The 51,844-nt window shown below is 42.3% G+C and overlaps 1 protein-coding gene across 1 annotated transcript; it reads left to right on the top strand.

The window, feature by feature from the left end:
* Positions 1–31,839: 31,839 nt before the first annotated feature.
* On the top strand, positions 31,840–51,514 carry LOC126259819 (uncharacterized). The gene is made up of 5 exons (XM_049956860.1): positions 31,840–31,880; positions 36,364–36,480; positions 37,851–38,140; positions 49,765–49,950; positions 51,195–51,514. Exons 1-5 carry the CDS (start codon positions 31,845–31,847, stop codon positions 51,235–51,237), a joined length of 672 nt encoding a protein of 223 aa, XP_049812817.1. The 5' UTR covers positions 31,840–31,844; the 3' UTR covers positions 51,238–51,514.
* The last annotated feature ends 330 nt before the right edge of the window (positions 51,515–51,844 follow it).

Below are 51,844 nucleotides of genomic sequence, written 5' to 3'. Positions count from 1 at the left end.
AGAGCCATTTTGAACTTCGCTCGTAGATCAGAATTTTCGTGATGATGAGTGATGGTGAGTGAATGAGCAAGTAATTATATATAATTTCGTGGAGACATATGTATAAAAAAATGTATGCAGTGCCGGTATGTAGGTACATAATGAATGACTTTCTATTATTTTGCTATATGTCGAATCTGAAATCACGCATTATATTTTTTATTTATGTTTAAAACAATGCCTCATTTCATTAAATTCACCAAGAACTAGAGTTTTTAGAGGTTCCTATGTCTCACTTAATATTGAATGTGAGATTTTGGCACAAGAGCAACACATACATACCGTTTCTCTCTTCCATTTTAATCCATTTTTGATCATCCCCTTATGATGATTAATTTATGATTAACGTAGTCGGTTAATAGATCATAACCGAATCCAGCCTCTCCAAAACCTTCCACATTTCACATTTAAAGGTACGACTCTCTGTTCGTCGTACAGCCTTTAAATGACACCGTCACAAGCCCGTCGCACTTTAGACGCCGAGCGTTACGCGTCCTCTTTATCGACATACAGTGTTTGGAATAGTACTAAATCCTGGTAAAATTAAATTGTAGACCTCTGGATGTCCAAAGAATCTGAATAAGTGTTGATATAGGATCTCCCCACTTTACAATCTATGTAGTATAAGCTTTTTATTGGTTTGAAAAATATTACGCAAATTAGGAAAAATGTCTGTGTAGCTCTTAAGATCGCCTGGCTTTAGGTATCCAGTTTCCCGCGGACATAAGATTGCTCCGAGGCATTTTGGATTCCAGTAACTTTCGCAGCTTGAGCTCTCTTAGAAGTATGCGCTAAATCAGACACGTTTGCAAGGGTGCAGTAATAGTTCTAAATAAGGTTCTCGGGTTTACTGTCCGATTTTATTGTTCCGTCTCCACCAAAACTCTCCAGTTAGGTCAGGTGGTATAAAAACTCAATATCATAAACCACAATAACATTGGATTTGCACTGTTATGGTATAATTTATAGGCACTAAGAGTCGCCGCCCACTGCACCAGGAACGTCCACGTGCCACTCACGTGTACCATATTTTAAAATCTTAATAATACTAAAAAAAATACAGCTTTCTAAAGTAGCTTGTGGTCTTCCTGAGGGTTCAATCTATCTCCACACCAGATATCATCGGAGTCATTAAGCGATAGAGTCGTGAAAACATAACAGAGCGAGTTACTTTCGCATTTGATAATACTGGTATTGGTGTGGAAGTATGGATTAAATACGTTGAGAATTGAATAAGCATTGTACTGATTACGTTGAATCTTATTACGAAGAACTTATCTAGCAATAAAGGCATTTACACAAATATGATTAAGTTCAAAATTGAAAGGGTAAACAGCTTTTTCAAAGATCAAATATTTTTCCTAATTTGCTTAATATTTTTCAAACCAATAAAGAGCTTGTACTACATGGATTGTAAAGTGGGGAGATCCTATCCTGTATCAACACTTATTCAGATTCTTTGGACATCCAGAGGTCTACAATTTAATTTTATCAGGATTTAGTATTATTCCAAACACTGTATGTCAAGAAAGAGGAAAAAATGAATCATTCATAACACTAGGTAAATTTATACTACACATCAGTTGGACTAATAGGATTTATTGCATGAGCACATCATGTATTTACACTAGGAATGGATGTTTATACACGAACATATATTACATAAGCAACAATAATTATTGCAGTACCAACAGGAATTAAGGTATTCAAATGACTAGCAACATTATATGGAACGAGGTTCAAGTTTAATCCTCTGTTACTAAGAGCGCTAGGATTTAATTTCTTATTCACGACTGGAGGATTAACAGGACTGGTATTAGCAAACTCATTCCTTGACATTGTATTTCATAACACTTATTATGTAATAGCACACTTCCACTATGTGTTACCTATAGGAGCAGTATTTGCAGTTATAGGAGGTGTCGTTCAATGTTATACGCTATTTACATGCCTAACTATAAACAAAAAAATCCAATTCACAGTTATACTTATTGGAGTAAATCTAACCATCTTCCTTCAACACTTCCTAGGTCTTCATCAGGGTTCAAGCTATCTCACGCCAAATTTCATAGATATCGGTTCAGCCGTTTAGTCATGAAAAACGTAACAGACAGGTTAATTTCGCATTTATAATATTGGTATGGAAGTATGGATTGGCGTGGATTAAACACGTTGAGGATTGTATAATCATCGTTTCTCAGCATAGGAATCACACAGCCAACCGGTAGCAAATAACTGTTTGGTACGTTGACCTAGGTTTCAATAGCTCTAAGGATGTCTTCATAAGAAAGAAACCCTATAAAATAATACATAGAAAATTAAGTTTGATAAAATTATTAACCAAGATGATAATTGTCATGACATAAAAAGGTTACTTACTTAAAATTACGTTGCGAGAAACCAATGGTCAAAGTTTCGAGCGGATATCCTCAAGGCAAAAATTAAACTGCTGCCACGAAAACTACGCAAGTTGCGTCGCCTATCCGGCGCGGACAGTGGCAAATGGTATCTGAGACATTATAACAGAAATAACTGAATTAAACAACAGTTAATCATAAAAACAAAATACAAAGGAAAAGAGCTTAATTTGCTTTTGAAAGTACAAAAAAGTCGGGCAAATGAAGTAGAACTGTGACATTTATTAACCTATAAAGAACTTATTATTACGTAAAAGACTGAATATTAAAGAATATTTATACAAACAGCTGCATAATCCAAAAAAATATCTGCATGAAGGTAACTTTACTATCTATGAGATTCGAAGAAAAAGGTGTTTCGAAACTAGATGCAGGAAAACATAATAAAAAATAAAGGAATCAAAATTCGGTGAGTAGCGGATTAAACCCATTGAAAATATTTTTGTTTCGTAACTATTCATTGAGATGATGTCATCCTTCTCAGAATAATACTTAAAAATCTCATTGTATTCTTTCTATTTGTTACCCACGACCCCGCTCGCGTATCAGTAAAATGAAATACAATCTGTTTCTGGCTTTATTGGCCAGGAGACATCGGTTCGTATGTTCGAGAGCTTGGTGAAAAACTTTTTGACGCCACTTCGGTAACCTGCACGTGCAAATTGTGCTGACACAAAACTCTTGTTTAGTAATTCTATTTTTTTTTTTTTTTTTTTTTTGTAAAGGCAAACAATTTAGTAAACAGCTAAAGCTCGTGATACCAGCCAGCAGGTAACTATAGAGATGCCTCAAAAATAAGGTAGCTAGATTCAACAACCTTCACTGACTATAAAGTACAATTTGCACTTTACAAGAATTAGTTCTGCATTCTATCCCATTAGATGCTAAAATCAATATGGAATAGTGACAGCCACAAGCCTACACACACACTGACAGAACTGAAGTCAAGCATTACCAGGCAAAACTTCCATAAGTCACACATGCATATACACTGCTGGCCACCGTAAATGCAACACCCTGAAGGAAGCATCCGAATCAAGTGAAATTTACACCATGGGTTTGCAGCGATGAGATATGCAACTGATTAGAAATTCAGCGCAGACGCACATCACGCGCGCCTGTGGCGCCACCTCATAGCGCCATTTAAGGCTTGGCGATTTCGACGAGTGTACGTTCGGCACGTGTGTTTACCTTGTGGTTGTTTCACAAGACGATCAGTTATGCCTCGTAGACCACAGCGAACATCGTTTGATCAAGTATCCGAGTTCGACAGAGGAAGGATAGTGGCTTACCGAGATTGTGGATTATCATACAGAGAAATCGCTAATCGTGTTGGACGAAACGAAACAACTGTAGTGCGGATATGTGACAGTTGGATGCAAGAGGGTACGACGGACCGACGTGGTCGATCGCATTCACCTCGGTGCACCACTGCACGTGCTGATAGGTAAATTGTGCGCATGGCAGTGACGGATAGCTCAGTGACATCCCGAACCATAGCACAGCACATTGCGTCTGTAACGCATCATCCAGTGTCTGCGCGTACCATTCGACGCCGTTTACAGCAGAGTGGTCTGTCCGCAAGACGTCCATTGCTTCGTCTACCATTGACGCAGAACCACAGACGTCTCCGTCGCCAATGGTGTGATGACAGACGGATGTGGACGGCAGAATGGAATGACGTTGTCTTTACTGACGAGGCACGCTTCTGTCTGCAGCACCACGATGGTCGGATTCGAGTGTGGAGACACCGTGGAGAGAGGATGTTGGACAACTGCATTATGCAAAGCCACACTGGTCTTGCACCGGGTATTATGGTATGGGGTGGTATTGGATATTACTCTCGCACGCCTCAAGTACGCATTGCCGGTACTTTAAATAGCCGGCGCTACATATCCGAGGTGCTGGAGCCAGTTTCCCTTCCTTACATTCAGGGCTCGGCCACAGACATATTTCAACAGGATAATGCGCGACCACACGTGGCACGCATTGTCCAAAGGTTCTTCGTCAATAACCAGATTGAACTGCTTCCCTGGCCGGCTCGCTCTCCGGATCTTTCGCCGATAGAAAACATGTGGTCCATGGTTGCTCAACGAGTGACCCAGATTACATCCCCAGCTGCCACACCAGATGATCTTTGGCAACGTGTGGAAGCTGCTTGGGCTGCTGTACCCCAGGAACACATCCAAAGTCTCTTTGACTCAATGCCGAGACGTGTGGCAGCGGTGATCTCCAACAATGGCGGCTACTCTGGCTACTGATTCTGGCAGGAACCACATGTCACAGACGTCTGTAAACGTAATCATTTGATACTTGGTCAACATGTTATCTACCAAATAAATCTTGTTGTGCTACCTCTTGTCTTTCTTGGTGTTGCATTTACGGTGGCCAGCAGTGTACATAACAAAGGGCAACCAGGATACTGAGTCAAAATAGCCACCACACGATACCAAGTGACGTGCACACTAATCGGATGCTCACCGTGATTTCTCTTATTAAATCCAGATTCCATTGAAGACGCTTCTTTAGAGAGGCCGAGAGAAGGATGTAACAAAGATTACTCGTAGTCGGAAGCCCACGAGTATCAGCCAGCGGATGCCACCGCGTCCACTACTTGCAAAGGTCAGACTAGACTCCAACCCGACACCACAATGTACACAAACTGCGCCGCCTAACCCGCAGTGAGCAAAGGCACCACTCTCGCCAACGGACCACGGCAGACGCTTGGTCGCCTCACTTGCGCTCCTCGCTGCCCGCGTCACACTGTCCACTCATCCAGGTCGCCGCAGCCCCTAACTATCTCTTCCTCTGACCTGCTCTCTATCGGCGACAGTAACGCTCCAAGCGCTCATGCGGCCAGAGGGATTTCAAATCCGCGGTAATTACACGAAATTAAACGCAGGTGCACGGCACACGGTTCAGTGTGAGTCCGAGTGGCTTACTGCAGCAGCATTGACAGCAGAAGAGTGCGGGCTGCTGCCAGTGAAATAATCCAACACGCCCAACGCAGTGCTGACACAACGAATTTAGCGGCACTGCGCAGAGCAGTGCAGCAAGGGCCAAAGGAGGTTTACACACTGACAGTGGAAGTGCTGTTTTAGGATATGGGACTTGTAGTGGCGCGCATACACAACAAGAGCGCCGCTGCCGACTATGAGAACTGCAGTGTTTTGTAATGGAATTGCTCTTCATTTCACAGCCCCACTACGGCGACAGGGCTGTGCCAGACGAGGACGCCACGTGGAGCTGCCAGTAGATTCACCTGTATGAGGCCGCGGAAGAGCAACAGTTCTACGCACTGCCCCTCTCCGGACTTTGTGCCTCAGTATAGGTGGCAGTCCCAGATCATCTCCATTAGCGTGGCCGACTACTACCCAAGGGGCAACGGGTCTCATCCTGTGCACACCAGCCGTCGTCCGCCATCAAATGACACTGTCTCAACATAGCGGGCATACCTCGCGGTGACACAACCAGGCGTCGCCCGGGACTGTAGCAGATAGGTCATCGTCGAGTAAACGCATCTGGCGAGGGGACAACGTAGCCAGCTTCTGGCGCTCGATGCAGCAACCGCGTCAGCTTCACGGGGCATCCAGGCAGCCAGCCCAGCAGAATCCAGCAGCCAACTGGCCAAGCAGCGCAGATGCGTCAGTAACCTTTTACGTTTGCAGCTGCCTCTCTCTGGTTAGTCCTGGACTCCCACATCGCCACCACCACCAGCCGCTCGCAATATCCTGCCTCATAGCTACCCCACCCTGCACTGCCGGCATTACAGTATGATCGTATCGTGGTTAGTGGCTGATGATGTAACATTGTGTCGAAAGTCTTACGGAAATCTAACATGAGTCACTCTACATATTCACCAGTATCTACTGTTTGTATGACCTTTATGGATAGAGCTAACTATTTTTCACATGCGTAGTTTTTCCCGAATCCATGTCGAGTCACCGAAAGCAGGCTATTGTATTCCAGGATCGTCATAATGTTTGGGCCTACAATACGCTCTCATGTCAGTGACACTGCTATACAATTCTGTGATCTGATGCAATACCACTTTTGTGAACAATAGCAAACTGAGCTCTTTTTCCAGCCACATGCGACTATTCGCTGTACAGTCGAGTCTCGATAAATCTAGGAAAGGAGCTGATTCTGCGACGTATTCAATGTAAAATCTAACTGCAGTACCATAAGGACCTGGTGCCACGTTTGTTTCAGTAGTTTTGAATGTTTTTCGATACCAAGGATACTAACATCGTATCCCTCATTGGTCAGTTGGCGCAGTGGAAAACTGTTTGTCCTAACCACCAATAACATCTGGGTAACTTCCCCAGTCTTTACTCGAGATATTTCCATGTTATCTGATTCACACTACGAGAGGCGTTGAGTAAGTATTGAAACACTTTTTTTCTGAAAGTACACAACTGGCCATTAAAATGCTACACCAAAAAGAAATGCAGATGATAAACGGGTATTCATTCGACAAATATATTATACTAGAACTGCATAGATCCTGAGAAATCAGTAACCAGAACAACCACCTCTGGACGTAATAACAGCCTTAATACGCCTGGGCATTGAGTCAAACAGAGTTTGGATGGCGTGTACAGGTACAGCTGCCCATGCAGCTTCAACACGATACCACAGTTCATCAAGAGTAGTGACTGGCGTATTGTGACGAGCCAGTTGCTCGGCCACCATTGACCAGACGTTTTCAATTGGTGAGACATCTGGAGAATGTGCTGGCCAGGGCAGCAGTCGAACATTTTCTGTATCCAGAAAGGCCAGTACAGGACCTGCAACATGCGGTCGTGCATTATCCTGCTGAAATGTAGGGTTTCGCAGGGATCGAATGAAGGGTAGAGCCACGGGTCGTAATACATCTGAAATGTAACGTCCACTGTTCAAAGAGCCGTCAATGGTAACAAGAGGTGATCGAGACGTGTAACCAATGGCACCCCACACCATCACGCCGGGTGATACGCCAGTATGACGATGACGAATACACGCTTCCAGCGTGTGTTCACCGCGATTTCACCAAACACACATGCGACCATCATGATGCTGTAAACAGAACCTGTATCCATCCGAAAAAAAGACATTTTGCCATTCGTGCACCCAGGCTCGTCGTTGAGGACACCATCGCAGGCGCTCTTGTCTCTGATGCAGCGTCAAGGGTAACCGCAGCCATGGTCTCCGAGCTGATAGTCCATGCTGCTGTAAACGTCGTCGAACTGTTCGTGCAGATGGTTGTTGTCTTTCAAACGTCCCCATCTGCTGACTCATGGATCACGACGTGGCTGCAAGATCGGTTACAGCCATGAGGATAAGATGCCTGTCATCCCGACTACTAGTGATACGGGGCCGTTGGTATCCAGCACGGCGTTCCGTATTACCCTCCTGAACCCACCGATTCCATATTCTGCTAACAGTCACTGGAGCTCGACCAACGCGAGCAGCAATGTCGCGATACGATAAACCGCAATCGCGATAGGGTACAACCCGACCTTTATCAAAGTCGGAAACGTGATGGTACGCATTTCTCCTCCTTACACGAGGCATCACAACAACGTTTCACCAGGCAACGCCGGTCAACTGCTGTTTGTGTATGAGAAATCGTTTGGAAACTTTCCTCATGTCAGCACGTTGTAGATGTCGCCACCGGCGCCAACCTTGTGTGAATGCTCTGAAAAGCTAATCATTTGCATATCACAGGATCTTCTTCCTGTTGGTTAAATTTCGCGTCTGTAGCACGTCATCTCCGTGGTGTAGCAATTTTAATGGCCAGTAGTGTAGGTTGGTTTCATTCGGCATCCCCCTCTCTTCGGCTACAAAACCCTACTTTCCAAAAGAATCTTAGCGAATGTGACCGTCTTACGCCACCATACTGGGAGGACTCACATGCCGTCATGGTTGCACTCTACTGGTCGATGTCGGAGTCAACGTCTTGCTGCATCAATAACCTCCCCATTATCCGCGTACTGTTGCCTGTGGAGTGCATCAGTCACTGGACCAATTAGATGGAAGTCGGAAGGTCCGGGATCCGGGCTGTAGGGTATGCTCTGGGTTTAGCGGCTTACTTGGCCAACTTTTCTACAGATTCGTTACACAAAATGAGCTTTTATTCGATTTTTATTCCTTCGAGAGCATTCCGTTATTTAGTGGATGCGACGATGACAAGTTTACTGGCGCGTTTTTCCCGATTCGTGCTCTCTACAGCATTGAAAATGCTCTTTTGAGTCAAATGGTTCAAATGGCTCTGAGCGCTATGGGACTCAACTGCTGAGGTCATAAGTCCCCTAGAACTTAGAACTACTTAAACCTAACTAACCTAAGGACAACACACACATCCATGCCCGAGGCAGGATTCGAACCTGCGACCGTAGCGGTCGCGCGGTTCCAGACTGTAGCGCCAGAACCGCTCGGCCACCAGCGGCCGGCTCTTTTGAGTCAGATACAAGCAAAATCATATCTTAGTTCTGAGTTCAAGAATACTTCATGACCTCTGTATAGGGAACACCCAAACTGGTAAGACACTAGATTTAGCAAATGTCGCATCTGAAGACGAGGAACAACATCTTCGTTGCAGTATTGTGAGTTTCTACAGCACAATCCGACTCAACGCCCGAGAACCTTTCAAGAGGTTACTACGCCTGGAAAACCTTAAACATCGATATAAAAATGGTTTGATCGCTACACAGCAGACGGAAGCAGTTAGCCAATTAACACAAACCACTGTATGAGCTACATTTTGAGAATGTGTGTGTGTGTGTGTGTGTGTGTGTGTGTGTGTGTGTAAGAGAGAGAGAGAGAGAGAGAGAGAAAGAATCAGAGAGAGTTAGAGAGAGAGAGAGAGATAGGTCTTTACTGCTTTAGGTGGACCGACCGTGGTCTGGATCTTCTTGTTGAGGTTGGATGTGAGAGTGTGTAAAACAATATATGACTTTCAGGACAGAGCTTCAGTGGTCATCTGCAGTCTATAGCCATTCCCTTAAGCTATATTTGTTTCTTTTACGTCGTAATACTGGTCTCGAAATTCTTTCTATAAAAATTTGAGCCTTAAGTTTAACATAACGCAGGTTTGTTATTATATATTTGACATTTGTAATATTTTGTCATATAGCGTCTTTCTCGTCATGCAGTATCCTTGACTTCGTTTTATCAACTTATTACAAGCTGCTGATTATCTATCCGTATTCCAGGTAAACGTGGGGCATATCTAATCTACTGGTTTTTACTACTTACGTGTTTGTTTACCAGTAATTACTTGCCATTTCTCAAGAAAGCCATCGTATATTATTTCTGGAAATGTGGTGGAATTCTACCGCCTGAGTGTTTCTTTTTTTTATATTGATTTTCCTTCTCAAGAAATAATAGAAGGTATAACATTGCCACTCAAACGTAGCTTGTACAGGATGTGGTTTATGAATGTCAACGTTAAGTCAAAAAGCTACTCCAAAAGCTTAACTGACTTTTCGAGATTTCTCTCGTAATTTCTGTTTTGAAGCAAACCGTTATCGTTGTTTGTCCCCACCAGTTCTCTGTTTGCTACGCTACGTACAAACCCTGTATCAGGCAGCTGGCGGTAGAATTTCATAACTGTGAGACCTCGTTCACTGTATATTCCTTGCGGGAGTGTCAACAAGCGCGACACGAAACGACAGCATTTCATCGCCTTATCGGGTCAGGCGGAAAGCAGGACATCAGCGCTTTGCGCGGACAGGGGAGGTAGCATCAGCAGGAGCTTAGTAAAGCAATACGACTGAGAAGTGTCACGTCACCTTGTTACGTGAAGTAAGGGGCCGCGTCTCTAACCCAAGAAGACGCACTGAATATTGTTACGGATCAGGTACAACAAATGTGTTAAGCAAATAGGGCGCGATGTGACTCGCTGACGCATTCGTATTAGGAAAGCCTATGCGGTCATTACAAATGACGTTGGGTCAACACAAGCCGATATTTCACACTATAAATACTCCAGCATTTGAGTTCAGGAGAGAGTTGGTCAGAAGGATCGATGGCGTGCAGGACGCGCGTACTAAATGCCACGTGAACGTCATCTGCCAGTTCAAATGGTTCAAATGGCTCAAAACACTTAACTCCTTAGGTCATCCGTCGCCTAGAACTTAGAACTAATTAAACCTAACTAACCTAAGGATATCACACACATTCATGCCCGAGGCAGGATTCGAACCTGCGACCGTAGCGGTCGCTCGGCTCCAGACTGTAGCGCCTAGAACCGCACGGCCACGCCGGCCGGCCATCTGCCAGTTTGTGTAGTGCCAAGAGTAAAATTCGGAGGCAGTGCTGTTATGGTGTGGTCGTGTTTTTCATGGAGGGGGCTTGCACCCCTTGTTGTTTTGCGTGTCACTATCATAGCACAGGCCTACACTGATGTTCTAAGTACCTTCTTGCTTCCCACTGTTGAAGAGCAATTCGGGGATGATTGCATCTTCCAACACAGTCGAGCACCTGGTCATAATGCACGGCCTGTGGCGGAGTGGTTAGACGACAATACCATCCCTGTAATGGACTGGCCTGCACAGTGTCCTGAACTGAATCCCACAGAACGCCTTTGGGGTGTTTTGAAAAGCCGACTTCGTGCCAGGTCTCACCGACCGACATCGATACTTGTCCTCAGTGCAGGACTCTGTGAAAAATTGGCTGCCATTCCCCAAGAAATCTTCCAGCACCTGATTGAACGTATTCCTGCGAGAGTGGAAGCTGTCATCAAGGCTAAGGGTGAGCCAACACCATTTTGAATTCCAGTATTACCGAAGGAGGGCGCCACGAACTTTTACGTCATTTTCAGCCAGCTGTCCGGATACTTTTGATCAAGAGTGTATATATTAGAACACGTTTAGGGTACTATCCCATACATTTTGCTAAAAAATTATAAGGCTCTTCTTAGATATCCGATAATATTTATTTTATTTAGCAATTTAAAAATCTTATCCCAAACGCATGGAGAAGGTGTAATCACCGTTTGTAGTGGTTAATTAAAATATTTTATTGTATCACGAAGAGTAGTCCAAGTACCAAAGTATTTGTTAAGATTTTTTGTAAAGGAAAATTCTGTTACCGGTACTACGTCTACGTTGAGAAATTAAGAAGCTTTTCATTATTTTGGTAAAGAGCGAAGAAATATTGTTTAATTATTTTAAAGTAATATGTTCATTTCAATGGTTTTAAAATGAGTGGTAGTGTAACTCTTGAAGGGTAAGTAGTGCAACTGTTGACGGCTAAATATTTTACGCTTAGTGAACGTCAAACAAATAAATTTAAAAACGGCGACGTATCATCTCCTGCCGCGCTACCGGTTGACGTGCAACTAGCTCTTAATCGATTTTGTGGAAACTGGTTGACAAAATTTGATGATTCCATGTGTTACTGACGCAATTCGCTACAAGACACTGTTAATTATAGTTATTATGGCGTTTAGAATTTAACTAACCCATTCTCAGTGTTTGCAGTGAAAAATGTAGCCGCCAGCTACTTTAGGACTGATACATTTTACGTCATATATTGCTCCGTAACAGATGCGGTTAACATACCAAAATTACTTCTGGAGCTGAAAGGAATCATATCTGTCTCCAGTCTAGTCCAAACAGATTTTCTGGCAACGAGAAAACAGCCATTCTCTGTCTGGATGTGCATGTATTTAGAGAACAAATTAAAAACGTAATAGAGACTGCCACCAATGAGGCACTGGGTAAAATCAAAGGAAAGGAGGAAGGACACATGTTTTAGGTTGAAAGAAATGGAGGAGGCAGTTGAAATAAAAAGAAAACTATACATGAAATCCTTACAACGATCTCAGGAGAATAAAGGAACATACAAGAGACAAATAGCAAAGGTGAAAAAGCTACGAACGACGCTGTTTCAAGAAGAGTAGAATAATTTCGTAGCCAAGATTGAAAATGATGCCCATCGGAGACCAGTGCTTGCGTAGAAAATAGTACGACATCTTAAAAACAGGGAGACGTATGTGTCAGATATTAATGTAATAAAGAATAAGGACTAACTGCATTACTACAAAGAGGTGTGACTGCTTGCAATTTAATCCAGGTCGCACTGAATACAGAACTCAGTCCGCTATCTCAGATATACAAACAACAGAAGGGCAGTTGGAAGTGTCAATATAAATAGCGAACTAATAAACTACTCTTCAGTAGGATTTAAAACACAGTTCTATAGATTTCTGAATGTTTTCTGGAGAGGGTAGGATATACTAAAAGAATCGAAGATATCATTTGTAAAACCAGTATTTAAAAAAATTATAAAGGAATACCGTTACTGAACTCGGCATATCGGATATAGGCTAGAATAATAACGGAAAGACCGAAGCCAATAATAGAGTGCATTCTACCTATATGTTCAGGAAAGGAAGAGGATGTACAGATTACATATTTATACTACAACAAATTATACAGAAGTACAAAGAATACAACAAAGTAACACACTTCCTACTCAAATTATATGAAGGTCTCTGATAAAGTAAACAAAAAACTATTATGGAAGATGTTAACAAGATGAGGCATACTGACCTATGTTATACAGGTAATTCAGAAAATCTGATAATACAAGAATCCAAACAATTGGGTATAATGAGAATATTAACTTAGACGTTCGACAGGGTTTCAGTCTTTCGCTCTTTAATATACACATCATTGAGAAAACTGTAAGAGAATGGAGAAGTAAACCACAGAATTTTATATACAGTTTTAACCAACAAGATTATACAACGATGATACTGTTGGCAGATAATCAAGTTTTAATCCCTAGCGGTGAAGATGGACAACAGAGATCCGCCCTCGAACTACTAAAAATATGTCAGATATACATGTCAATATTAATACAAAAAGGAAAAGCCATTGCTTTATGTGGGAAAAACTAAGTAAGGACAAAAACAAAAATGGTTCAAATGGCTCTGAGCACTATGGGACTTAACATCTATGGTCATCAGTCCCCTAGAACTTAGAACTACTTAAACCTAACTAACCTAAGGACAGCACACAACACCCAGTCATCACGAGGCAGAGAAGACAAAAACAGTAACAGAAAACAATATCATAGAAAAAGTAGATGACCGAAATCTTTGGGGAGCGTGCTGGCGTACAGAGGAGACCTAGATCAAAAACACAAAACTGAGAAGTTCAATTATCTATACGGTACCACTACAGAAGCTATTAAAACAAAGTAATAACAGCAACATGAATTTCATAAAGTTATATGGATACTAACATTGCTGTATTGGAGAATATCTTGTTGTTGTTGTTGTGGTCTTCAGTCCTGAGACTGGTTTGATGCAGCTCTCCATGCTACTCTATCCTGTGCAAGCTTCTTCATCTCCCAGTACCTACTGCAACCTACATCCTTCTGAATCTGCTTAGTGTATTCATCTCTTGGTCTCCCTCTACGATTTTTATCCTCCACGCTGCCCTCCAATACTAAATTGGTGATCCCTTGATGCCTCAGAACATGTCCTACCAACCGATCCCTTCTTCTGGTCAAGTTGTGCCACAAACTCCTCTTCTCCCCAATCCTATTCAGTACCTCCTCATTAGTTACGTGATCTACCCATCTAATCTTCAGCATTCTTCTGTAGCACCACATTTCGAAAGCTTCTATTCTCTTCTTGTCCAAATTATTTACCGTCCATGTTTCCATGAATATCTTAAGTAATGAAAAATAAAGACAAAATGAGGTTACAAACTAAATGAAATTCCTTAGAAACATTATAGCTCACACGAAGTTGTAAAATAAAAAAATATGGATATTAGAAAGGAATTCTGAATAGAGGAGTCAAAATTACAACGTTTTTGACAGTATATTCAGCAAGGTGAAAGATGCACTGGGAGACCAGCAAAAATATGGAACGAAGAAATGTAGCTGCAACACGCCGAGGAAGGCCTTGCGCATAGCGGAAGAAGAGCAAGAAAAAGACGAAGCCGAAGAACAAGGACTAAATATAAATTAAATAATGAAGCTATGCTGCATCACACACCACATGCAGCTGAAAAACAATATATCGTGTTTATTTATGTATGCGACGCAAACATAAGTCATGGAATACCTATATGTACATAAACAGATGAGGGTAGTATCGCGTACACGAGTTATAAAATGGCAGTGCATTGGCAGAGCTATAATTTGAACAAAGGTGATTCAGGTGAGAAGGTCTCGGACGTGATTATGGTGGATGACGGAAATTAACAGCTTTAAACACGGAATGATAGCTGGAGCAAGATCCAAGGGACATTCACTTCGGAAATCATTAGGGAATTCAGTATTACAAGATCCGTCACTGACAGCGCAATGGCCGACGGCCTTCACTTAAAAACCTAAAGCAGCAGCATTTGCGTAGAATTTTCAGACCTAACACACAAGTAACACTGCGTGAAATAACCGCCGAAATCAATGTGGGACGTAAGACGTACATATCCTTTAGTACAGTGCAGTGAGATTTGGCATTAATGGGCTATGGCAGCAGACGACCGACGCGAGTGCCTTTGCTAACAGCACGAAGCTGCCTGCAGCGCATCCCTGGCCTCATACCATATCGGTTGGTTCCTAGACGACTAGAAACCAATAACCAGGTCAGTAAGTCCGTAAGAAGTGGGGTAATAGGGCTCCTACCCCAATTTTGATATCAAATTGATATGCAAATTAACTAAATTTATCAATTAATTACCACCATCCCGCCCCCTCAGCGACCTCAATCGCCGGATGACATTATGTGTATCCCTCAGCCTGCACGTGGGTTCCCGCACACTTCCCCCTCTTCACCTCTCCCCCTTCCCTTTGAGGAGAATTTTCGAATTTTGGCGGGAATTTCTTTGTCCCAGGGCTGTGCTGACGTCATATACCATCCCCCACCGGGAAACTGGTGCGAAATTAAAAACGGCGAAGCTCTTTCCAGAACTCGAACCCTGGTCCTTCTGGTCCAAGTGCACACCACAACACTTGGAAACCGTCTAGATGCAGGAAAGGAAGGTTAGGTTAATATACTTTGTCTATATTAGTTGGGAAACTGAAGTAAATATCTGTCCTAATTATGTAATTAATCATAAATATCGCTCCTAATTACACAACTACATGCATAGTGCAACACAAGCAGTAACTAAAAACGCAATGCAGTTCAAAAACTGTCGATTTCATACAACTGGTGTCATCCCACTGAGAAAAATAATACTTGAAAATAGTGCCAGACACACTCAGACTCTGCCCTTCACCTGGACAGCATTTGGAATGGAAGACATTATCTTTATTTTTGGTGGGAATTGTGTTCAACTGATGAGATGCTGGTGTTGTACAGACAGGAGTTTGATCAGTGTATTATCTGGAAGCATATGGCTGAAGACACTATCTATCACTGTTTGACATTGGAGTTCGCTACAGATACCTGCTCCACAATCACTTTTCAGCCTAGGTAATCAAGGTCAATGCATACTACAAAAAATGATAGAACACGGTTCATTGTTCTAGTTACACATCGAAATTGTCATGAAAAAAACCAGCACTCGTAATCAAGGGGTCATAATGCAACACACGTACTGGGGAAATTCGTCATCCCAAAAGACTGCAGAGGAAGTGGCAGTTGTAGCTGTGTCCTCCTCAATAGGCGCTAACCAACTTGGAGTCAGTCTTACCCCCTATCCCCCCACCGCCATACCACTTCTAATCCCTCCCTCTACTCACCGTGTGTAGGGATAGAGACCTGTTCTATCTTGTTGCTGATGGTCCACAAAGAGATTCTTCTGGTGGCATTGGTATACTCCCTCCAGTCTGTGGAAATCAGTCACAGATAGACAAAGACAACAACAATACGCTTCATGTAATCTGTTAAAAGTATTTCTCAGAAATCCTGGACCTCGTCCCCTGAAACAACAACATAATTCAGGAGAATTCTCTAGATAACTTTTTAAAACACCCACTGCTTCGAAAACAGACAGCTCACTGCCTCTACTGGCCACAGCCCCTGCCACATCTTGGAGCAGAGTCTTAACCCACCTGCAGTCAGAGAAGCCTGCAGGGCAGGGCACGGCACATGGCCGAATGCTCCATTTTGTGGTTGTTTGCTAACACAAAAGGCCTTGACAGCGGGTTCCTGCAGATCAGACCGAGATGAATTAGGCTAAAATGTAGTCACGCTCCAGTCAGCACACAGCTGCCTAGGATGACTACACACACACACACACACACACACAGGATGTCTCCACACCTCCACCACAAGCGCCTAACATTCTCAATGTGAAAACACTACACCGTAATAATTCTATTGAATGTCAGAGTATCTCTTTTGCTCCGAAAACTACCGATCACTGCAGAATATCTTCATTATTTCGAAACCGTCATCAGATTAAAGAAAAGCGAGCATTTAAACTCTGAAGAAAATTCATCCATGTTGCGCAATTTCTTTCGGCGTGATGGACAAATTACATGATGTGAGAGCGTCTCTCGTGTTCATATAAGTAAGAAACGTGGGTTGCCTTGCCTTCGACTATCTAGTTTCAACTATTATTCAAGGCAGTGGCCCTCCCTTACATGGACATCTTGCACAAAAATCGCGTGACCAAAAGCGCACCCGTCTTGTATCTTCAGAGTATAAAAGGAGGCCTGACAGCCGCAACCAATCAGTCTTCAGTGTTAGTTGAAAGTATCAACATGCATTTCTCCAGAATGCTTAACATGCCTCAGCTATTAGGGAGGAGGACGAGACCAGCTGACAAATGCTTTGGTTTATGTTTGCTACTGGAAAACCTGGAAACTATTGTTTCTGACATTGGTAACATTAATTACACCGAAAATGGTACGCTCCTCGGCAAGAAGAATTTACTATTGCAGAACCGTTTTGCGAAAACATTACGGGAGGTAAAATCTGTGATCAAGTGGACTGTCAGGACCAATTAGAGAAGGGGCGATCTGTAATGTTAATGGAGATTTGTGGCTCACTTAATTATTAAATACGTAGTTAATTTTCGAAGTTCAGCACTGCATGGTGTCAAGGCGTAGCTACTATTTCTCATACATGGTAGCAACAGTGTGGCAGCAAGAGGAATATTGGATAAAATCGGCAAGGAAGCGCTGCAAACCATTTTGAATAAATATAACAATCCTGAAGCTATATCTTATTAGTGGAATTATCCGACATTAAATTGGCTGTTCTAATGGAATAGTTGCCTGGAATATTGCAGCAGCTACTTCTAGACGATTATTATCTTTCCGATTTAGACATAATGTAAGACTAGGCCAAAATTTTTAATAAAATGGAGATGTAAATGTGTGACTACGTAATATTAACCCAAGACTTCTGCGTGGAAGGAAATGAAAATGAGCGTTTGGTGTCATTGGCCGGGATGCCCCTTACGGGGCAGGTCCGGCCGCCTTGGTGCAGGTCTTATTACATTCGACGCCACATTGGGTGACCTGCGCGCCGGATGGGGATGAAATGGTGATGAAGACAACACAACACCCGGTCCCTGAGTGGAGAAAATCCCCAACCCAGCCGGGAATCGAACCCGAACCCGTAGGTCGGCAATCCGTCACGCTGACCACTGAGCTATCGGGGCGGACTGCGTGGAAGGAGACCATCAGGGAAGCAGAAGTGTGATTCTGGACAATGATAAGTCCGCTGTAATAGACTGTTTAACGTGGATGAGCTCCAATTGCAGAGTAAAGATATATAACAAATTTATATTATCACAAGTCCAGGAATAAAGAAAGTTATTGGTAACCATCTTATAGATTTTACAAAGTGTCCAGACACGCGACTAAGAGAAACTCTTACGTCTTCTTTGGCTAAAGAACATGACATTACCAGGCTGGAGGCTACAATATACAGCTACAGAATGTATCGTGTATTCGAACCAGTGCAAGGCTGTGTAAGTGTTTTAGACACCAAAAGGCAGTAGTTACAATGTGCTCCACTTTTCTCTGTGCCAAGTGCGTCCATGTCGTGTCAGCTAACTAATAATTTACTGAGTAGTTGCTGCGTAGTGTGTAACAACGTTCTGCAGTTTGTCTCCTGGGGTAACAGAAACACCCGAAAATTGACTGGTGTACAAGTAAGTCTTCCAGACTCTCAGAACCGAGAAAAGCTTATAAGCTATGCTTTGTCTGCATACAGTTTTAATTATCTACCGTAAACTACGTGGATATTCTTAACTCTGACTCCAACAAAGACAATATAAATATTACGCAGAAGTGTTACGTTAAAGCACGAGAAATTTATGTTTCTCAGTATAGAACATTGTTCTCCACAATACCGTCAGATATAGGTATCGCCGAAATTAGGACTGGTACCCACAAACAGTGTTACTCCGCAAATCTTAAGAAAAATAAGCCAATCCCCATCAAAGAAATTATGCCTTTTTAAGTGCCGTTAATTTGATGTATCTACGAAAAAGAAAACTGGAAATGGAGGAGATGGAAGCTAATAAAACGAAAACTGGAGTATATGGCGAACACAACTGCCATAAAGGAAGGATATACACTGGAATTAGAAAAGGAAGAAGCTATTGCATATGTACAGACAAGGCTTACATACTGCTTTAAACACAGTGTGTGGCGAAATCTGGCCACCACTGAGGAATATAAAATATGTACATTTACTGTTAACAGCGATGGAAAGCGGCCTGATGTTGCAGTTCTGGCCAAAAAGGATGGATTGGAGCACGTGTACTTCATTAAAGCACCCACGGAAAATCTGTTCATAAAGCTCAATTACTATCTATATCTGCTTAAAAAGGATCATCACGTTGTACCTAAGTGTGCTGGGCTGGATGTTGTGCATTTAGCAACAGAATGACGGCTTGCAGAGCTTAAAACTGACGGCATAACGACATTTAATAATGACCACTCATTTGCGAAAGTTGTAAACATAAAGTTCTATATGGAAATTCCACATAAATGCGCGGCAGAAGAGCTGATAGCCTACACGCAGGAAGATTTGGAGTACAAACCGCCTTCAGTCACAAGTTGCGTTTATTTACTGCACTATGTATTTGCACAGGATAGAGTAGCATGGAGAGCTGCATCAAACCAGTCTCAGGACTGAAGACGACAACAACAACATGTATTTCGAGCCCTGGAGGCTCATCTTCAGGTGCTTTTTAGTGATTTACATCAGGTTTTTTAGTTGTTTGACTGTTGATATTACATTTTTGTATTACAACATGGTCTATTGTAGATATAAGTTTAACAGCGTTAATAATATGAAACTAACTTACAGTTTAACATTGAATGATGTCTGCTTCTGTTGTGCAGTTGGTATACACAATACACATCTTTAATTTTGCAGTACATACTGGGATATATACATAGTCACACACTTTTTCGCACATTGTAGTAGCAGAACGTAAACATGCCAAAGATTCTCGTTCATACAGATGTTCTACTTCTAAATATAATCGATTTTCTTGTTTCACAGAAGATAATATGTTATAGTATTACTAGTACACATGTATTATTAAAATAATTGTTTGGCACCATGTTGTAGGTTGTCAGCTGTTTGTACTATTATAGATTTGATTCCTCAGAAAAAATAAACTTTTAAAGGTGTAGAAAAAATTGTGGCCGTTAAACTCTCTTTGTTCATTCAACAAGCATTCCATACTTAGGCACAGTATCACAAAAAATAGATAACTTATTCAAAAAAAAAAAATTAAAATATCTTTCTCCACAAACAGCAAACTTGGATACCACTTACCTCACACAGTGAACACAAACAAGCCAATAACACAACACAGTGGAATATATAAATGGCAATGTAACAGTTGCCCTGCAGTTTACATAGGAAAAACTGGAATAACCTTCCACACACGGTATAAAAAACACACCAACGCCTTTCGACTAAACCATTTTGAAAAATCTACAATAGCTAACCACATTTATATTAATAAATACAGACTTGACGACATCCACAACAGCCTAGCTGTACTTCACACAGAACCCAACAGTAAAAAACTTAATCTACTAGAACAGTTAGAAATAATGCTACACAAAGAAAAATGTTCCGAAAACTTGTTGAATGAACAGAGTTTAACAGCCACAATTTTTTCTACACCTTAAAAAGTTTATTTTTTCTGAGGAATCAAATCTATAATAGTACAAACAGCTGACAACCTACAACATGGTGCCAAATAAGTATTTTAATAATACCTGTGTACTAGTAATATTATAACATATTATCTTCTGTGAAACAAGAAAATCGATTATACTTAGAAGTAGAATATCTGTAGTAACGAGAATCTTTGGCTTCGTTCCTTTTCATGTGTGTCAGGGCGCTGATGACCTCGATGTTGAGCGCCCATAAACCCCAACACACACACACACACGAGAATCTTTGGCATGTTTACGTTCTGCTACTACAATGTGCGAAAAAGTGTGTGACTATGTATATATCCCAGTATGTACTGCAAAATTAAAGATGTGTGTTGTGTATACCAACTGCACAACAGAAGCAGACATCATACAATGTTAAACTGTAAGTTAGTTTCATATTATTAACGCTGTTAAACTTATATCTACAATAGACCATGTTGTAATACAAAAATGTAATATCAACAGTCAAACAACTAAAAAACCTGATGTAAATCACTAAAAAGCACCTGAAGATGAGCCTCCATGGCTCGAAATGCATAGTGCAGTAAATAAACGCAACTTGTGACTGAAGGCGGTTTGTTCTTCATTTTACGAAAGTAAAACAATCGCGGACGAAACACTGAAAAACAATGGATAAAAAGATTTGGAGTGTTATAACAACAATACTATGCTATAACTAAGAGGCAAGACTAAAATTGCCGAATGCTGTCGTCTAGAAGAACTGTTGGAGGGAACAGAGCTAATTGTTAAAGCCATAAAAGACATAGTTTACAGGAAAAAATTAAATATGTTTTGGAATTCGAGAACATTCCTTCTTTGTGCCTGTCAAATTATTGGTTGGAGAAAGAATTAGAAGAGTCCACTGTACATTTACATTATAAGATAAAAATTAAGGTTGATCTTATTAATACCACACCAATCAAAAATGAAGATAGAGTTGTTTTCTGCGTATAAATGTAAATGTAGAAGCTAATAAAGATTTTTTACAAGAATATTTTTTTTCCAATTTCTCTCTACACTACAAAAAAATGCAACGGAAAAGACTTATTTACGATAATCTGCTTGTGTAAGATGTATGTGGTTGGATGACCTTGAAAAAGTGGTTGAAACTAGGTAGCTGAAGGCATGTGAACCTTCGTTCCTTACCTTTGTGACACGAGACTTCGCGATTGTTACTATGCATGCCTAGTCTGTGTGCGTGTGTGTGTGTGTGTGTGTGTGTGTGTGTGTGTGTGTGTGTGTGTGTGTGTGTGTAGAGCTGTCGGCTGTGGACGGTTGCAGTTCGAATGTATAATATTGTAAGTGTTAGTCTGCAACTTACTTTACTGGGGATGTGCACTCTGTAGGTACAGGGACGGGAAAGTCTTACGTTCAAGGATGTTAACTGCAGATGACGCAATGTCAACTAATGAATAACTTATTACTAGGATTAATCTACTGTTTGTAGCTGTCCTGACGTGGTTGTGGGGATGTATGAGAGTTGGAAGATGTAAACAAAAGTAGCGAAGCTCATCTGCTAAGCAAGAAGGGCATATACTTTTCAGAAAAAAATATTTGACAGCACAAGAAATCAACTCTGCAAACATTTAACTCTCTGTTGGAGATCCCTACACAGTGGAGTGGAAGTTAGACGAACGTGTAGAACTGTGCCAGACTAGTGAAGTGCCATCAAATGCATCGCTACATGAGTCTGCAGACAAGCTCTCTGATGTGTCATAGCAGTACACAGATTTTTTTCCAGACATTGAGTTTCCAATCTGCACCACGTGTTGACTTTCATATATGTATGAGGCGATTTTACTATACTTTTTGTGGTGTCACCGCTAGACACCACACTTGCTAGGTGGTAGCTTTAAATCGGCCGCGGTCCATTAGTACATGTCGGACCCGCGTGTTGCCACTGTGTGATCGCAGACCGAGCGCCACCACACGGCAGGTCTAGAGAGACGTACGAGCACTCGCCCCAGTTGTACGGACGACATTGCTAGCGACTACACGTACGAAGCCTTTCTCTCATTTGCCGAGAGACAGATAGAATAGCCTTCAGCTAAGTCTATGGCTACGACCTAGCAAGGCGCCATTAACCATATCTGGAGAGAGTCTCACTTGTATTATCAAGAGAAATGTACCACAATGAATTAAAGTTAAGTATACGAGAAGCTCCGTTCTTTTCTTTATAGCTTTCATCACGTATCCTGTTTCAGACTTAACGCCAGTCGGCGTGTGTGTACGCGTGCCTTTCGGTTACCCATCACTGTGGACTGGCTGCCTTGTCAGCCCACTACATTGGCGACGAGTGTAAACGTGTTCTTTCTAATTTGCACTGATTTGCTTGTGTCATGGCTTCGCCATAATCTCCAGATGTACTGTCCGAATTTTATCGCTTGCAGAATCGGCAGACGCAGGCGTTATTGGATGCCCTTGGACAGCTCGTCCAGGGTCAACGTGCGCTGCACAACGATGCGGCCGTCGCCGCTTCATCGCTACCGCAGCCACAACCCGCAGTTGCAGCGCCGTTCCGTGCTTTTCGTCCAGACGACGAAAGCTGGACAGAGTGGTCGCGACAATTTGGATTTCATCTCGCCACCTACAGAATTCAAGGTAATGAGCGGCAGCCGTTTTTGCTTTTGTGTGTAGGTGTGTCCACCTACCGTGTGATAGTGAAATTGTTTCCCTGGCGCGACGTAGCAACTCTGTCATACGAAGAAATTTTGTCTGCATTAGATGCCTATTTCAAGGAAACAGTCAATGTCGTTGCAAAACGGTATACGTTCTTTCGTACAAGACGTACGGCCGGTCAAACTAATCGGGAGTGGGTTGCAACAGTGCAAGGACTTACTAGGGATTGTGCGTTTGAATGTGAATGTGGACTCCCTTATTCAGATAATATGGTGCGTGATGCAATTGCACAGAACGTTTCTGATGTTCGCATACGGGAAGAGATTTTGAAATTCGTCAATCCCTCCCTTCAACAAGTGATAGACATATTGGATAGGCAAGACACACTTGACTTTGCTCAGGAATCATTTGAAACTTCGCCAGCAGTGTGTCGCATTAACCGGCCTGCCGAGCGCGCTGCGCGGACCTGTAAACAGCCTTCGCACACGTCCGCACCGCCACGTGTCCCGCGAAAGCAAGCAAATGCAGTGAAATCATGCCCACGGTGTGCAACTAGACATTCGCGTGAGAATTGCCCGTCACGCCAAGCTATTTGCTTTTTCTGTAATAAGAAAGGGCATATTCAAAGTGTTTGCTAGAAAAAGCTCAGATCACACCATCACAACCATTCCAGGCCCTTTGCTTCGCGCCGGAATCGGATCAAGGACACACAGGCTCGGGAACCTTCGCCCATGGGCATTCATGTAGTTAGTGCCACTCCGCCCAGTGTTCCTCTCGCTAACAGTGACTGTGTTCGTCCCACAACAAGTGTGCGTCGACGTCGACGCAAATCCCGTCACGTCGCACGTGATTCTGTACCAGTGTCTGTTCACGTTGCACAAAACAGTCGCTCTTGTCGTCAGCAGGACAATAAACTTTTTGTAGATTTGGACTTTGCCAGACAAGTGATACCGTTCCAGCTCGATACCGGAGCTGCAGTTTCATTGCTCAATCACGCCACGTACAAACAACTGGGCGCACCTCCGTTGCGTGCCGCAAATGTTCAGCTCACGAGTTATTCAGGACAGAATATCCCTGTGTTAGGACAGTGCAGCCTTCTTGCAACATACAAGGAACAAACAAAACTTGTGTCTTTTTACGTTCTTCGTTCTTCTTCGGCAGTGAACTTGTTTGGTTTAGATTTATTTCAGTTGTTTAACTTGTCTATAGTAAATCAGACCCTATCAGTAACCAGACTGTGCCTTCAGCCAGTGTTTCTCGTCTATGTGAAGACTTTGCAGACATTTTTGCACCAGGCCTTGGTTGCGCTAAGAACTATGAAGCACATTTGGAACTAAAAGTGAACGCGCAACCGAAATTTTTCAGAGCGCGCAATGTTCCCCACGCATTGCGTGCTGAGGTCGCCAGAACATTAAACGATTTAGAATCACAAGGTGTCATTGAACGTGTGCAGGCTTCTCTCTGGGCCTCACCCTTAGTAATTTTGCAAAAACCTTCCGGAAAATTGAGACTTTGCGTGGACTTCAAGGCAACTGTGAATCCACAACTTGTGACTGCTACTTTTCCTTTGCCCCGCCCGGAAGATCTTTTTGACAAACTGTGCCTGGGTACATAATTTTCGAAGTTGGACCTAGCAGATGCGTACTTGCAAATACCAGTGGACGAAGAATCCCAGCGCGTCTTGGTGGTTAACACGCATCTTGGGTTATATCGCTTCAAAAGACTGCCATTCGGGTGTGCATCCGCCCCTGCATTGTTTCAGCAATATTTACAAACTGTTTGTGCGTCGGTCCCTACTGCTGCGAACTATCTGGACGATATTGTGATCTCCAGAAAGACTGAACCCGAACATTTAGCCAACCTACGCACATTATTTCAGGTATTGCGACAAAATGGTCTTCGCTTGCGGAAGGACAAATGTGTGTTTTTGCTCGTGGCTTACCATATCTGGGACATGTAATCAATGCCCAAGGCATACATCCGAGTCCAGAGCACCTCCGTGCCATACAGGACTTGCCTTCGCCACAGAAAATGAAGCAGCTACAGAGTGTGTTGGGAAAATTTAACTATTATCATCGCTTTCTGCGCAATGCCTCTTCCATTTCAGCTCCGCTTCATCGCTTACGCCGTAAAGGTGTTCCGTTTGTTTGGACGACGGAATGCGAACGCGCCTTTCGCCAGTTGAAATCGGCGTTGCTTTCACATACTTGCCTTAGGCCATTCGATCCCCAGAAACCCCTTTTGTTGATGGTAGATGCATCGGATTTCGGGATCGGTGCTGTGCTTGCGCACAAAGATGGACCGCATGATCGCCCTATTGCCTTTGCGTCAAAATTGCTCTCGTCTGCGCAACGCAATTATTCACAAATAGAGAAAGAAGCTTTGGCTCTCGTGTTTGGTGTTACAAAGTTTCACGGTTTCTTGTATGGTCGTCATTTTACCATCGTCACCGACCACAAACCTTTGACATCGCTTTTTCATCCGAATAAGCCTGTACCTCCACGTACAGCGCAGAAATTCATTCGCTGGTCTATTTTCCTCTCGCAGTACCGCTACGATATCTTGTATCAGTCCACTGCTAAGCACGGCAACGCTGGTGCGTTGTCCCGTTTGCCTGTTGCTGAGGATAATGCATTCGATTCTTCCGAACTCGCTTGCATGTTCATTGATGCGGAAACCGATGACGTGGTCGAATCGTTTCCGATTGATTTTCGTCGTGTAGCTACAGCCACAGCTGCTGACCCTGTCCTTGCTACTGTTTTGCGTTTTGTTGCTATGCAATGGCCCTTGTCAAAGTCGCGGATCACGGATCCGTTGGTTCGCCGATTTTTTGCTCACAAGGAGAGACTTTTTGTACGACTTGGTGTTTTGTTGTTGCGTTCTGATAATGATCAGTCTAGGGTCGTGGTCCCACGATCGTTACGATCCTCTGTCTTAAAGCTTCTCCACCAAGGACATTGGGGTATAGTGCGCTCGTCAGCACTGTACTTGGTTCGGAATCGATGCTGCAATTACGAATATGTGCTCTTCTTGCATGGCGTGTGCCGAACAACAATCCGCACCGCCGCGGAAATTCTTTGCATGGCCGAAGGCCACTTCCCCTTGGCAACGCTCGCACATCGATTTTGGTGGTCCGTTCTGGAATGCTCGATGGTTGGTTGTGGTCGATTCTTTCAGTAATTTTCCTTTTGTTGTCCGGATGTCTTCCACGACGTCTTCTGCCACAATCCAGGCGTTATCTGCTATTTTTTGCATTGAAGGTCTTCCACAGACTATTGTTTCCGACAATGGCCCACAATTCATGTCTGCCGAATTTCAGTCATTCTGCACGGCCAATGGTATTCAACATCTGACATCCGCGCCGTTTTCGCCTCAGTCAAACGGTGCCGCTGAACGATTGGTCCGGACTTTCAAGTCACAGACGTTGAAGTTGAAAGAGTCGCATTCTCAGGAGGACGCATTGTTGCTCTTTTTGTCCTCATATCGCTCTCAGCCCCGCGATGGTCGCTCGCCGGCTGAGTTGCTCCACGGTCGTCCTCATCGAACCTTGATGTCTTTGCTGCATCCGCCGCGTCAGGTTCCTGTGCAGCGGCAGACTCCTGCTTTTGCTCCAGGCGACGTTGTATTCTATCGCAACTATCGCGGTTCACGGCGTTGGCTCGCAGGGCGCATTCTTCGCTGCCTCGGCCGCGCGATGTATTTGGTTTTGGGGGCCTCTGGTGAGGTGCGTCGGCATCTCAATCAGCTGCGCCTCTGGCGTCGCACGGGTTCTGCCGCTCCCCGTCTGCTTTCAGCGACGGTGCCGTCCGGTCAGCGCCCTGGGGACCCATCTACTGGCTCGCCTCATCCCCAGGTGTTACCGACGATGCCTTCCATTTTGCCCCATGGAGTCGCGCCGCCGCCGCAGCCGCCGCAGCCACCGCCGGCGCCGCCCGCAGTGGACGCTTCGCTGCAGCCGCCAAGCGCCTCCCTGGGTCACGCGCCGCCGTCCGCTTCCCGTGACCAGATGTCCTCCGCCATGGAACTCTTGCCCGCTCCGGACCACATGGCGTCATCGCGCGTCGGATACCCCGACGCAATGGAGGTCGACCCTTCGGCCCCTTCTGTCTCATTACGGGCGCATACACCGCATGTTGACGTGCACCCTGGACTAGGTTTTCAGGCGTTTCCTAGCTCCCCTCGGACCGAATGGCCGGGTGCGGGTGGCACAGCCTCGCCTGTTGTTAGGCTCCCCATCTCATCGCATACGTCAACATGGGGTCCTCCCCACGGCGGGCGGAAGCCTTATCACACGACCGTTCACCGATTTGTGGGGGAGGAATGTGGTGTCACCGCTAGACACCACACTTGCTAGGTGGTAGCTTTAAATCGGCCGCGGTCCATTAGTACATGTCGGACCCGCTTGTCGCCACTGTGTGATCGCAGACCGAGCGCCACCACACGGCAGGTCTAGAGAGACGTACGAGCACTCGCCCCAGTTGTACGGACGACATTGCTAGCGACTACACGTATGAAGCCTTTCTCTCATTTGCCGAGAGACAGATAGAATAGCCTTCAGCTAAGTCTATGGCTACGACCTAGCAAGGCGCCATTAACCATATCTGGAGAGAGTCTCACTTGTATTATCAAGAGAAATGTACCACAATGAATTAAAGTTAAGTATACGAGAAGCTCCGTTCTTTTCTTTATAGCTTTCATCACGTATCCTGTTTCAGACTTAACGCCAGTCGGCGTGTGTGTACGCGTGCCTTTCGGTTACCCGTCACAGTGGACTGGCTGCCTTGTCAGCCCACTACACTTTTCAAGACCTTCCTACCCAAAATGCTTTCACGTAGATCATCAGGAAGAGGAGGATTCTTAGGACTTTTTAGTAGGCTGGTGTAGAGGACACTCAGATACCCTCATATAAAATCAAACAACGCATGGGTATGCCGGCAATATGACCATATAGATATGGAAAAATATAAAATAAATACGGAAAAATGGCATAATATCGGTAAAAATTGAGGAAAACCTGGTACGATTGACAAATTTATGGGAAATACGTAAAATTGAGGGAAATACGACGAAATATGTAAAATTGAGGGAAAAACTTGCAAATTTACGTAAACTGACTGAGACCACATAAAATTAAAGAAAAAGTATCATGAAATGCGGGGAACTGAGGTGGGCTGAGGGTATCCAGACACTCAAGACCGAGAGGATCTTAAAAATTATGCTCTGGCTGTATTCATTTTTAACCCTCTGAAAACTAAGTGGGTTTTCATGACACATACATCAACAAAGGCGACATAAGTATTACACAGAGGTGCCACATTAAAGCAGACAAAACATATGTATCCCAGTCTATAACTTTGTTCTCACACATGCAGTCGAACATAGATATTACTGAATTACAGTTGGTTTCTACAAACAACGTTATTCCCTAAGTATTAAGGAGAAGAAGCAATGTGGTTATCAGAATGGTTCTGTAGGAGAGTGAATCAAGACTGTCACCTCTCCTTTGGCTACTGATCGTGGTGCTTACTCCCTTGTAAGAAGCTGCTGCTTCTTTGTTTGCATTTTCATGCAGCAGGGCATGTGTGGTACCTTAATGTTTCAGATATCGAAAATATTCACGTCACTTCTTCCTCGCTCTATTTCCTAGTGAGACATAGTAGCATCCATCAAACCTGAAAATACTACTACTACTAATGATAAGCACGACTGACATGGAAAATATGATTGAGGGTACATACATTTCCAACCTAAAAAGACGTATAAAAATCCATTAATTTCCTAAGAGTCAGAACAGCAATATCCTGACTTCATTCTCGTTGGTTTATAAGCAGCTCAAGCAACAGAGATACACTGGTAATCCCTTCCTAGGCCACCAGATTAGTGTAGAAGGAATTAGTTTTAACATTTTACAGTTTGTCTCTTTACTGATTGGGGTAGGAAACTTACGGAGTGGTTATGCCATAAGTAAGATTGGTGTTGCAGCGAGGATTGGTCAAGGTCAATGTCAGAGGGATCTGTCAATTTTTGATTTTGCTGAGCAACAGTCACAAAATATTTCTAAATGAACACACTGCCTTTTTTTGATTATGACCAAAGTTTTGGCCTTTTATACTATTTTCAACTCAATAATTTGAAAATGACATAAAACGCCGAAATCTTGTTTGTATTTAAATAAACAACAATACAGTCAAATGGCGGTGTGTTGATTTAAAAAAAATTGATATGTCAGTCTCCGACTTTATCCTATGAATGCGAGAATACTGTGTGATGCCCGTCCATACAAGGAAAAATGGTCACCCATTATCGTAAATTCTGCCCTATGATGGACGCACTGGAAATTTGTAGATAACTTAATTGCATCGGCATGAGACATGGTCCGGTATACTTCGGTGTATGTGGCCAAAATCTAGTATATGGTACTTGAAAAGTAGTGGAGGGGTGATTTAGCGAAGACACAGAAATTGGGAAGCATTCTACTGTGTCATTGGTTTGCACTGAAATTACAGAACAAAAGGTATACATTGACGTATATGGCTGAGTAGATTTACTATGGAAGATGAGATTAATTGTGTAGGTCGTCACCTGCAGATAGCTGTTCGAAATGCTCTGCAATGCTGCAAACTCTTTCAGTTTCCATACGTTGTGATGTCTTCCACGTTTTTGTCAATGAGAAACATCGGCTCTGGTTTTTATTTCTACCAACCTGTGTGTTGTGTCAATAGCATAGTTTACACCATGCGTTAATGTGGTTTAGCACCTGACACAGACCTTGAAGTCGTGGAAGAAAAACAATGCGTATGGTGGTGTACAAAGCTGTAGTAGTACACTGCTTGGATATGGTACAGGTGAAGAAACAATGTATTGAACTGCTTATGAAGGAACAATTCAGGAACCCTCTCTTGTGATAGATAGTCTGCAGAATATGGTCTTCCTCCAGTACAGTCGACAAAACATTGCGCAGATCTGTGCAAGCAACTTCGCCCACAGGCCTCCAGCTCTAGTGGAGTAATATCTAAATATGTATTATGCTCGATCTCAACACACAGATGGTTTTTGTTTTTGAGTATACCGGAAGAGAGAGACGAGGTACAAATCTTATAGGAATTTCTATTACAAGGAGTGGTATAACTGGTTAAAGTTTGGATGCATATAGTTCTATCAAAACTACACCGATTTCGGTCATAAAACTAATAGAAATTGTATATGACGAGAGTATCTGTTCCCGAAAGAACAGTTACCGTGGGTGACCATGCAGCTTTGCTAGAAATGAAATGATAATTAAATGGACACCCTAGCTGCATACAGACGTTGATGTACTTCATTGGGGACATGTTGAGAATGTGTGCCCCGACCGGGACTCGAACCCGGAATCTCCTGCTTACATGGCACACGCTCTATCCATCTGAGCCACCGTGGGCACAGAGGATAGGGCGTCTGCAGGGACTTATCCCTTGCACACTCCCCGTGAGATCCACATTCCCAACATGTCCACACCACTACATTCGTAGTGCGCCTAATAGATGTTTGCCTTTCATACTCATTACTCGTGGCAGATTAATCTACCAAGTCCCGTACGAGTTCGGGCATAGCGTGTGCGTTCGCACAAGAAGGTCAATGGCCGGTGTGTTTATATAGAATTGAGTGGGTCCAATTATCCAACTATATACCGATCATTAACTGGAAATGGTTATGTTCGGCTACTTGGAGACCATTTGCTGACAGTCATGGACTTCATGTTCATAAAGAACAATGGAATTTTTATGGATGACAGTCGCGGAATGTCTCTGCGCCAGAGTTCTTCGTTATTGTTTTGAAGAACAATGTGGACAATTCGAGAGAATGATTTGGATACCGAGATCGCCCCACAATAATTCTATCGAACATTTCTAGGACATAACCGAGAGGTCAGTTCGTGCACAAAATTCCGCACGGGAAACTATTTGACAATAATGGACGGCTGTAGAGGCAGCATGGCTTAATATTTCTCCACGGGACTTGCAACGACTTGTTGAGTCCATAACGCGTCTAGATGCTTCACTACGCCGGGAAAAAGGAGGTCTGACACGGAATTAGATGGTATCCCATGACTTTTGTCACCCCCTTGTGTTAATTATTCTGTAGAAACAACAGTTCATTCCTAGTGCGTCAGTTTCTCTACAATAGTGGTCTTGTCTCTCTCTGCAGACAGCAGCGGTTTTGAAATTTTGGCTCAGCATGAATCTCTATCCACTGCATACTCGTTTCTGTATGCATCTTCACTCACTATGCGTCGCTAGTCCCGGTAATTATTCACCTTGAAGAAGCAGCTTTACAGTGGGTGGAGAATTGGTATATTTCGACTGTTTGAAGTGATTTCAACTACAGAGTGTGCATTCACAAACCATAAAATTTTGCATTGAAAACGAGACGCTATTTCTTCGCGCATTCGATGTAAATAAATCCGGAACTATAGCATCACACAGATCCATCACACTAATTTGGGTTGGATCATCATATTTTATTTCCGCCTCACTCTGTAACACGTGGATTGATAACAGGAAAATTGCAGCTAATATGTTTCGAGGTTAAATAAGCGATACAAGCAGTATCTGCGTATTTTCTGATAAGCCCAAGGTTAATCCACGGGTATATAAGAAGCAGCCCCGCTCTCCGAAAATCATCGATTCCACAATGGATCTTCATAGAGCTGTGAGGATTATCTTCGTGGTAAGACATCATTACTTAGTTTCATTACAACAGTAACATATCTGCTGAAATTCTGCAAATTCCTTGTAGAGCACAGACGATTTTGTGTTGCTGATTTTTTTTCTTTAAGAAATAGATGTAATATAGTCATCTACCACAATGAAATACTATAAGTATCAAATTGTTCTACTGTTATTAGAGAGTATGAAATCAGATACGAAGAAACATAAACCTTTGGAGGCGTCACCATGGGTAATGTCATCTCTCCGATTGTGGTGTAATCGCTCAGTAAGGCGCGGTGAAAACATTAACAGAGAGAAAAAGATATTGCGGTTTGACAAATAGGTACTGTTAGTGAATCTCAGGAATGTACTTTTACTGATACTACTGTTGAAACTACCTGGCAGATTAAAACTGTGTGCCGGACCGAGACTCGAACTCTGGAACTTTGCCTTTCGCGGGCAAGTGCTCTACCATCTGAGCTACCCAAGCACGACTCACGCCCCGTCCTCACAGCTTTACTTCTGCCAGTACTTCGTCTCCTACCTTCCAAACTTCACAGAAGCTCTCCTGCGAACCTTGCAGAACTAGCAGTCCTGAAAGAAAGGATATTGCGGAGACATGGCTTAGCCCAGCCTAGGGGATGTTTCTCATTCTGGATACTACTGCTTTTTGCGACTAAAAATTTTTTGTGTTGATACTACTCTTCTTGTTTTTGTAGTGTAGTCTCTCACTAGCAGTAAAAGCCTGTTTTCAAATTTTAGTACCACTATACGAAGACGATCCTCGTGAATCAGCGACATTCTATGCTGGCTGGTCTAGAAAAAGACTAACACAGAAGGGCTCTTTAAATTAATATGCAGCAAAATAATCTGCAATCCACCCAAGAGCCGTCAAGATGAATAAGTTCTTCAAACACCGAACTACGCGACGAGCTTCTTTATCGTATTTATATCAGTTGATTTAGTATCGACATCGACATCTACCGATAAAACCTTATTGCATTCTACTCTAGAGGAAGTAATCTTACGTTTGTAGTGTTTCTTATGAATTTGAAAAATTAAATGTTGCTTACGGTATACTAAGAATAATAAAAATTTCAGCAGAGTTTTTCTGTTTGCTTTATATAGGCAGCCGACTTGCAGAGAGAATAGCACACAGGTGGTGTTAGATAGTGTCAGAGTGTGGAGGAATGAACACAGCTGTATAACTAGTACTTATATTTCCAAAACACAAAAGAAGTAAGGACATTAGCTGTCAGCGGGCATTTCTTTAGATCAAAAAGGTAAGCTGAATATTTGTGCCGGACCGAGTTTCGAAGCCGAGTCTCCTGCTTAGTAGGCAGACGCGCTGACCACCACGCCATCTGGACACAGCTGTCAGAACAACCGCACAAACTACCCTAGCATACCTCCCGTCGGACCCAAATTCTCAGCTTGTACCACACACTACTGATGTAGTGCCCCTGCTCATTAGCCTCATTACTCGCGGTACTTCGCCGATTCCTGAAACAGCTCGAGCTTGGTGTGCATTTTCACTGAAGGGATCACTGGCCGGGGTGACACAAATTTTCGACTTGCCCCATTGATATAAATCAATACCCTCTGACAGCTAATGTCTTTAATTGCTTTGTGTCTTGATTCATAGTGGCTGCAGGAACAAAATGGGGTCTGATCTTTCAGACATGTCCGGAAGAGCAGACACCAGATGTAAAATTGCGGGGTGACGTCCAATGATTCTTTCAGCGCAGGTGCACACCAAGCTCGAATTCTTACTGGAATCGAGGAAATGCCACAAGTAATGGGGCTACTGAGCAGGGCACTTCGTCAGCACTGAGTGGTATAATTTGAGAATTTGCGTCTGACGGGAGGCGGGCCGTGGTAGTCCGTGCAGATGCGATGATCGGTGTGTCGGGATGGCGTGGTGACAGCGTGTCTGCCTAATAAGCAGGAGACCCGGGACTGAATTCCAGTTCATTGCAAATTTTCAGTTTCCCCCATTTACATAAATTAATGCCCACTGGCAGCTAATGTCTTTAATTCCTTTGTGTCTTGATTCATTGTGGCTAAAAAAACTAAACTCCGTCCGAACAGGCCTTGGAAGGCCCAACGGTACCGACCAGCCGCCGTGTCATCCTCAGCCCGCAGGCGTCAGTGGATGCGGATATGGAGGGGCATGTGGTCAGCACACCGCTCTCCCGTTCTCAATCACGTAGCTCCTCAGTTTGCCTCACAAGGGATGAGTGCACCCCGCTTGCCAACGGCGCTCGGCATACCGGATGGTCACCCATCCAAGCGCTAGCCCAGCCCCACAGCGCTTAACGTCGGTGATCTGACGGGAACTGGTTTTACCACTGCAGCAAGGATTGTGGCTGCAGGATCAAAATTATGTGTGTTCTTCCGGAAATGTCCGAAAGAACAGACATCTCATATAATATGTATTTAAATTTTCTTGTCGTGTATTTTGTAAACTTTAGTCTTCATGAATATGTCCTAGGAAGCAGAAAGAAAGCAAACATTTTACAAGACTTGCTTCAGAATCATTTTCTTGAAAATTCATTGTTGAGTAGTTAGCGGTTTATCTAACATGACAGAATCTCAACGAAGAGAAACTTTTCTGTAACAGAACAGTAACTTTCATACCGCCACCCGCATTACATGCTTCCCACACAATGATGCAGAAATTTAAAATCATATGGGGAGAGTCCTTGACACTGTGATGCAGAAATGCTGCGAGTCTTGTTCTGTTTTTAGCACGTGAAAGACCTGTGCACTGTGAAAAACTAAATACGTGTCTCTGTACATTAATGTACGTCGCTTCATTGTACGAATATTTATTTTTCGACTTCATTCAAGCAGACAACAGAAATCATGAAACAATCGGTTTTCAAGAGCGAAGCTAAATACTACCTAAAATGCAAAGGAACAATATGTCATTTCCACACGCTGTTGATGTCCAGTGATAGTATTACCATGACACAGAGCATTCCATATACTGCGCAAAAATGGGTGACTCCGTTGTTGAGAGGAGTAAAGTTTCATCCAACGTATCGTATGTATATCTCATTGCTTGGAGATTTTACTATAAATATTATGCTTTCACTCCTGTCACCCCTCTCAAAGCAAAATATGTTGCGCGAGGAAAACGCCACTTGTTGCCCCTGCATATAAACCAGACTCTCTCTTTGTGAACCTGGTCACTAAGCTAGATGAATGTGGAAGAAGGGATTGTTTCATAATACACTTGTGTGTTACCCTACTGGGTGTTGTTGTGCCTGAACAATGCACTTACTGCTGTTAGATGTTTTCAATGCTTAAAGTTTGCTTAGGCCGGTATGGCTTTAAGTATCTATTCCCCATGGCGTTAAGTATCTTTTTCTGACATTTGCAAGACAGCTATGGCGTATACTTTTCTGGTTAAATAGCATGTATGACATGTGAAGTTGTCACAATAGATATTATTCTGCTGTAAAGACGATCAGTGATCGAAACCGGTTGTTAATAAATATATGGTAAGACAGCACAGTGTGTATCATACATTTTTCCAAGCACATCGATGCTGTTGATAGCCTGAAAATCATATAAAATTTTCCGTTGGATACATTGTATCTCGTCAACATTTTCAACCACGAGATGAGATGCAATATTTCTAATGAACATTTTATATGACTAATATGAGACTGGTAAGCTAGAAAGCTATATTGTACTCACTATACTATGTCTCTAATCAATGATGAAATATATTTTCCTATTTTCTGATACCATTATTTGTTGTATTTTATAGCCTTTGAAAATGACGGAATGTCGAAATGCGTCAGGTGATTTTGGAAATAATAAAAGGTATGGACAAGAAATCAGAAAATTTATAAAGCGCATCCAAATGGCAGCTTCCTCTCATAGCAGTTTCATGGAAATTGCAGAATTAGAAACGTTTTGCATGAAGTGTGAGATTGTATTATAATTAACGCGACTCTTTCCGAGCGACTGATTCGTATTTCAAGTGCAGTGATGTGAGATCATAGCCAGGTTGTAATGGTACACAAGTTGGGCGACGACACATCTAGTATTCATTTCATTTATTTTCTTCTCGAAGAACTCCCGAATTCAGAATCATGACTACATTGAGATAATGAAATGACACCATGATGGCAGAAGTTAACTTCTTCACATAGTGTCCTAAAACGGATAAAACCAGAGATCACGAAATACCTTAAGTGAGGCGATCCACTAACTAATACCTGCAGTACTGCAGCTGCAGATTTCAATGAAATTGTCTTTACGTCCTACATAACTCTGTAACTCCTGTCGAACAAGAAACTTTTCGCTGTTTTATGAATCGTTTGTAATGAAACAGCGGCAGTGACATGTACACTTGTCTGTATAGACTGTTGCTAAAGAATAAAATAAGTAATTAACATGGGAAATTAGGTGGAGAATTGTTGAGCTACGAAATTTTCTCTGCTTTGTGCCTGAAGGGGTACTGATTTTTTAGTTTATTGTTCTAGTTGTCGAGCGCTTTGTCTGCCACCGCCGCCGTTTCAAGACCATGGTGGTCCACCTTCGCTCAACGGGCGTACTGTTCATCACCGGGCGAAGTCATCTGCAACAGGGACTGTTCGGAGGTAAGACTCTCATGTACTGCTCCAGCGCCTAAATTTGAGTATGATTTCTTATTTTTTTCATTTCTCGTATGCATCTCGTGTAATCCCATTCATATTTCACAAGCCACTGAGATCTAAAATGTTGTGCTCTTTGCGGAATAGACACAAAAGTACTAACTGCCTATTCACTCTGTTAGGCGCTGGCATTAACTAGAGCAGGGATACTCATGGAGTGAGCCACACTTAATGTGTATGTTACCAACATGCAACAAAATTTCGATGCGACTTGTGTATAGCGCCAATTGTTCACATTTTCAACTACGACTAAAGCTTCATTATTCCACATATTTGGATATTTGGTCTGTTTTTAAACAGTTAATTGTCAGTAACAGCAATAATGAATAACTGTTGTGCCTACGGATACAAATCTAAATATATCAAAGAAAGAAGGGTTACTTGGCACAGACATCTATTCCAGTCATCATATTCGAAATAGTCGCTTTATGTGTTGTAACTATTGAGATACATTGTAACAAACAGTTAATATATGGCTAAACCATGTGACTGTATGGCTATATATTTACAAGGCAAGTGCTACACAGGACAATTTTCACCTGCAAAACTAATTTCTATACGAGAATCTGTGTCGTTACCTACGAGCTATGTAGGTCTCCAAACCATTCAGCATATTTTAAAGTAATAGCAATAGAAAATTGCAGTTGTAGCACCTATGTTATGACAGTCCCACTGTTAAAAATACAGCTCGAAAAATGAATGAAGATTAAACATATGGAAGTAGAAAATGAAGACGGAAGAATGTCGTTTAAAAAAAAATCATTAAATCTTTAGTAAATTTCTAAATTTCTGCACATCATACCTTCAGATTCGATGTTTCTTTCAGAACATTTTGGCGTTCTACGCAATTTGGCCGCAGCATGATTTATGAAAACAGCAATACAATCAAATGGGCTGCAAAACCTGAAAATAGTAGTGACTATCTGCCTTTATCTCTTCCAAGCTGTAATCCAAAGTCATTCCATATATTTAAGTGCGTTTACAGAATCGACGGTATTTAGTATGCACTGGCGAAGTAATTACATGAAAAAGGGCACTCTTTATGCTGAACCAGAGTCGTGTGACTTTTGGCTGCGAAAATTCTGTTCTTCGCTTCTGAATGCTCACTTCGTGGTATTCCTACTCTACGGGCATTACAGCGGGTTTCCTGCAGCACAACATTAACGCCTCATACGACAGGGCATCGAAATTCACAGAGGGCAGAAGTACGGTACCAGAACGGAAGACAGTATTTATAAAGTAAAAAATTAAGACGACCTTCGATACCCTTTTTATATTTATTTTTTTTTAAACTTGTATATCGTTTTTGTAAACAGGTGCAGCTATGTCTTGGCAACCTGGAAGATGACTACGATCCTCAGACAATGATAGTGTGCGACAAGGCCAATGGAATGTGGTGCAGTGCAAGTCAAAGACAGTGTGTTCCGAAGGAAGAGTCTGATTGTGTACCAGCTGGGAACACCTTCACGTGTAACAGCATCGGATCCTTCCCTGACCCGTATGACTGTAAGACGTACCACGTCTGTGTTGAAGGCCTAGAGCAGGCGGTGACTGGAACGTGCAATGCTACTGATGCTGCCTACAATCCCTGCACAGGGGACTGCACGTAAGTCGCCAACAACAGTTATTCCATCACAAAGCTTCTTCCGAAATTCGAATTAAGTAACGCGGGTTATACGTTAATCGAATAAGTATAATATTTACTCTTCTTCACTGAACATTCTACACATCATAGACCCAGTTATATTGCAACGCAACCAGGCAAATGAGAAATCATTAAGTGAGTAATATTTTAATAAATTTTATTACAAGAATAATAATATAATTTGTCTGTAAAAAAAAATTGAAAGTATCTACAAATGGCAACCATGACCTTTCATCCAAATAGTCGCCAATGATGATTTGATAGAACCATAAATCACTCAAATAAGCAATTCTGAATCGGGTAACAATCATGAAACGTCCTTACAACAATTATATCTTTTATGTGCACGGAACCCCTTTGCTTCCTTGATTATTCTCAGTTTTTGTGTTTGACCGCTTCACGTTGGTTTCTGGAATTATTTTGTGAGTTTTTGTGTGATTGCTAATTTGATTGTTTTTTGTGGATGCAGTCAAACAATAAAAGCCAAGTAACACTCTCAAGAAGTTCTGAATTATTTCATCAATATATATTAGTAACTTCAATTCCACATTTTTATATTCCCAAAAGACGTTTTATACTGTTCCTCACAATAGGCTTCTAATCAAACTGAGCGCTTATGGAGTAGCGTCTCCGTAGTGCGACTGGATCCGTAATTCCCTGTCAGAAAGGTCATAGTTCATACTAACTGACGGAAAGTCATCGAGTAAACAGAAGTTATATCTGAAGTTCACCAAGGAAGTGTTATAGGCCCTCTGCTACTCCTGATCTATATAAACGATTCAGCAGACAATCTTAGCAGCAATGTTCGATTGTTTGCAGATGATACTGTTATTCAGCATCTAGAAAAGTCATCAAAATATCAAAATCAATTGAAATATTATTTAAGCAAGATATCTGTACGATGCGAGAAGTGGCTATTGACTACAAATAAACAGAAGTGCGAGATCATCCACATGTGTATTAAAACAAATTCGTTACAGTTCGAGTCCACGGTCAACCAAGCAAATCTAAAGGCTGTCAAATGGTTCAAATGGCTCTGAGCACTATGGGACTTAACATCTGGGGTGTTCAGTCCCCTAGAACTTAGAACTACTTAAACCTAACTAACCTCAGGACATCACACACATCCACGCCCGAGGCAGGTTTCTAATCTAGCTGTCAATTCAACAAAATACCTAGGGGTTACAATCGTGACCTTAAATTGGACCAATCACGTAGATAATGTTGTGGGGAAGACGAACCAAAGACTGCGTTTTATTGGCAGGACACTTGGAAAAAGCAGCAGGTCTACTAAAGAGACCGGCCACACTACGCTTGCCCATTCTCTTCAGGAATATTGCTATGCGGTGTGGGATCCGCATCAAGTAGGATTGACGGAGGACATCGAAAAAATCTGAAAAGGGCAGCTCGTTTTGTATTACCGCAAAATAGGAGAGCGCGCGCCACGGATATGATAAGCGAGTCGGAGTGGCAATCGTTAAACCAAAGGTGTTTTTCCTTGTGGCGAGATATTTTCACGAAATTTAAATCACTAACTTTCTCCTTCGAATGCGAAAATATTTTGTTGACACCAACCTACATAGGGAGAAATGTTCGTCGTAATAAAATAAGAGAAATCGGAGCTCGCACGGAAATATTTAAGTGTTAGTTCTTCTCGCGCGCTGTTCGATAGTACAACGGTAGAGAAATAGCTTAAAGGTGCTTCGATGGACCCTCTGTCAGACACTTACGTGTGAGTTGCAGAGCAGTCGTCTCGATGTAAATGTAGGTGGGCGCACGTTACATTAAAATGCTCCAGACTGACCAAAGCCAGATAGCATAAAAGGCTTTATTCCGATCAAGTACTGTCTGCAGGTAATAGAAGAAAATAAACTTCGAGGCCAATGTATGATATGAAATTATAATAAGTATAAATGATACGGATGTTACCTATGTTTATAACGCTGAGAAAGACGTAAAGCGATATATTTCCATCTCTCTTGAAGATAGCTTTGTTATAACTTTTGAAGAGAACTTTCAGTGGTACAACTTAATCATCATAAAATTTGTGGTTGATATATCACATTTCTATTACGCTATAATTCTTACGCAAAGTGGCGATCCACTGTTTCCTGAGAAACCCCTACGGCAGCTGATGATGCCGAACGCACTGCACGCAGACATCTTGTGCAGATAACATTATTTACAAGTTCCGTTAAAAAACAAGTAAGCCGTGGACAATTTTAGGGAATTAAAATCTCATGGAAGAGGAAGAATTAATGTAAACATCGGAACAAGTCAATAACCGACAGTACTTGCGTCCAGCAAAAATATTGTAGTATTTTGGTGAAAGTTATTAAAACGTCCGAAGTATGTATGACGTGTCATAAATAAATAATGCAGATAATAAGATTAAACTATATGGACATCCTACAACAGGAGACAGGACAGCCAGTCATTGTACATGATTTCATAACAAACTAATGTTGTGATTGATAATTCGCAAGTTGCAGGTACTGTAGACCATCACTTTCTAAACGTAGTAGCTAATGTAGGAATAATGATTCAATTGGATAAACAAGACACGATATTAAAAACATTAAGCCAAACCTTTAAGCCACTAAATGTAGCGCCAGCATCCTTCAGTGAAATTAATACAATTATAAAAATTTTAAAAACAAAAGCTCTTGCAGGGTTGACAAAATTTCAGACAGAATTCTGAAAAGTTGGTCCAACTTAATCAGTAATGTCCTTAGTGAGATATGCCATGTATTACAGGCACAGGGAATTTTTCCAGGCAGGTTAAAATATGCAATTGTTAAAGTACTTCATAATAAAGGTGACAAGATAGACATAAACAATTATCGTCCAATTTCCTTACTTAGATTTTTTCCGGAATATTCGAAAAAGTAATGTACCTAAGAACAGTCCTTCGCTTAAGTGGAAGTAGTTTACTTAGCATATCACAGTTTGGATTCCAGAAAGGTTGCTCGAATGAGAATGCTATTTATACGTTCACTCATCAAACATTACAAGCCTTAAATAATTAATATGTCGCTAGTTGGTACCGTTTGTGATCTTTCCAAGGCGTTTGGTTGTATAGATCACGTCACTCTTTTAAAATTGATGATTTTGCTCACAGCAGAATCGTATTTAACAAACAGAGTGCAAAAGGTTGTACAGAATAATTCAGACAATGTTGGATAGGTAGGACATTTCAGTGACTAGGAAAAAAAATATATATGACCTTCAATAAGCAAAACTGGTACTTTTTTCAAATGACATTAGTATTGTAATAAATTATATTAAAGAGAAAGCAACAGAAGAGCTGATAAGTGACATTTTCCAAACAAAAATTAGGTGCTTGTCTAAAAACGGACTGTTCCTAAAATCTGAAAGAGAAATACACTACATTCGTTCTGTACAACAAATAGAGTCACACCACAGTTTAAGTCGCACAAGCAGGAGTCAATAAAAAGGGTAGAAAGCCGTAAATTTTTGAGGGTACGTGTTGATGACTACTTGAACTGGAAGATGCATATTGCCAAGCTTCTCAAACAATTAAGTTCAGCTACTTTTGCTCCTTGTATAATTGTTAATCTTGGAAACAAATATATCAACCTTCTGACATATTTTGCGTAGTTCCACTGAATAATGTCTCACGGAATAATGTTCTGGAGTAACTCATCACTTAGGAAGAAAGTACTGATTGCACAACAGTTAGAACAAAATGTGGTGTTCACCCGCGGACGTCATGTACGTATCTCTTCAAGGAGCTAGGCATTTTAACTACGTCGTCGTGATAAACATATTCACTAATGAAATTCGTCATATATAATCCATCAGATTTTGAGAACAGTGATGTCCATATCTACAAGACTAGAGGGAAAACGACATTTATTACCTATTGTTAAAGATGTCGGTAGCTCAAAAACGAGTTCAATATGCAGCAACAAAAATATTTGATCATGTACTCAATAATACAAAATATTTTGTAAGTAGCGAAAAAAGTCTTAAATCTAATTTAAAATAATTTTCCCTCGTAACTCCTACTGCATTGACGAATTTCTACTTAAAAACTGGTAGTAGTTAGAAAAGAAAGTAAGCGTAGTTTCATGAGCACGACCAAAAACAATTGTTCATCAATGTTAACACTAATCATGTATACATATCCTGTAAACTGACTCGTTCCACATAATTCCGATAACAGAATCGATTAAAGGATCTATGGCACACGTAACTAACTAATTTTTTCAACATATGTCCCTATGAATCTGTCTCTTCTTCTACTTAATGTTTCCGACGTCTTCCTTTGCTCGCTGATTCTGTGGAGAACCTCTTCATTTATTTTTCTGATGAATACAGTGGTTTAGTCATTCTGAGTGGACAACTATAGTGAGTATGGCGATAACTGCACAAATATTCGTTGCGTTGCAATTTTTCAGATACTATACATTATGCTATACTGGATTTCTTCCCAGTCTTCAGTTTTTGCTAATATTTTTATCTCTGACTGTGTACCGACAACAGACAGGTAATCGCAGGAAGGTACTTTCTACCACGAAGTTTACTCGATGCGCAATGACCTCAGATTACAAAGTGATTAAGATGATTGCTAAAATGAAATGCCTTCAGAAAAATGAAAAATCAAAAAGAATAAGATCATCGGAAGGGTAGACTGAAAACAACCTCGGTGAACTTAAAAGTAATAAGACTGCAAAAGGAATTCCAACAAGAAGGCATAGTATGATAGGTGTTAAGATCTCAGAGAATCCCTCCACGGTACAAGAGGGAGGTGTAGAGGGTGAAAACTGTCGAGGAAGACAGAAATTGGGATGTATCCAACAAATAATCGAGGATGTTGGGTGCAGGTGGTATTATGAGATGAACAGGATGGAAGTGGAGAGGTAGTAGTCGCAGGTGGCATAGACCACTCAGAAAACTAGTGGTTTTGGTTTACACGGACTCTTTCGTTCTACTACCACTAAGAATACAATTGCAGTGTGGTTAGCTTCATTCACTACCCTCCACTTCGTATCGCGTAAAAGGAGAAGTAACGTGGTAGGCCCTTATGTACACAGAATGGTCTGAAGGAAACCGATCGAGGTGGCGAAACGGTTAATGCATAGGGGTCAGACTATGTAAGAGAGGTAGTCAAGTCCATGTTTGGTTTCCCTGTGACTTCTCTCACTGGCTCCAGGCGGACGTCAGGATGGTTTCAGTATGAGAGCCAGTGCCAACTTCCTGCCACATCTTTGTCCAGGCCAAGAGACTTCTCCGTCTCTGAAAAATCTCATGCTCAACGAAGCGATACACCTCCATCTTCCTTTCCTTCCTTATAAGGATATGTTTACAGATGAAAGCTAGAAAACGCTTCATCGCCGAGAGAAAAATAAAAGAGAACTAAACCCTTCCAACATTTACAAAACCAAGTTGGACATTTGAGACAAGACATAAAAAGGAGAATAAGAAGTTATCCCTCTTCTTTTAATACCGTCCAGTCAGTTTTAAGGATTCTCTCACAAGCTAATTAACAACGATTTTGCCTTAAAGATTAGTATTTCAATCACCAGATTTAATTACAGGAGTCGCTCATTAGAGAATCTCAATGTTCATTAAATTTCGAACCATCAGCATCTTAAAAACAGAATCTTCAGCGAAGATTAGATTTCATACAGAACAGTACATCAGAGTGATAGGGATTTACAATTCGTACTCCTTACCAATAAGCAAAAGAATATTATTCTCAGAGTTGAGGAGCGCATGTGAGAATTAGATAACCACTTTTCTGATACAATAATGGTTACTTTACGTGATACACATTTTAACTACAGAGGCACAAATCATACTGAGGACAATTTATGATTTAAGATGCAATTTATAATATAAATTAAGTATTGTAAATCAACAATAAAATAACTAAGCATATAGGGCGCTATAATATTCACCTTTCTGCTTTCCACATCTTAAAACTTTCTTAATGATCCAGTAAATGTGTCACTTTTTTCCGAAATACTGCATGGGATGAACAATAATAAGAGGCTCCGTCTGTCGTATGTTAGTGTAAAGAATCTCATTAAACTTTTTAACCGTCACTTTCAGGGATGCTGGGAATGATTCGTAGCATCAAGGCAAGGACAAATGTTGCTGTGAAGATTTCTTCTCCAATCCACCTTTTAACTAGTTACTCGCTACAGCGTCACATCACGTGCTCTGAACGCGTCAGAGTAGTGTTTCAAAACGTGCTCCGTGAGAATTAATGCTTCAACTTCAACCGGCGATCCCATCATCTCCACAAAAACTTAGGATACTCTGTTCCAAATCGCTGATGTCAACAAGAGCAGGGTAAACCAAGTTCTTCACGTGTCTGCAAAACCACAAGTCCTGTTAATTGACAGATCCATTGGGTGACAGATAGGATCGTGTCTTTCACTGCTTGATGACGCCGGATCCATCGTCTTGGGTAAGTTTTTTCCAAAAACCGGCATGCATCCAATCCTAAGTGCACTGGGCCTCTATTATGCATGCAACACGCACGCGGCAAACTGCCAAGGGCACATTTTCCAGTAGAATAGTCTGTTTGACCTCCAGAAAGTTAAGTACTTGGTGTGTTGGGAAGTGTTGGGACCAAATTTTAGTAGCAACGAATTACACTTTCCTCAAAACATCAAGGATACCTCCTTCCACGTAGGTTTCTTCAGGTAATTAAACAGCGAGAGAGGTGTTGTTTCCAGTCTTCGTAGCAGTTTTGGAAAGCTTCTTTTGGAATAATTCTTGGTTCGTTGTTTACACGCTTCATGATATCATCCAAAGTACGAAAATGACGCCATTTCATGTAATTTTAAGCTGAGGAAATGAACTCACAGCTACTGAGGTTAGATGAAATTGAGGCAGAGGAAACATACGACTGTCATTTCTTGCTCAAAAGTCATTGATGGAGATTTCTGTATGATACGGTGCAATGCGTAATGCTGAACCCAATTGAGTGCAATAACTGTTCGCAAATGTACCACCATTTTCCAGAGTCATTCCAAGACTTTCAATAAATAGTTTGATTGACGGTTTGTCGCAAAGGTCATTTTGAACTATGTCCATAGTGTCGAAATAATGAGTCTACATAAGATTTTGGATTTCCTCTTCCTCGCTCTCTCTGGAGGGCAAGAGTTTGCAGTGTCCACTCTCATATTCGGCTCTTTGTGTTAAAGTCATATTCAAAAATTCATAGTTCTTGACTTGTAATAACGCGAATGAAAAAATTTGGCTTAATCTGAATTTGATCCACATGATACACAGATCCATTCGATTGTTGCTGCACTTCCTCGTGAGATTCTTTGCAATCATCTTTGTGCGCATTTTTCGCATGACAAAATCCTGCATTAACATTCGATGGATGTTAACTGCGTTCAAATTTAACCCACTACTGACCGTTGTCAATCCCGACCTGAGTTCATAAAGCGCTTCAATCCTTCTAAATTGACATGTCTTCTTGTGGATAAAAGTCTTCCATCACGAGCCATTTGGTTTTACCAGACATGTTAAAAAAGGTTTGTGCCATCATAACTCTTGGCTCTGACACAAAAGTTCATATAAACACTTTGGAACTTTTCACAAAATTTGATGGAGCAGCGTTGCTCGTACTTTTGCCAGCTTATGTTCATAATGCACTTGAGAAACAGAGCTTCACTTTAGACGCTCTCAACACTCACGTCGCAATGGCAGTAAGTTTACACTGGTAATGAGTGAAAGACACGGTTCAACATACACTGACGGGGAAAAAATTCGCAACACAAAAAAACTACTAGAGTAGTGGCTTTTCGGGAATACATTTGTCTAGGTTACATGTTTAGGTGGTTCACATTGCAAGACTACACGTTAATACAAGCGCGAGAAACGCCACTGCAAATGTGAAATGCTGGTACATTAATAACTGGTGTAGCCACCATAATGTTGAATGCAGATATGCAGACGTGCATGCATTATGTTATACTGGTGCCGAATGTCAGTCTGTGGGATGGAGTTCCACACCTACCGCACTTGGTCGGTCTATACAGGGACGGTTAAATGCTGGTTGCGGATGGCGCTTGAGTTGTCCGATCCATGTGCGCTCGATTGGAGACAGATCTGGTGATCTAGCAGACTAAGGCAACATGTCTACACTCTGTAGAGCATGTTGAGTTACAACATCGATATGTGGGCGAGCGTTATCCTGTTGGAAAACGCCCCCTGGAATGTTGTTCACGAATGGCAGCACTACAAGTCGAATCACCAGTCTGACGTATAGATTTGCAATCAGGGTGCATGAGATAACCAAATGGTTCAAATGGCTCTGAGCACTATTGGACTTAACATCTGAGGTCATCAGTCCCCTAGAACTTAGAACTACTTAAGCCTAACTAACCTAAGGGCCCGAGGCAGGATTCTAACTTTCGACTGTAGCGGTCGCGCGGTTCCACACTGAAGCGCCTAGAACCGCTCGGCCACATAGACCGGCATGGGATAACAATGAGAGTGAAATTAGAAATGTACTGATACCTTCAGCTGCTTACGGGCGTTGATACATATCAACGGGGACAGGTGAAAATGTGTGCCCCGACTGAGACTCGAACACGGGACCTCCTGCTTACATAGCAGACGCTGTATCCATCTGAGCCACCGAGTGCACAGAGGATAGCGCGACTGCAGGGACTATCTCTCGGACGCCTCCCGCGAGACCCACATTCTCACCTTGTATGTCCACACACTACATTCGTAGTGTCCCACCCCAACACACTCATTACGTGTGCAAGACATTCTTACCAAGGCCCGTAAGAGTTCGGGGAATATGTGTGCGTCCGCACAGAAGAAGAAGATCATGGCCGGTATTGCCAGAACTATTACTTGTATGGTGTCTGTTCTTTCGGACTTTTCGAACATGTTCCTGCTGTTACGTGAAATCAAACCCCAGACCGTAGCTCCAGTGTGTCTAGCACACATGTTGGTTATATGCTCTCACCTGGCCTCCTTCTAACGAACACACTGCGATCACTGGCACTGGCACCAAGTCAAAATCAGCTTTCCTCAGGTGGTGTGGCGTCAGTGAAATGCACGCTACAGGGGATCTGACAAGGAGTTGTCCTTGAAGTAACCGATTTGTAACAGTCCATTGTATCACTGTGGTGCCAAAAAATGGTTCAAATGGCTCTGAGCACTATGGGACTTAACATCTGAGGTCATCAGTCCCCTAGAACTTAGAACTACTTAAACCAAACTAACCTAAGGAACAGCGTCTTTGTCACGTTAGAGGAATTCTTGAACTCACCACGTCCAAACTAAATGGTAACTAACGCACACGACCGTTACAGAGTGTATTTAAAGCAATTACAATTGGCATCCTCATAGTGGCGCTACCAGCGCCACTGTTATTCGACGGGCGCGAAATCTGAATAGACACGATCTTCCAGATATAGAAACACGCCTACCAACTGTCGTTTACGTCACACAACTCCTTCTTGGTGATGCAATTTTTTCCGTCCGTGTACATAACTAACGTAGTGAGGGAGTGGGGGGGGGGGCAGACGGGATGGGAGTTGCCGGCCCATTTACTGATATGGGTAGCAGGTATTAGCTACAGATGACGATAGCTAACAGACAATATCGCACCAAAACTGAGCTCACACTGGCATTGGCTAGCGAAAATAGTACCATGAGCGTTAGTATTGCTCAGACCCGAGCTTCATGACACCATATCGTCCATACGTCATCTCATTTATGAATGTAACGCTGTGGTAGTACCGTGCCATATTGTGTACAAATACTGCACCTCATTGCTCATTGTAGAAAAGATAATATACGCTGAGACATTTTGTTAGGTTTGCCACTCCTACTCAGGCCGCCATGCGCTGTTGCCATTTTTCGGGGTGCACTCAGCCTCGTGATGCCAATTGAGGAGCTACTCGACCGAATAGTAGCGGCTTCGGTTGAGAATACCATCCTAACGACCGGGCCGGGAGAGCGGTGTGCTGACCCCACGCCGCTCCTATCCGCATCCTCCTCTAAGGATGACACGGTGGTCGCATGGTCCCTGTAGGCCACTCGTGGCCTGAAGATGGAGTGCTTTTTTTGCCACTCCTACTGGTAACCAGTGTTACTTCTTCTAACTGGACTGGTGAGTCCGTCCTGTTTATCCCGCTGCCTCTCGGGAGCTTCACAGCTGTATTTGTGTGCGCTTGCCTACCTGTTCCTTTGTTCAGGGAAGGCAGCTAGCAGCTCCGAGGCGCCTCAGCAGGGGGACGCCTGGCTCAGCCAGGCAACCTCCGTAATCAGTGAAACAAATTGTGTCTCTTGCCATTTGTCGGAATGAAGGTGAATTATGTGTCGAATATCTTGTTTTCTGTTGAGCGTTAGAGCGGAAATAGGAGAACAGTTCCCAGAATTTAAATGAATGAACGCAGGAACCAGAGGTCCGCAAGTAAACCACCTGCACAGGCTAGTGATAGAAATAGTGACATAAATCTGGGGATGCTGTTGGGTGTACAAAACTGCAACATGAAAACTAGCGTCACTGTTATCCCGTTGCTTCACTGTACTCAGGAGGGTCCCAAATCTTTCACAATAGTACTACGTCTTGAGGTTGAAGCTCATCTGTAAGTGTTTGCCTACAACTGGATCTGTTTTTGGACGGGGTCCCTCTCGAGCAAAACACGACTTCCTATTGTCTACTTCACAGACATCTTCAGCTGAACTTTCAGCATCATCAGTGGGTTTTTATTTTCTCTCTATTAAACAGGACAAAAGGTCATTATTACTTGTACACGTATAAATTTGAGTTTTTAAAACAGTATTTACAGATTTGGGGAACAGACAAAGTTCTGTACACACCGGTACCTATATACCTTGTTGCAACATGCTGCCCTTTTCTGCGCTTTTATTGCATTTGTTTTCTTTCGCAGTTTGTCATCTGTAACCACACAGAACTTAATGCAGAAAAATTATTTATTCCAAAATTGGAATGTAATTTTAGGCCTAACATTAATTCTATGCGGAAGAGAGAGAGACAGAGAGAGCGAGAGACAGAGAGAGCGAGCGAGCGAGAGAGAGAGAGAGAGAGAGAGAGAGAGAGAGAGTGTGTGTGTGTGTGTGTGTGTGTGTGGTGTTTTCTGGCGAAACATACTGCAAACACGCACACATACAAAAACACACACACACGGAAATATATACACAAGTGCAATAAAAAAAAAAAAAAAGACACAGCAAGCGGTAACAAGGCAAATATACACAACTTTGTCTGTTCCACAGGTTTGCAAATACTGTCATAAAAACTCAAATTTATTTGTGTGCTAGTAGTAAAGAAAATAAAACCCCACTGATGCTGAAACCTCAGCGAAACGTTCCTGGGAAATAGAAGAGAAGATAAGTTGTTTTGCTGAAGGCGGACCCCCTCCAAAACCAAGTATACGCCACTTGGTCTTGTGGATGACCTACAGTACTGTGATCTAGATCCTGCCAGCTTACTGTAGAACTCTTTGTCACATCCTGCTGGGCAGAGGTGTAGCTACCTACATTTTGTACAGCTCTCTGGCACCAAAATTGATCTCATATAACGTGAAATTATTTTTCTTCGTGGCTAGACTGACAACGTCAGACCGCGTCTGCACGGAAGGACCCGTCAAGCCCTGCACTCAGTCACTCGAGATGGGTATTGTCCCAGAGAACCCAAACATCTACTACGCCTGCAAGCCTACCGAAGATGGCGGCTACTACCCGGATATGTACAAGTGTCCTGGCGGATATGTCTTCGACACCGCTCAATTTACGTAAGTACACCACATAAATGTAGAATTAATAGATGTTAATTTTGCCTTCCATTAACATGTTTCCAACTCATTAAGGTAGGGCCTGCATTCTTGCACGCCATCCTTTTCTCCACATTGCTTGTGCATCCGTGTCCTGTTATTGCTTCAGATACCGCCTTCCACCGTGTGAAAGTTACAACTCTGTCCACCTTGAACTAATGTGGTTTCTACCCGTGATTCTCCAAATTAACAACTTGCTATTTGTTACCGTCCTGGACAAAGTTCTTTTGTTTTGAGTAAATAAAACGTGACGGAGGGGTTTCATAGTTGTTGAAATCTTCTCGGGTTATTAGTAGAGTCGTGGTTTCGTGCTGTCTCGAAGTTTCCACGAGTTTCCTACTTCTCACCTTCAGGCGGATATAAAGGGTTGGAAACTTATCGAAACTTTGTGACAACACAACGCCAAGAAGTGGTTGAAGATGATGAGTAGGAAACCCGTCGAAATTTTGCTACAATGCGACGGCATGATTCGATTAATAATCCGAGATGATGTCATAATCAATATTTTCAGGTTTAGAACCTTACTTAGACACCAGTAGCGCTTTAGAAGGTATGTTGTGAGCGAAGGTCAACAACATTTAATGAAATTTGCATTTTTTTAAAGTTTTTACCTTCGCAATAAAAATTGCACGGGGGAACGGGGCTGGGGAGGGGGGGGGGGGAATACTTTACGCCCACCTTTTGTGAAAATATTATAATCTAGTCATTTACTTTGTACTCTAAAATTTTGAAAGAACGTTTATTGCTTGTACTACCATCTTGGTAGCACACGTTATGGAAAATGCGTTATTGTTGCTAAGAATGTGGTAAAAGATATTTTCGGGTTTTGGACCCTACTTACATATCAGTGTGTATTTAAAAAGTATGTTTTTTATAGAAGTCAACAACAATTAACGTAGTTTTCACTTTTCTAACTTTTTCTTTGGGTGGTCATAAAGCACCCCTGCAACCTCTCCCAACCTACCTCACTAATGCTTGTCATGGAAAATGCGTTGGTATTGCTACGGTCAAGCTGTTCACAGTCAGATGACCTAAAACCTCATTTTGTGCGCCCATAGCTGCCCATTCAGCAAAAGCAATACCTGACTACAAACCATACAATTTCATGTGTCACGTCGACAGAAGCGCTGTTTATCTCGTATAAAAGCCTAAACGTCAGAGATACAACGCCCTCACTGCACTAAAACCCTGCTCTTCTATTGCAGCTGCGTTGCATCCTCCGAGATCTGCTCGGCGACACGTCAATAGAACCACGTCGCCAGTCTTCGACAGTTCACACGGCAGCCTCAGCTACGACCAATGAACCGTGTCGAGTGGGTGTTCCTCAGCTGCTGTGTTTGAGGTCTACTTTATCTCCAAACAAAAGAAACTCGTTCATACAAAAGTATGCATCTCCTACAAAGCGTACATCGGCCGACATTTAGTAGCAATATTTATTGTAAGTTTTGGAACTAAAAAGGGTTGTCTTCATAGTACCAAACTGTACTGTACAACATGTTGGGAATAAATCGTTTGATTACTTGGACGACTATCCTTTTTTGATGTTTCTTTATTTCATAAAACTGGTAACTAATGTCTTGTTCAATGCCTCCTTTACTTTAATATTAACGGGGCTAACATTCTTGTTGACACTTGGACACTCCTAGTATATTGCGAAGTAGCGAAGACACACAAATATCAGTACTGCTGTGGCACATCGTCACGCTCAGAGCATTAAAAATTGGCACATGTCTACAAGTGACAATGTGGAACCGTTCTTATCTGCCAAATTACACACTGTAGTCATATCACTAGAACAGTAAAAACGCAAGACGACTTCTAGGAATCACCCACTACTACTGATTTTCTCGACGGG

Source organism: Schistocerca nitens, chromosome 5 (genome assembly GCF_023898315.1).
Source record: "Schistocerca nitens isolate TAMUIC-IGC-003100 chromosome 5, iqSchNite1.1, whole genome shotgun sequence".
Lineage (NCBI taxonomy): Eukaryota > Metazoa > Arthropoda > Insecta > Orthoptera > Acrididae > Schistocerca > Schistocerca nitens.
Note: the sequence above shows the minus strand (reverse complement) of the source record. Positions and strands in the feature narration are given on the sequence as shown.

What these genes read in the sequence shown, in the direction of transcription:
- LOC126259819 (XM_049956860.1), top strand. Translation starts at nt 31,845, where the DNA reads ATGGATCTTCATAGAGCTGTGAGGATTATCTTCGTG. An exon ending in GCAACAGGGACTGTTCGGAG is followed by an intron (nt 36,481 to 37,850) that starts GTAAGACTCTCA and finishes TTTTGTAAACAG; the next exon opens with GTGCAGCTATGTCTTGGCAA. An exon ending in CCCTGCACAGGGGACTGCAC is followed by an intron (nt 38,141 to 49,764) that starts GTAAGTCGCCAA and finishes CTTCGTGGCTAG; the next exon opens with ACTGACAACGTCAGACCGCG.